This window comes from Daphnia magna, linkage group LG2, assembly GCF_020631705.1.
Source record: "Daphnia magna isolate NIES linkage group LG2, ASM2063170v1.1, whole genome shotgun sequence".
Taxonomy (NCBI): domain Eukaryota; kingdom Metazoa; phylum Arthropoda; class Branchiopoda; order Diplostraca; family Daphniidae; genus Daphnia; species Daphnia magna.
In genome coordinates, this window is record NC_059183.1 from 10,388,554 (window position 1) to 10,460,642 (window position 72,089).

At 36.4% G+C, this 72,089-nt stretch overlaps 3 protein-coding genes and 4 pseudogenes across 3 annotated transcripts; 3 read left to right on the forward strand and 4 right to left on the reverse strand.

The window, feature by feature from the left end:
• The first annotated feature begins 19,303 nt into the window (after positions 1-19,303).
• On the forward strand, positions 19,304-22,507 carry LOC123469903 (uncharacterized protein K02A2.6-like). Its single transcript, XM_045169246.1, has one exon. It carries the CDS (start codon positions 19,304-19,306, stop codon positions 22,505-22,507), a length of 3,204 nt encoding a protein of 1,067 aa, XP_045025181.1.
• Positions 22,508-23,160: 653 nt separating this feature from the next.
• Positions 23,161-23,641, forward strand: LOC116933526 (annotated as a pseudogene).
• Positions 23,642-28,688: 5,047 nt separating this feature from the next.
• Positions 28,689-30,593, reverse strand: LOC123469904 (annotated as a pseudogene).
• Positions 30,594-33,254: 2,661 nt separating this feature from the next.
• Positions 33,255-35,721, reverse strand: LOC116927535 (annotated as a pseudogene).
• A 771-nt stretch (positions 35,722-36,492) lies between these two features.
• Positions 36,493-37,590, reverse strand: LOC123469905. Its single transcript, XM_045169247.1, has one exon. The coding sequence runs from the start codon at positions 37,264-37,266 to the stop codon at positions 36,493-36,495; it is 774 nt and encodes a 257-aa protein (XP_045025182.1). The 5' UTR covers positions 37,267-37,590.
• Positions 37,591-59,273: 21,683 nt separating this feature from the next.
• Positions 59,274-62,873, reverse strand: LOC123469906 (annotated as a pseudogene).
• A 346-nt stretch (positions 62,874-63,219) lies between these two features.
• Positions 63,220-67,422, forward strand: LOC123469907. The gene is made up of 2 exons (XM_045169248.1): positions 63,220-66,299; positions 66,378-67,422. Exons 1-2 carry the CDS (start codon positions 63,220-63,222, stop codon positions 67,420-67,422), a joined length of 4,125 nt encoding a protein of 1,374 aa, XP_045025183.1.
• The last annotated feature ends 4,667 nt before the right edge of the window (positions 67,423-72,089 follow it).

Consider the following 72,089-nt stretch of genomic DNA (forward strand, 5'->3'; position numbering starts at 1 on the left):
GATCCCGTTTACATATAGAAGTAAAAACTCATAGTATCACAGTGTATTCACATTGAATACAAGTATATTTGATTCTGTTTACATGTAGAAGTACAAACTCATGAAATCACAGTGTATTTACATTTAATACAAGTATATTTGATTCTTTTTACATGTAGAAGTATAAACTCATAATATAACAGTGTATTCACATTCAATACAAGTATATTTGATCCTGTTTACATATAGAAGTAAAAACTCATAGTATCACAGTGTATACACATTGAATATAAGTATATTGGATTTTGTTTACATGTAGAAGTATAAACTCATAATATAACAGTGTATTCAAATTGAATACAAGTATACTTGATCCTGTTTACATATACAAGTAAAACCTCAAGGTATCACAGTGTATTCACATTGAATACAAGTATATTTAATCCTGTTTACATAAAGAAGTAAAAACTCAAGGTATCACAGTGTATTCACATTGAATACAAGTATATTTAATTCTGTTTACATGTTGAAGTAAAAACTCATGGTATCACAGTGTATTCACATTGAATACAAGAATATTTTATTCTGTTTACATATAGAAGTAAAAACTCATGGTATCACAGTATATTCACATTGAATACAAGTATATTTGATCCTGTTTACATATAGAAGTAAAATCTCATAATATAACAGTGTATTCGCATTGAATACAAGTATATTTGATCCTGTTTACATATAGAAGTAAAAACTAAGGGTATCACTGTGTATTCACATTGAATACAAGTTTATTTGATCCTGTTTACATATAGAAGTAAAAACTCATAGTATCACAGTGTATTCACATTGAATACAAGTATATTTTATTTTGTTTAAATGTAGAAGTATAAACTCATAATATAACAGTGTATTCACATTGAATACAAGTATATTTGACCCTGTTTACATATACAAGTAAAAACTCAAGGTATCACAGTGTATTCACATTGAATACAAGTATATTGGATTTTGTTTACATGTAGAAGTATAAAATTATAATATAACAGTGTATTCACATTGAATACAAGTATATTTGATGCTGTTTACATATAGAAGTAAAAACTCAGGGTATCACTGTGTATTCACATTGAATACAAGTATATTTGATCCTGTTTACATATAGAAGTAAAAACTCATAGCATCACAGTGTATTCACATTGAATACAAGTAGATTCGATTTTGTTTACATGTAGAAGTATAAACTCATAATATAACAGTGTATTCACATTGAATACAAGTATATTTGATCCTGTTTACATATAGAAGTAAAAACTCAGGGTATCACTGTGTATTCACATTGAATACAAGTATTTTTGATCCCGTTTACATATAGAAGTAAAAACCCATAGTATCACAGTGTATTCACATTGAATACAAGTATATTTGATTCTGTTTACATGTAGAAGTACAAACTCATGAAATCACAGTGTATTCACATTTAATACAAGTATATTTGATTCTTTTTCCATGTAGAAGTATAAACTCATAATATAACAGTGTATTCACATTCAATACAAGTATATTTGATCCTGTTTACATATAGAAGTAAAAACTCATAGAATCACAGTGTATACACATTGAATATAAGTATATTGGATTTTGTTTACATGTAGAAGTATAAACTCATAATATAACAGTGTATTCAAATTGAATACAAGTATACTTGATCCTGTTTACATATACAAGTAAAACCTCAAGGTATCACAGTGTATTCACATTGAATACAAGTATATTTAATCCTGTTTACATAAAGAAGTAAAAACTCAAGGTATCACAGTGTATTCACATTGAATACAAGTATATTTAATTCTGTTTACATGTTGAAGTAAAAACTCATGGTATCACAGTGTATTCACATTGAATACAAGAATATTTGATTCTGTTTACATATAGAAGTAAAAACTCATGGTATCACAGGATATTCACATTGAATACAAGTATATTTGATCCTGTTTACATATAGAAGTAAAATCTCATAGTATCACAGTGTATTCACATTGAATACAAGTATATTTGATTCTGTTTACATGTAGAAGTACAAACTCATGAAATCACAGTGTATTCACATTTAATACAAGTATATTTGATTCTTTTTACATGTAGAAGTATAAACTCATAATATAACAGTGTATTCACATTCAATACAAGTATATTTGATCCTGTTTACATATAGAAGTAAAAACTCATAATACCACAGTGTATACACATTGAATACAAGTATATTGGATTTTGTTTACATGTAGAAGTATAAACTCATAATATAACAGTGTATTCAAATTGAATACAAGTATACTTGATCCTGTTTACATATACAAGTAAAATCTCAAGGTATCACAGTGTATTCACATTGAATACAAGTATATTTAATCCTGTTTACATAAACAAGAAAAAACTCAAGGTATCACAGTGTATTCACATTGAATACAAGTATATTTAATTCTGTTTACATGTTGAAGTAAAAACTCATGGTATCACAGTGTATTCACATTGAATACAAGAATATTTGATTCTGTTTACATATAGAAGTAAAAACTCATGGTATCACAGTATATTCACATTGAATACAAGTATATTTGATCCTGTTTACATATAGAAGTAAAATCTCATAGTATCACAGTGTATTCACATTGAATACAAGTATATTTGATTTTGTTTACATGTAGAAGTGTAAACTCATAATATAACAGTGTATTCACATTGAATACAAGTATATTTGATCCTGTTTACATATAGAAGTAAAAACTAAGGGTATCACTGTGTATTCACGTTGAATACAAGTTTATTTGATCCTGTTTACATATAGAAGTAAAAACTCATAGTATCACAGTGTATTCACATTGAATACAAGTATATTTTATTTTGTTTACATGTAGAAGTATAAACTCATAATATAACAGCGTATTCCCATTGAATACAAGTATATTTGACCCTGTTTACATATACAAGTAAAAACTCAAGGTATTACAGTGTATTCACATTGAATACAAGTATATTTGATTTGGTTTACATGTAGAAAAATAAAATTATAATATAACAGTGTATTAACATTGAATACAAGTATATTTGATCCTGTTTACATATAGAAGTAAAAACTCAGGGTATCACTGTGTATTCACATTGAATACAAGTATATTTGATCCTGTTTACATATAGAAGTAAAAATTCATAGCATCACAGTGTATTCACATTGAATACAAGTAGATTCGATTTTGTTTACATGTAGAAGTATAAACTCATAATATAACAGTGTATTCACATTGAATACAAGTATATTTGATCCTGTTTACATATAGAAGTAAAAATTCATAGTATCACAGTGTATTCACATTGAATACAAGTATATTTAATTCTGTTTACATGTAGAAGTACAAACTCATGGAATCACAGTGTATTCACATTGAATACAAGTTTATTTTATTCTTTTTACATGTAGAAGTACAAACTCATAATATAACAGTGTATTCACATTGAATACAAGTATATTTGGTCCTGTTTACATATAGAAGTAAAAACTCATAGTATCACAGTGTATTCACATTGAATACAAGTATATTGGATTTTGTTTACATGTAGAAGTATTAACTCATAATATAACAGTGTATTCAAATTGAATACAAGTATACTTGATCTTGTTTACATATACAAGTAAAAACTCAAGGTATCACAGTGTATTCACATTGAATACAAGTATATTTGATCCTGTTTACATATTGAAGTTAAAACTCAAGGTATCACAGCGTATTCACATTGAATAGAAGTATATTTGATTCTGTTTACATGTAGAAGTAAAAACCCATGGTATCACAGTGTATTCACATTGAATTCAAGTATATTTGATTATGTTTACATGTAGAAGTATAAACTCATAATATAACAGTGTATTCACATTAAATACAAGTATATTTGATCCTGTTTACATAAAGAAGTAAAAACTCAAGGTATCACAGTGTATTCACATTGAATACAAGTATATCTGATTCTGTTTACATGTAGAAGTAAAAAGTCATGGTATCACAGTGTATTCACATTGAATACAAGTATTTTTGATCCTGTTTACATATAGAAGTAAAAACTCATAGTATCACATTGTATTCACATTGAATACAAGTATATTTGATCCTGTTTACATATACAAGTAAAAACTAAAGGTATCATAGTGTATTCACATTGAATACTAGTATATTTGATTCTGTTTACATGTAGAAGTATAAACTTATAATATCACAGTGTATTCACATTGAATATAAGTATATTTGATTCTGTTTACATGTAGAAGTAAAATCTCATAGTATCACAGTGTATTCACATTGAATACAAGTATATTTGATTTTGTTTACATGTAGAAGTGTAAACTCATAATATAACAGTGTATTCACATTGAATACAAGTATATTTGATCCTGTTTACATATAGAAGTAAAATCTCATATTATCACAGTGTATTCACATTGAATACAAGTATATTTGATTTTGTTTACATGTAGAAGTGTAAACTCATAATATAACAGTGTATTCACATTGAATACAAGTATATTTGATCCTGTTTACATATAGAAGTAAAAACTAAGGGTATCACTGTGTATTCGCGTTGAATACAAGTTTATTTGATCCTGTTTACATATAGAAGTGAAAACTCATAGTATCACAGTGTATTCACATTAAATACAAGTATATTTTATTTTGTTTACATGTAGAAGTATAAACTCATAATATAACAGTGTATTCACATTGAATACAAGTATATTTGATCCTGTTTACATATAGAAGTAAAAACTCAGGGTATCACTGTGTATTCACATTGAATACAAGTATATTTGATCCTGTTTACATATAGAAGTAAAAACTCATAGCATCACAGTGTATTCACATTGAATACAAGTAGATTCGATTTTGTTTACATGTAGAAGTATAAACTCATAATATAACAGTGTATTCACATTGAATACAATATATATTTGATCCTGTTTACATATAGAAGTAAAAACTCAGGGTATCACTGTGTATTCACATTGAATACAAGTATTTTTGATCCCGTTTACATATAGAAGTAAAAACTCATAGTATCACAGTGTATTCACATTGAATACAAGTATATTTGATTTTGTTTACATGTAGAAGTACAAACTCATGAAATCACAGTGTATTCACATTTAATACAAGTATATTTGATTCTTTTTACATGTAGAAGTATAAACTCATAATATAACAGTGTATTCACATTCAATACAAGTATATTTGATCCTGTTTACATATAGAAGTAAAAACTCATAGTATCACAGTGTATACACATTGAATATAAGTATATTGGATTTTGTTTACATGTAGAAGTATAAACTCATAATAAAACAGTGTTTTCAAATTGAATACAAGTATACTTGATCCTGTTTACATATACAAGTAAAACCTCAAGGTATCACAGTGTATTCACATTGAATACAAGTATATTTAATCCTGTTTACATAAAGAAGTAAAAACTCAAGGTATCACAGTGTATTCACATTGAATACCAGTATATTTAATTCTGTTTACATGTTGAAGTAAAAACTCATGGTATCACAGTGTATTCACATTGAATACAAGAATATTTTATTCTGTTTACATATAGAAGTAAAAACTCATGGTATCACAGTATATTCACATTGAATACAAGTATATTTGATCCTGTTTACATATAGAAGTAAAATCTCATAATATAACAGTGTATTCACATTGAATACAAGTATATTTGATCCTGTTTACATATAGAAGTAAAAACTAAGGGTATCACTGTGTATTCACGTTGAATACAAGTTTATTTGATCCTGTTTACATATAGAAGTAAAAACTCAAGGTATCACAGTGTATTCACATTGAATACAAGTATATTTGATCCTGTTTACATATTGAAGTTAAAACTCATGGTATCACAGCGTATTCACATTGAATAGAAGTATATTTGATTCTGTTTACATGTAGAAGAAAAAACCCATGGTATCACAGGGTATTCACATTGAATTCAAGTATATTTGATTATGTTTACATGTAGAAGTATAAACTCATAATATAACAGTGTATTCACATTAAATACAAGTATATTTGATCCTGTTTACATAAAGAAGTAAAAACTCAAGGTATCACAGTGTATTCACATTGAATACAAGTATATCTGATTCTGTTTACATGTAGAAGTAAAAAGTCATGGTATCACAGTGTATTCACATTGAATACAAGTATTTTTGATCCTGTTTACATATAGAAGTAAAAACTCATAGTATCACATTGTATTCACATTGAATACAAGTATATTTGATCCTGTTTACATATACAAGTAAAAACTAAAGGTATCATTGTGTATTCACATTGAATACAAGTATATTTGATCCTGTTTACATATAGAAGTAAAAACTCAGGGTATCACTGTGTATTCACATTGAATACAAGTATATTTGATCCTGTTTACATATAGAAGTAAAAACTCATAGCATCACAGTGTATTCACATTGAATACAAGAAGATTTGATTTTGTTTACATGTAGAAGTATAAACTCATAATATAACAGTGTATTCACATTAAATACAAGTATATTTGATCCTGTTTACATATAGAAGTAAAAACTCAGGGTATCACTGTGTATTCACATTTAATACAAGTATATTTGATCCTTTTTACATATAGAAGTAAAAATTCATAGTATCACAGTGTATTTACATTGAATACAAGTATATTTGATTTTGTTTACATGTAGAAGTATAAACAAATAATATAACAGTGTATTCACATTGAATACAAGTATATTTAATCCTGTTTACATATACAAGTAAAAACTACAGGTATCACAGTGTATTCACGTTAAATACAAGTATATTTGATCCTGTTTACATATAGAAGTAAAAACTCAGGGTATCACTGTTTATTCACATTGAATACAAATATATTTGATCCTGTTTACATATAGAAGTAAAAACTCATAGTATCACAGTGTATTCACATTGAATACAAGTATATTTGATTTTGTTTCGTGTAGAAGTATAAACTCATCATATGACAGTGTATTCACATTGAATACATGTATATTTGATCCTGTTTACAGATTGAAGTAAAAACTCAACGTATCACTGTGTATTCACATTGAATACAAGTACATTTGATCCTGTTTACATATAGAAGGAAAAACCCATGGTATCACAGTGTATCCAGATTGAATTCAAGTATATTTGATTCTGTTTACATGTAGACGTAATAACTCATTGTATCCCAGTGTATTCACATTGAACACAAGTATATTTGATCCTGTTTACATATACAGTCATGCGTGGAGGTTTCTTTAGCAGGCAAATGGGTCTATATCCTTCTATTTCTTTTTGATGGAGGGGTTAGTTTGGTTCCTACCGTATCCCTTTATGCTATTCCTATTTCTCTTTCTTTGCAACACGCCAAAAAAGTAAAAAATTAAAAGTAGGAAAATTGACTGAAACTTAGGGGAAGAGAAAAATGGAAAAAAAAACGAGGGTATGGTAGGCACCATAGTATCCCTTCCGTCAAAACAAAATGAAAGGATATAGACCCATTTGCCTGCTAAAGAAACTTGCACGAATGACTGTAGAAGTAAAAACCCATGGTATCACAGTGTATTCACATTGAATACAAGTATATTTGATCCTGTTTACATATAGAAGTAAAAACTCATGGTATCACAGTGTATTCACATTGATTAAAAGTATATTTGATTCTGTTTACTTGTAGAAGTATAAACCCATGGTATCACAGTGCATTCACATTGAATACAAGTTTTTGATTCTGTTTACATGTAGAAGTATAAACTCATAATATAAGAGTGTATTCACATTGAATACAAGTATATTTGATCCTGTTTACATATAGAAGTAAAAACTCATGGTATCACAGTGTATTCACATTGAATACAAGTATATTTGATTCTGTTACATGTAGAAGTTTAAACTCATAATATTACAGTGTATTCACATTAAATACAAGTGTATTTGATCCTGTTTACATAAAGAAGTAAAAACTCTTGGTATCACAGTGTATTCACATTGAATACAGGTAAATTTGATCCTGTTTACATATAGAAGTAAAAACTCATAGTATCACAGTGTATTCACATTGAATACAAGTATATTTTATTTTGTTTACATGTAGAAGTATAAACTCATAATATAACAGCGTATTCCCATTGAATACAAGTATATTTGACCCTGTTTACATATACAAGTAAAAACTCAAGGTATTACAGTGTATTCACATTGAATACAAGTATATTTGATTTGGTTTACATGTAGAAAAATAAAATTATAATATTACAGTGTATTAACATTGAATACAAGTATATTTGATCCTGTTTACATATAGAAGTAAAAACTCAGGGTATCACTGTGTATTCACATTGAATACAAGTATATTTGATCCTGTTTACATATAGAAGTAAAAACTCATAGCATCACAGTGTATTCACATTGAATACAAGTAGATTCGATTTTGTTTACATGTAGAAGTATAAACTCATAATATAACAGTGTATTCACATTGCATACAAGTATATTTGATCCTGTTTACATATAGAAGTAAAAATTCATAGTATCACAGTGTATTCACATTGAATACAAGTATATTTAATTCTGTTTACATGTAGAAGTACAAACTCATGGAATCACAGTGTATTCACATTGAATACAAGTTTATTTTATTCTTTTTACATGTAGAAGTACAAACTCATAATATAACAGTGTATTCACATTGAATACAAGTATATTTGATCCTGTTTACATATAGAAGTAAAAACTCATAGTATCACAGTGTATTCACATTGAATACAAGTATATTGGATTTTGTTTACATGTAGAAGTATTAACTCATAATATAACAGTGTATTCAAATTGAATACAAGTATACTTGATCTTGTTTACATATACAAGTAAAAACTCAAGGTATCACAGTGTATTCACATTGAATACAAGTATATTTGATCCTGTTTACATATTGAAGTTAAAACTCAAGGTATCACAGCGTATTCACATTGAATAGAAGTATATTTGATTCTGTTACATGTAGAAGTAAAAACCCATGGTATCACAGTGTATTCACATTGAATTCAAGTATATTTGATTATGTTTACATGTAGAAGTATAAACTCATAATATAACAGTGTATTCACATTAAATACAAGTATATTTGATCCTGTTTACATAAAGAAGTAAAAACTCAAGGTATCACAGTGTATTCACATTGAATACAAGTATATCTGATTCTGTTTACATGTAGAAGTAAAAAGTCATGGTATCATAGTGTATTCACATTGAATACAAGTATATTTGATCCTGTTTACATATAGAAGTAAAAACTCAGGGTATCACTGTGTATTCACATTGAATATAAGTATATTTGATCCTGTTTACATATAGAAGTAAAAACTCATAGCATCACAGTGTATTCACATTGAATACAAGAAGATTTGATTTTGTTTACATGTAGAAGTATAAACTCATAATATAACAGTGTATTCACATTAAATACAAGTATATTTGATCCTGTTTACATATAGAAGTAAAAACTCAGGGTATCACTGTGTATTCACATTTAATACAAGTATATTTGATCCTTTTTACATATAGAAGTAAAAATTCATAGTATCACAGTGTATTTACATTGAATACAAGTATATTTGATTTTGTTTACATGTAGAAGTATAAACAAATAATATAACAGTGTATTCACATTGAATACAAGTATATTTAATCCTGTTTACATATACAAGTAAAAACTACAGGTATCACAGTGTATTCACGTTAAATACAAGTATATTTGATCCTGTTTACATATAGAAGTAAAAACTCAGGGTATCACTGTTTATTCACATTGAATACAAATATATTTGATCCTGTTTACATATAGAAGTAAAAACTCATAGTATCACAGTGTATTCACATTGAATACAAGTATATTTGATTTTGTTTCGTGTAGAAGTATAAACTCATCATATGACAGTGTATTTACATTGAATACATGTATATTTGATCCTGTTTACAGATTGAAGTAAAAACTCAACGTATCACTGTGTATTCACATTGAATACAAGTACATTTGATCCTGTTTACATATAGAAGGAAAAACCCATGGTATCACAGTGTATCCAGATTGAATTCAAGTATATTTGATTCTGTTTACATGTAGACGTAATAACTCATTGTATCCCAGTGTATTCACATTGAACACAAGTATATTTGATCCTGTTTACATATACAGTCATGCGTGGAGGTTTCTTTAGCAGGCAAATGGGTCTATATCCTTCTATTTCTTTTTGATGGAGGGGTTAGTTTGGTTCCTACCGTATCCCTTTATGCTATTCCTATTTCTCTTTCTTTGCAACACGCCAAAAAAGTAAAAAATTAAAAGTAGGAAAATTGACTGAAACTTAGGGGAAGAGAAGAATGGAAAAAAACGAGGGTATGGTAGGCACCATAGTATCCCTTCCGTCAAAACAAAATGAAAGGATATAGACCCATTTGCCTGCTAAAGAAACTTGCACGAATGACTGTAGAAGTAAAAACCCATGGTATCACAGTGTATTCACATTGAATACAAGTATATTTGATCTTGTTTAAATATAGAAGTAAAAACTCATGGTATCACAGTGTATTCACATTGATTAAAAGTATATTTGATTCTGTTTACTTGTAGAAGTATAAACCCATGGTATCACAGTGCATTCACATTGAATACAAGTTTTTGATTCTGTTTACATGTAGAAGTATAAACTCATAATATAAGAGTGTATTCACATTGAATACAAGTATATTTGATCCTGTTTACATATAGAAGTAAAAACTCATGGTATCACAGTGTATTCACATTGAATACAAGTATATTTGATTCTGTTACATGTAGAAGTTTAAACTCATAATATTACAGTGTATTCACATTAAATACAAGTGTATTTGATCCTGTTTACATAAAGAAGTAAAAACTCTTGGTATCACAGTGTATTCACATTGAATACAGGTAAATTTGATCATGTTTACATATAGAAGTAAAAACTCAGGGTATCATAGTGTATTCATATTGAATACAAGTATATTTGATCCTGTTAACATATAGAAGTAAAAACTCATGGTATCACAGTGTATTCACCTCACAGTGAATTCACATTAAATACAAATATATTTGATTCTGTTTACATGAGGAAGTATAAACTCATAATATAACAGTGTATTCACATTGAATACAAGTATAATTTTTCCTGTTTACATATAGAAGTAAAAACTCATGGTATCACAGTGTATTCACATTAAATACAAGTATATTTAATTCTGTTCACATGTAGAAGTATAAACTCATAATATAACAGTGTATTCACATTGAATACAAGTATATTTGATCCTGTTTACATATGGAAGAAAAAACTCATGGTACCACAGTGTATTCACATTGAATACAAGTATATTTGATTATGTTACATGAAGAAGTATAAACTCATAATATAACAGTGTATTCACATTGAATACAAGTATATTTGATCCTGTTTAAATATAGAAGTAAAAACTCGTGGTATCAAAGTGTATTCACATTGAATACAAGTATATTTGATCCTGTTTACATATAGAAGTAAAAACTCATGGTATCAATGTGTATTCACATTGATTACAAGTATATTTTATTCTGTATACTTGTAGAAGTATAAACCCATGGTATCACAGTGTATTCACATTGAATACAAGTATATTTGATTCTGTTTACATATACAAGTAAAAATTCATGGTATCACAGTGTATTCACATTAAATACAAGAATATTTGATCCTGTTTACATATAGAAGTAAAAACTCATGGTATCATAGTGTATTCACATTGAATACAAGTATATTTGATCCTGTTTACATGTAGAAGTAAAAACTAATGCTATCACAGTGTATTCACATTAAATTCAAGTATATTTTATTCTGTTTGCATGTAGAAGTATAAACTCATAATATAACAGTGTATTCACATTGAATACAAGTATATTTGATCCTGTTTACATATAGAAGTAAAAACTCCTGGTATCACAGTGTATTCAAATTGAATACTAGTATTTTTGATTCGGTTTACATATAGAAGTATAAACTTATAATATCACAGTGTATTCACATTAAATATAAGTATATTTGATTCTGTTTACATTTAGAAGTATAAACTCATGTTGTCACAGTGTACTCACATTGAATACAAGTATATTTGATTCTGTTAACATATACAAGTAAACACTCATGGTATCACAGTGTATTCTTATTAAATACAAGTATATTTGACCCTGTTTACATATAGAAGTTAAACTAATGGTATCACAGTGTATTCACATTGATTACAAGTATATTTTTTTCTGTTTGCATGTAGAATTATAAACTCATAATATAACAGTGTATACACATTGAATACAATATATTTAATCCTGTTTACATTAGGAAGTATAAACTGATGGTATCACAGTGTATTCACATTGAATACAAGTATATTTGATCCTGTTTACATATAGAAATAAAAACTCATGGTACCACAGTGTATTCACATTGAATACAAGTATATTTGATTATGTTACATGAAGAAGTATAAACTCATAATATAACAGTGTATTCACATTGAATACAAGTATATTTGATCCTGTTTAAATATAGAAGTAAAAACTCGTGGTATCACAGTGTATTCACATTGAATACAAGTATATTTGATCCTGTTTACATATAGAAGTAAAAACTTATAATATCACAGTGTATTCACATTGAATACAAGTATATTTGATTCTGTTTACATGTAGAAGTAAAAACTCATGGTATCACAGTGTATTCACATTTAATACAAGTATATTTGATCCTATTTACATATAGAAGTAAAAACTCATGGTATTCCAGTGTTTTCACATTGACTACTAGTATATTTGATTCTGTTTACATGTAGAACTATAAACTTATAATATCACAGTGTATTCACATTGAATAAAAGTATATTTAATTCTGTTTACATGTAGAAGTATAGACTCATGGTATCACAGTGTATTCACATTGAATACAAGTATATTATATTCTGTTTGCATGTAGAAGTATAAACTCATAATATAACATTGCACTCACATTGAATACAAGTATATTTGATCCTGTTTACATGAGGAAGTAAAAACTCATGGTATGACAGTGTATTCACATTGAATACAAGTATATTTGATCCTGTTTACATATAGAAGTAAAAACTCATGGTATCACAGTGTATTCACATTGAATACTAGTATATTTGATCTGTTTACATGTAGAAGTATAAATTTATAATATCACAGTGTATTCACATTGAATATAAGTATATTTGATTCTGTTTACATGTAGAAGTATAAACTCATGTTGTCACAGAGTATTCACATTGAATACAAGTATATTTGATTCTGTTTACATATACAAGTAAAAACTCATGGTATCACAGTGTATTCTCATTAAATACAAGTATATTTGATCCTATTTACATATAGAAGTAAAAACTAATGGTATCTTAGTGTATTCACATTAATTACAAGTATATTTTATTCTGTTTGCATGTAGAAGTATAAACTCATAATATAACAGTGTGTTCACTTTGAATACAAGTATATTTGATCCTGTTTACATGAGGAAGTAGAAACTCATGGTATCACAGTGTATTCACATTGAATACTAGTATATTTGATTCTGTTTATATGTAGAAGTATAAACTTATAATATCACATTGTATTCACATTGAATTCAAGTATATTTGATTCTGTTTACATGTAGAAGTATAAACTCATGGTATCACAGTGCATTCACATTCAATACAAGTATATTTGATCCTGTTTACATATAAAAGTAAAAACTCATGGTATTCCAGTGTATTCATATTGACTACTAGTATATTTGATTCTGTTTACATGTAGAACTATTAACTTATAATATCACCGTGTATTCACATTGAATAAAAGTATATTTAATTCTGTTTACATGTAGAAGTATAAACTCATGTTATCACAGTGTATTCACATTGAATACAAGTATATTTTATTCTGTTTGCATGTAGAAGTATAAACTCATAATATAACAGTGTATTCACATTGAATACAAGTATATTTCATCCTGTTTACATGATGAAGTAAAAACTCATGGTATGACAGTGTATTCACATTGAATACAAGTATATTTGATCCTGTTTACATATAAAAGTAAAAACTCATGGTATCACAGTGTATTGTCACGTGGTCAATGACCACGTTATGTGATCCGGTATGGAATGCTACCGGACGTGTGACGTCAGTGTTTCCCCCCCATATATAGTCCCCCGTGGTCGTGTATCAGTGAGCAGTCTTAGTCTTGTGAACCGTCAATACAACGTACTGTTACATGGTGGAGATGCAGAACCTCCGGTAAGTCTCTTTTGTGGTTGTGTTTCTGTTCGATTCTGTGCTACGGAGGCGGTGGCTGTCAGGGACCCCTGAGAGTCGACGACCCAACTGGTTTTAGCACCTTAAATTGTTGGGGTACGGGGTCACGGCTCCGACCGTAGGGCAATCGGGGGAAGCATAACGAAGGAGAGACGCCGGGGGAAAAAGGTGAAAAGGTTTAAGGCGGGGCAGACGGGTACATTGAGGGAAAGTGGAAAGCGGAAACCGTGAGCCGAAGTGGTCGGCAAGAATCGGGGCAGTGAACCGTGAGCCGAAGAGTTCGGCAAGAAGCGGAGAAGTGACCGTGAGCCGAAGTGTTCGGCAAGAATCGGGGCAGTGAACCGTGAGCCGAAGAGTACGGCAAGAAGCGGAGAAGTGACCGTGAGCCGAAGTGTTCGGCAAGAATCGGGGCAGTGAACCGTGAGCCGAAGAGTTCGGCAAGAAGCGGAGAAGTGACCGTGAGCCGAAGTGTTCGGCAAGAATCGGGGCAGTGAACCGTGAGCCGAAGTTTTCGGCAAGAAGCGGAGAAGTGAACCGTGAGCCAAAGTTGTTGGCAAGAAGCGGAGAAGTGAACCGGGAGCCGAAGAGTTCGGCAAGAAACAGGCGGTGCGAGGATTGCGGGAAGTAGATGATAGGAGAGGAGGACGTAAGGAGCGGGGAGAGAATCCGAGACGCTCGGGGACGGTTCGTGGCACGGGGTAGTTGGGGTATACCCGAGATCGGGAGTGCATCCCAGGGGCGGGCGAGGACGCGCAGTCGACCGTTGAGGGAAAGCAGAACGGAAGAGCGAGGAGAAATAGAGGACGGGGCTAACGAACCCCAACAGGAGCAGCGACCGGCATCCGTTCGGCAGGAGTATCATCTCACATTCAGTGAGGAGGAAACTGAGCGGTGGGAGGACGCCGAAGAGGAAGAAGGATCGGGAGAACACGGAGAAGAGCAGCCAGAGTGGGATTTCACGGATTTGAGAAGAAGATCATCGAATATCAGTAGCTACATCCGGGGATTCAGAGCAGCTCAACAGCAAGTGGGCGCAAGGCACGCGATGGCCGCACAGATAAAATTCCAATCCCCACCCACCTTCGGGGGAAGGACGGGGAAGACGTCGTGCAGTGGATGCATCGATACGAAAGAATCGGGAGATATAATCGATGGGGAGATGAAGAACTTCGCGACCACGTGGAGCTGTCGCTGTCCGGGGCAGCGCAGAAGTGGTACTCATACAAAGAGGCCGCGGGACAACTAGCAGCCGAATGGGAGGATGTTGCAGGACCGCCAATTGTACCAGGAGTTAAAACACAGCTGTTGGAGCAATTCAAGCCAGTCAATCAGAATCGATTCAATGAAGCGAAACTGAGAGAACGCAAACAAGGAATCGAAGAATCCACGATCGAGTATTTTTACGACATCCTGGATTTATGCCGCAGAGTAGACCCGAATATGTCCGAAGCTACGAAATTGGCGCACCTATTGAGAGGACTCAAGCCAAGTTTACTAGAGAAACTCTGGAGTTTGAAACCCAACTCATGTGACGAATTCCTTCAAGAAATTAAGCGGTATCAGGAAATGACTTCCCGAGCAAGACACGAGGAATGGGCGATGGGCGTGGTCGGAAAACAAACACCAACGGCGGGAAGTGAGAGAATGGATCGATTAGAAAAAATGCTAGAGGGACTGATGGGAGCCGTTGCATTGAAGAACGCATCAGGGGCAGCCGCACAGCAAGGAGAAAGAGCGGAGAGTCAACAGTATCGGTCGGATAACCGATCGATACTGAAATGGACTTCGGATGGGGAACCTATCTGCAGCAGATGTAAGACGGAGGGACACATCGGGAGAGAGTGTCCAACAAGAACAAACGGTCAGGGAGGCCTGAGGGGTCGGACGCCGGACGGACAGGTCGTATGCTACGGGTGTGAAGGGATAGGACACATACGTCGCGACTGCCCGAGCTCCCAGCGAGAAGGAGGGGCACCACAACAGCATCAGCAGGTGCGATTCGCTGGAGAGGGTAGGCAAGTAATTGGTCTAGTAGGGACACAGCATGTAGACCCGGAGGTAGTAGCATGGCCAATTCTGAAAATCGACATCCAGAGGATGGTAGTACTGGATGTGTGGTGCTGGGGAAAACGGGTGGCTGCCGTGATAGATTCAGGGGCGGGAGTGTCCGTGTGTTCGCCCAAATTAGTAAGAGAACTAGGGATAACAGTGACACCATGGCGCGCAAATCGTCTAGTATCAGTTGACGGCAAGGAGATTCAACCGGGAGGAGCCGCAATGCTGTCAGTATCAGATGGGAGGATGACCGTTGAGGGGGAGGCTTTGGTTCTGGACGGCGACATCGACTTATTTCTGGGGAAGGACATGTTGGAAAAACTTGGAACGCGGATGAAGATTGGGGCGCTACCGGAGATCTTCATTGGAGACACTGCCATGGGAGCACCGGTGGAAGAGATGACGGAGGAAGCACCGAAACTAGTAGTCCAGAATGGATGCTGGGTCCCACCCCGATCGAGGAAAGTGGTCGCAACTCAACCACTAGATTTGAATGGGTTTGGCGAAGGTGCACTGGTGGAACCATCCCAAGCATTGCAGAGGACGAAAAGGGTGTCGACGGGTAAGGTCCTAGTTAGCGGAGTGGGAACAATCGGACAGATGGCGATAACCCACTTATCGGACCACAAACAATGGATCGAAGAGGGGACGGTGTTAGGAATAATCGAGCCAGTGACCGAAATCAAGGAGGGAGACACGCCAGTAGCCGTCGCGACAGCAGAGGCAGAGAAGAAAGCGAGCCGAGAGCACAAATTTGACAGCAGGATTGGAGAAGGATTAATGCCGACAGACAGAGAAAAGATCCGAGAAGTGTTAGTGGAATATGGCGACTATTTTTCGTGGCCCGGAGACCAACTAGGACTGTGTACGGCAGCAGGGCAGACAATAGAGGCCAGGGGAAAGGACATCCGTGACCGAGAGGCTGAAACTAGAGAGACTATACCCCTGGACGAGGAGGTGCAAGAAGCTCGAAATGAAAGGGTGGACGATCAGGTGCGTCGATCGACACGAGTCCGGATGCCACCGATACGATACGGACAAATGCCGCAGGTGGCAGTGGGGGCTTTTCTCCTTCTGCTAGGACTACTAGGACCGCGGATGGGGGAACTTTTCCCACCTACTCAACTGCGGTCGGTAGACGACTCAGTAGACGACTCGGAGAGGAAAAACGAGCGGCGGAACATCATACATACCCATTCGAGCTATGGGGTGTGGGAGCAGCGTTGTTCATGGCCAGTGTGGCTGTGTTCAGCATCCAGTGGTGCCGCGGGAGAAAAGGAGACGTTAATAGGGCCGACCTTCGGGAACGCCTACGGATAGTGGAGGAGTTCGAAGAAGAAGAAGCTAAGAAGCGACGTGCGCGGCGGTGGAGTACCGCCGAAAAAAAAAGGATGATGTTTTTTTTGGGGGTGGGGTGTCATGTGGCCTATATCATGTACCAATGTTCCCGGTTTTCTTTCGGTATATCTTTTTTTGTAATGTTTGTTTTTTTTTAGTAATGCATTCGGGGACGAATGCAGCTAGAGGGGGGGATGTCACGTGGTCAATGACCACGTTATGTGATCCGGTATGGAATGCTACCGGACGTGTGACGTCAGTGTTTCCCCCCCATATATAGTCCCCCGTGGTCGTGTATCAGTGAGCAGTCTTAGTCTTGTGAACCGTCAATACAACGTACTGTTACAGTATTCACATTGAATACTAGTATATTTGATCTGTTTACATGTAGAAGTATAAATTAATAATATAACAGTGTATTCACATTGAATACAAGTATATTTGATTCTAATTACATATAGAAGTAAAAACTCATGGTATCACAGTGTATTCACATTGAATACAAGTATATTTAATCCTGTTTACATATAGAAGTAAAAACTAATGGTATTACATTGTATTCACATTAATTACAAGTATATTGTATTCTGTTTGCATGTAGAAGTATAAACTCATAATATAACAGTGTATTCACATTGAATACAAGTATATTTGATCCTGTTTACATGAGGAAGTATAAACTCATGGTATCACAGTGTATTCACATTGAATACAAGTATATTTGATCCTGTTTACATATAGAATTAAAACTCATGGTATCATAGTGTATTCACGTTGAATTCAAGTATATTTGATCTCGTTAACATATAGAAGTAAAAACTCATAATATAACAGTGTATTCACATTGAATACAAGTATATTTGATTCTGTTTACATGTAGAAGTATAAACTCATGGTATCACAGTGTATTCACATTAAATACAAGTACATTTGATCCTGTTTACATATAGAAGTAATAACTCATGGTATCACAGTGTATTCACATTGAATACAAGTATATTTAATCCTGTTTACATATAGAAGTAAAAACTAATGGTATTACAGTGTATTAACATTGATTACAAGTATATTTGAGTCTGTTTGCATGTAGAAGTATAAACTCATAATATAACAGTGTATTCACATTAAATACAAGTATATTTGATCCTGTTTACATGAGGAAGTATAAACTCATGGTATCACAGTGTATTCACATTGAATACAGATATATTTGATCCTGTTTACATATAAAAGTAAAAACTCATGTGTTGTATGTACTTCGTATGTCGACCACTAGAGGGACACCTCCGGTGGTGAGACCTACGTACACGGAGACAATACAAGGCAGTTCTTTCCTCACGCTTGAGACTACAACATGGTGTCAGAAGTGCCCTGTTCTACACCACGCTGAGCTGACTTTCCACGTGGTGTTTGTACTGAATCCGAGTTTATCGTAGCCATCCGTGGGCTAATAACTCTAAAACTTCTACAGTGTTAACGTGGACATTTCACCATGGCATCCGCTTTGAAATTTCCCGACCCGTTTAATTTTACGTCGTCGAACTTATCGCTGGAGTGGTCCCAATGGAGGCGACAGTTCGAGTGGTTTATCATGGCCACACGCAAAGCCGAGAAAGATGAAGAAGTAATTGTAGGTGTGTTGCTGTCGCTACTCGGTCGTGAAGGATTGAAAATTTACGAAACTTTTACGTTCGCAGACCCTCTCGACGCCAAGAAGATTGCTGAGGTACTCGACTCATTCACCGACTATTTTGAGCCTCTGAAGAGTGAGGTGTTCGACCGTTTCTGCTTCCACAAGCGTGTACAAAAACCAGGCGAGTCGTTCGACGCGTGGCTCGTGGATTTGCGGAGTATGGTTAAAACGTGTAACTATGGGACTGAGGCCGTAGTCAAATCGGTGTTGCGTGATCAAATTGTGTTGGGAGTCGTGAACGATAACGTTCGCGAAAAACTACTGTTCGAGAGTGGTCTATCGTTGCAAAGTGCGTGTGCTATAGTCCGGGCGTGTGAGGCGTCGTCTATGCAACTCGGACAAATTTCTACACGTGCTGAGGCCCAGGTTCATGGTCTGAGGGACAAAGCGGCGAAAGAACACGCGCCAGCCCAATCAAGTAAGCCTCGACACGGAGGTGATGAGGTGAACAGTTGCGTCAATTGTGGCAGACGACACAGAAAAAATCAATGCCCCGCGGCCGGCATCACGTGTTTTGCGTGCGGAAAGTTGGGTCATTACTCCAGGCGATGCTCGGCGTCCAACGGACAACAACGACGAGGTTGGGTAAACGACCGTCAGATGGCGCCACCAACGGGACAAAATACGGCCACGCCACAACACCGACCAGCACAGCGCGGCACGTTTATGCAGCATCAGCTACATTCCCTGGAGGGCGCAGGGGCGGTTTGCCAAGAAGAAGCACGATTCATGGACGAAGAATATGTTATGCATGAACTGAGGTCCTCTAGCGGTGGAGAGGAGTGGCACGAGGAGTTGTCGGTGGATGGCAGCGTTCCCATACGCTTTAAGTTGGAATCCGGTGCCACCTGCAACGTCCTTCCATTGGAATCGTACAAGCGTGTACACAAGTCTAGTACAGTGCGGACCCCTGGACCACGAATACGTAATTATGGCGCGAGAGGAGGTTATCTTAATGTTCTGGGTGTGCTAACGAGTGCAATCGTCCGTCGTGGAGTGGCATACACCGTAAAGTTCGTAGTCGTCGACGAACCCGGACAACCGCCGATCTTGGGCCTACCGACGTGCCAGCACATGCAGCTCATCCAGAGAGTTCACTCCATAACGCAAGACCAGCTGAAAGACGTACCGCCGATTGTGTCAGAGTTCAAAGACATTTTCACTGGGATCGGCAAACTCCCCGTTGAACACGACATTCGCTTGACGACTGGTGCGAATTACGTCGACCCGGTAGTGTGTGCCGCCAGCCGGTTGCCATTCCGGTTGGAGGAGAAAGTGTTTAAAAAACTAGACCAAATGGTGAAAGACGACATAATAGTTCCGGTAGTAGAGCCAACGGAGTGGGTGAGCAGGATGCTGGTAGTGGGCAAACCGGATGGAGACGTTAGGATCTGCCTAGACCCGTCGGAGCTCAACAAAGCAATTCTACGTCAACATTTTTCCGTCCCGACAATCGAACAGCTGTTCGGAAAAATTGGAAAGGCAAAATACTTTTGCAGCCTGGATGCCGCCTCTGGTTTTTACCAAATTCCGCTCTCGGATCGTGCGTCATATTTATGCACCATGGCCACTCCCAAAGGTCGCTACAGGTATCTTCGTCTATCCTTTGGAATTAAGTCGGCCCTGGAAGTATACCTACAAGTGATGTCCGACCTGTTCGGCGACCTCCAGGGGGTGATCGTCTATTTCGACGACTTCCTAGTGACTGGAAAAACGATTGAAGAGTTGGACGCGATCTTACGGCAGGTATTTGTGAGATGCCGGGAAAACAATCTTAAATTGCAGCTTAAAAAGTGTCGATTCTTCCTTAACCAGTTGCCGTGGTTGGGACACATAATCGGACAGGGCACGCTCAGCCCAGACCCGGAAAAAGTGGAGGCAATTGTCAATATGCCTGATCCTACCGACAAAACCAGTCTAACTCGCCTGTTGGGAATGGTGACTTACCTTGACAAATTCTGTAAAAATCTTGCAGCACTAACACGGCCTCTTCGCGACATGTTAAAGAAGGATGTGGCCTGGTTCTGGGACAGTCAACAACGGAAAGCCCTGTCGGAGCTCAGAAACGCAATGTCGTCCCTGCCAACTCTTCGCCTGTTTGACGTCAACCGCCCCGTCGTCGTCTCCGTTGACGCGTCGCCAATAGGGATAGGAGCAGTTTTAATGCAAGAAGGACAGCCGGTGGCGTTCTCGTCCACGACGCTAACGGTCACCCAGAAGAGATATTGCCAAATCGAAAAGGAATTGTTGGCCGTCCAGTTCGGCCTTACCCGTTTTCGACAGTACGTGTACGGTCAGTGTTTGACTGTAGAGTCCGATCACAAGCCACTAGTCGGCTTATTAGACAAGCCCATAGCGTCGTGTTCTCCCAGAATTCAACGAATGAGGTTGCAGCTGCAACGATTTGATTTTCAGTTGGTGTACAAACCGGGTAAAGAACTTTTTATTGCCGACACCCTCAGCCGAGCACCGTCCCTACGTGTGTATAGTGACGACGTCACCACCGAGTGCGAGGAACAAGTACACCATGTCATCAACAGTGTAGCGCCAATGGAATCAACCCATCAGAGATACGCGAGAGCCACTTCAGAAGACCCTATACTCCAACTGTTGCAATCAGTCATGCTGGCGGGTTGGCCAGAACATAGAAGCCAGTGTCCTGCAGCGATCAAGCCGTTTTGGCCGGTTCGAAGTGACTTGGCGGTAGTCGACGGCGTTGTTCTGTTGGGGTCCAGACTGGTGGTACCAGTAGCCCTAAGACGCGAAGCGATGGATGGCGTCCACGATGGCCACTTCGGAGAGACAAAAAGTGTGCTGCGGGCCAAGTCTTCTGTCTATTGGCCGGGTTGGGAGGACCACATCCGAAATGTGGTAGCCAGTTGTCCCGTTTGTCAGGAAAACAGACCGAAAAATCCCAGACTGCCCCTGTTTCCGGTCTGGATTCCGGAATACGCGTTTCAGTTGGTCTCGGCGGACCTTTTTGAGTTCAATAACGTGAACTAAATCTTGGTCGTCGATTCATACAGCAAGTGGCCGTGCGTGGTGCCGTTGCGGTCAATCTCGTCGTCAGCCGTCATCAACGAAATGACACGTTTCTTCTGTGATTTTGGACGCCCAGAAATACTAGAGTCCGACAACGGAACCCAGTTTGCCTCTGCCGAGTTTCGTGAGTTCTGTCGCACTTTGGGTGTCATGCAAGTGACGTCGAGTCCCGAGTTTGCTCAATCGAACGGGCTGGTGGAACGCCACGTCCAGACCGTGAAGAAAACAATCTTGAAAATGTTCGCGGAAGGCAAATCGTTGTGGGACGCGCTGTCAGCAATCCGCTCGACGCCAATATCTAGTGTCCTTCCGTCGCCGTCTGTACTCCTACAAGGACGAAACTTTCGAGGAAATCTCCCATTTTTGCCGTCGGAATTGACACCCCGGCTCGTGCCTGCGTCAGTAGTGACGTCTGAATTATATTCCAGACAAGCTAAAGCCGTGTTCGACACGCCACGACGGGCAGACGCGCGTTCGTCCGTTCTTCATGTGGGACAGCGAGTAAGAACCCTTGTCGGCAAGAAGTGGCTTTCCGGTGCGGTCCAGTCAGTCTGCAAGGAACCTCATTCATATTTCGTTCGTCTGGCAGACGGCCGCTCGTTTCGTCGGACAAGATGGGCCGTCAACGTCGACAAGGGTGTTGCAACCACATTGGATACGGATCTTTGGACTTCAGTAGGAACAAACGCAACTACCCCAGTTCCGTCGTCAGGCCAGCAGCTGATGGCCCCCTCGTCGGTCATCATGCGACGCCCGTTTCAGCCACGAAGTTCACAAGCGGTGGAAGTACCACCCGCCTGTCCGCCTCCGGCCAGCGTGGCCGTCCCGAGGATCAGTACCCCTGCTCCGCCAACGCCGGTCTCGAGCCACGTCAGCCAACAGAGAGCCCAACAGTACAGTAGCGGTCGTCGAAGTTCGAGTTGGCAGGAGGAAGGCCCTTCGAGAGCAGTCCCGGTCCGTCTCTTTACGTCAGAGCGGCCAGCCACAACAGAGGAGCCGCCAAGCAGTTCAGGTCCAATCCCGACATCGTTGTCTACATCCGAACCGTTTGGTACAACACGGTCGGGTGAAAAATTTGGCATTGGTCATGATTAGTTTATCCCGGAGCGTCAGTGGGGCTGGTTGCGTCTAAAACGTTTGTTTTTGTTTTTCCTACTTGTCTGTTTGTGTGTCTTCCCCTCGTTGTGCCAGTTGTTCAGGTCTTGTTCGTCGCTCGTGAATATTATACTCGTGGGTGCCGTTTGTTGATATGTGTAATGGAGCCAGACGGGGACGTGAAAGTGTTAATTCAGAAGTGTGCCGTTCTTAACCTAGTAATCTCAATCATCTTGTGTTTGTTGTGTTAGTGTATGGAGAGGGGAAGATGTTGTATGTACTTCGTATGTCGACCACTACAGGGACACCTCCGGTGAAGAGACCTACGAACACGGAGACAATACAAGGCAGTTCTTACCTCACGCTTGAGACTGCAACATCATGGTATCACAGTGTATTCACATTGAATACAAGTATATTTGATTCTGTTTACATGTAGAAGTATAAACTCATGGTATCACAGTGTATTCACATTGAATACAAGTATATTTTATTCTGTTTGCATGTAGAAGTATAAACTCATAATATAACAGTGTATTCACATTGAATACTAGTATATTTGATCTGTTTACATGTAGAAGTATAAATTTATAATATCACAGTGTATTCACATTGAATATAAGTATGTTTGATTATGTTTACATGTAGAAGTATAAACTCATGTTGTCACAGTGTATTCACATTGAATACAAGTATATTTGATTCTGTTTACATATACAAGTAAAAACTCATGGTATCACAGTGTATTCTCATTAAATACAAGTATATTTGATACTGTTTACATATAGAAGTAAAAACTCATGGTATCACAGTGTATTCACATTGAATACTAGTATATTTGATTCTGTTTATATGTAGAAGTATAAACTTATAATATCACAGTGTATTCACATTGAATACAAGTATATTTGATTCTGTTTACATGTAGAAGTATAAACTCATGGTATCACAGTGTATTCACATTGAATACAAGTATATTTTATTCTGTTTGCATGTAGAAGTATAAACTCATAATATAACAGTGTATTCACATTGAATACAAGTATATTTGATCCTGTTTACATATAGAAGTAAAAACTCATAGTATCACAGTGTATTCACATTGAACACTAGTATTTTTGATTCTGTTTACATGTAGAAGTATAAACTTATAATATCACAGTGATTCACATTGAATACAAGTATATTTGATCCTGTTTACATATAGAAGTAAAAACTCATGGTATCACAGTGTAATCACATTGAATACAAGTATATTTGATCCTGTTTACATATAGAAGTAAAAACTCATGGTATCACAGTGTATTCTAATTGAATACTAGCATATTTGATTCTGTTTATATGTAGAAGTATAAACTTATAATATCACAGTGTATTCACATTGAATACAAGTATATTTGATTCTGTTAACATGTAGAAGTATAAACTCATGGTATAACAGGGTATTCACATTGAATACAAGTATATTTTATTCTGTTTGCATGTAGAAGTAAAAACTCATGGTATCACAGTGTATTTACATTGAATACAAGTATATTTGATCATGTTTACATATAGAAGTAAAAACTCATGGTATCACAGTATATTCACATTGAATACAAGTATATTTGATTCTGTTAACATGTAGAAGTATAAACTCATAATATAACAGTGTATTCACATTAAATACAAGTATATTAAATCCTGTTTACATATAGAAGTAAAAACTCATGGTATCACAGTGTATTCACATTGAATACTAGTATATTTAATTCTGTTTACATGTCGAAGTATAAACTTATAATATCATAGTGTATTCACATTGAATACAAGTATATTTGATTCTGTTTACACGAGGAAGTTTAAACTTATAATATAACAGTGTATTCAAATTTAATGCAAGTATATTTGATCCTGTTACACATAGAAGTTAAAACTCATGGTATCACAGTGTATTCACATTGAATACAAGTATATTTGATCCTGTTTACTTATAGAAGTAAAAACTCATGGTATCACAGTGTATTCACATTGAATACAAGTATATTTGATTCTGTTTACATGAGGAAGTATAAACTCATAATATAACAGTGTATTCACATTGAATACAATTATATTTGATCCTGTTTACATATAGAAGTAAAAACTCAGGGTATCACAGTGTATTCACATTGAATACAAGTATATTTGATTCTGTTTACATAGAGAAGTAAAAACTCATGGTATCTCAGTGTATTCACATTGAATACAAGTATTTTTGATTCTGTTACATGTAGAAGTATAAACTTATAATATCACAGTGTATTCACATTGAATACAAGTATTTTTGATTCTGTTAACATGTAGAAGTATAAACTCATAATATAACAGTGTATTCACATTGAATACAAGTATATTTAATCCTGTTTACATATAGAAGTAAAAACTCATGGTATCACAGTGTATTCACATTGAATACTAGTATATTTAATTCTGTTTACATGTCGAAGTATAAACTTATAATATCACAGTGTATTCACATTGAATACAAGTATATTTGATTCTGTTAACACGAGGAAGTTTAAACTTATAATATAACAGTGTATTCAAATTTAATGCAAGTATATTTGATCCTGTTACACATAGAAGTTAAAACTCATGGTATCACAGTGTATTCACATTGAATACAAGTATATTTGATCCTGTTTACATATAGAAGTAAAAACTCATGGTATCACAGTGTATTCACATTGAATACAAGTATATTTGATTCTGTTTACATGAGGAAGTATAAACTCATTATATAACAGTGTATTCACATTGAATACAAGTATATTTGATTCTGTTTACATAGAGAAGTAAAAACTCATGGTATCTCAGTGTATTCACATTGAATACAAGTATTTTTGATTCTGTTACATGTAGAAGTATAAACGTATAATATCACAGTGTATTCACATTGAATACAAATATTTTTGATTCTGTTAACATGTAGAAGTATAAACTCATAATATAACAGGGTATTCACATTGAATACAATTATATTTGATCCTGTTTACATATAGAAGTAAAAACTCAGGGCATCACAGTGTATTCACATTGAATACAAGTATATGTGATCCTGTTTACATATAGAAGTAAAAACTCATGGTATCACAGTGTATTCACATTGAATACAAGTATATTTGATTCTGTTACATGTAGAAGTATAAACTCAGAATATAACAGTGTATTCACATTGAATACAAGTATATTTGATCCTGTTTACATATAGAAGTAAAAACTCGTGGAATCACAGTGTATTTACATTGAATTCAAGTATATTTGAAGTTGTTTACATTTAGAAGTAAAAACTCATGGTATCACAGTGTATTGCAATAATTAATCAGCCACGTCTGACGTGACTGATTTTATTGCACGCAAACAGAGTGATAAATGCATAAAATAGTGTTAGTACAATTAAAAGTAGTATTTTGGATTGTGTGGGTGGTTTACGGTCATGTTTGTTAAGATCCGTCAGCCAGTCACGTCGGCTGCCCTGATATGAAAAGAACAAAAGGTAGGACAGCTAGCAAGGTTAGGTTGAAGGTTACTTACGCTGTAGTTGATGACATGTTGACGCCTTGGTGGTGACGGTGAGTGCCACGACGTCGGGTCATGAAGCATGGGTCGGACTGGCAGTGGGGAGCGGCGATGTATAAGAGGACACAGTGCGTACGGTGAGTCTTGGCACGAATCGTTTATTTGTTATCGTACACTTGTTATTAGGGTTCTATACGATAGTAGGGGACACAAAGTGCAACAACTACACACGACTGCTAAAAGGGGAACTAACCAGAACATCTAAGGAACGGTGGGTTTTATACCACACCCAAGATGCGGACGCTATAAGGTTAGCGTGGGCAATAAAGATGAAAGAATGTGCCACCAGTTCGCAGGCCATGCGAACTGGTCAATGGTCAAACTGGCGAAAAGTCAATGATAAGACTAGGTGTCATCGACACCTCGGTCAAGCGGAAGATAGTCATAAAAGAGATAGCGAGGGAAAGGAGGTCAATGGTGGGGAAAAGGAGTATAAGATTGTACAAACACTTAACTAAATGCAGTTAACTTAATTTTACTTAAAGTCTTAACTCTAGTGGGAGTCCTTACATAGCTCCCCTTCCTACAAGATTGCGTCCCGCAATCAGCATTGCGTAGGGTGGTTGGGTCGTAAAGGGGGTCAGTTATTCTTTGGCGGTTCTTCCTCCGTCACAAGGGGTGGATGACCTCAGCCAGGGCTTCTCCTTGCTGCTCCACGAATGATTCCCGGACGTGTTTAGCTCACCGATCTCCCATCCGTACTCCGGCTCCTTTTGTGCGGGTAACCGATAGATGCGTTCGACATACTGCGCTGCTGCCAGGTCCTCTTCATCGGAGTCCAGGGAGTAATGACTGCTGACGAAGCTGACATTGCATTTTCCGCCACGAAGCCTCGCGATGCTGTCGTTTAGCGCTGCAATGTCTATGCCCCTTTCCTGGACGTCACTGGCCGGTGACATACAGTATGGTGAGGGCCTGTCTTCGAGTAGTGCGACCGGATCTAAGGGGAGGGTGGAGGTGCCTGAGGAAAAGGAGTCTTCTTCCCAGTGGTCATCTACCGAGAGTAGGGAGACGTCGTGGATGTCATCTGAGACGTCTGCGTCGTACATAACCTCGTCGTCGTCGGGGCTGTCCGCGCAATACAGGATGTCCTCTTCATCATCTGGGCCGGCCGCCACGTATCGGAATTCCTCCATATCAGACGAGTAGTCTGCGCACTGGAGGATGTCTTCTTCGTCCGGGTTGGGGATACAGGCCGCTTGTCCACCTTTCTGGTCTTTTCGATCATTCGTGGATGTAAGGGGGGGGGAGGGTTGGAGCCTAGGGATAGAGTGAGGTAAGGATTAGGAAGGCTTGGTATCGAAGGGTTGGTGGGGTGTTATGGAGTACATGGTATACTCTGCACGATTCTGGGTGGGTTTATTCTGAAGGACACTAACATAAAATCTACGACATTTCATGATACATGGAGAAATTAAGGGGGCAATCAACGCGTGGGGTTTTAATACTAGGGGCGCGAGAGGAGGGCTGCTGCTTCTCTGTGTTGGGCTAGGCTACGAGGATGTGAAATGGGTGGAATGAGGTATGGTTGTTGGTTTAACCCTAGCCGCCCTGTGGGACCGGCGGGAGTTGGGGGCGGGGGTATATTGACAATGGTGACCGGAGCAGTTGGCGCCAAGTTGGTGGTTGCTTGGGTTCCCAACTCAATGTCTCGATGAGCAGACTGAGGTGGCGTTAACCAACTGCACGGGTTAAAGTACCGACAGCAAGGGATGTAAAGACCCAGGAGGGAACCGAGTCCGCAGAATCGGGAAGCCAGAGCAATGGATACTCCTACTCCCGACATGATGCCGAAGTTCCGAAGCCAGTATCAGATCCTTGCCATGAAAGAGATATCTTGTGCTTGTCCGGGGTGGACGAGGACTGTGTTGACGTGTCGTTCGCCAGACATTTCTGTGACATAGCCCATCTGTATGTACGCCAGGATGTCGGCCATGATGGTTGAAGCACTTAGGGGATGCGACGTTATTGTTGGGTGCAACTGCAGTATCATGCCCAACGAGTTATCGACGTCCAGGGGCATAGTGTCGATGAAACGGCGGCCTTGTATCTCTACGTTGGGGTTGATTGGCATCCAGGTGTTGTACTTGAAGGTGTGGGCTTTGCCGTTGAAGTTGACGAAGTTTGCGTGCCAGTAGCAATCGGAGTACTTCGTGAGCTCCCAACCTTCCACGTTGATGGTCTGGTTGCCCAACCGAGGTTGGGCTCCACATGGCGTGAAAACCGTCTCGATGGTGACGTTACTGGGAAAACACTGCAAAACGGACACGGATGACCCGACCACCCGTAGCTTGGTGCATAATGGAAGGTCCAGATGCTTAGCGGCTAACTATCCGTCGTATTGTGCAGTCGTTGTAGCGGCATGGTAGGCGGTTTTCCGGCTTTCGCATTGCAGGTTACGAATTTCTCGGGCCAGGTGGTTTGAAATGTCCATTGCGAAGTCTCTGATGTATTGTGTATGACTGGCGTATTCGATCTCCACCCGTGTCAGTTCGGACAACGCCATCTTGGCTACGGCGTCCGCGTTATTGGGCCTCATCTCGACGAGATCGGTTCCTTTGGCGGCTTCCTGAACCGCGATGACGACTCTTTCCATTCCTAGAACCGGATGGTAGGAAGTGAGGTTTCCTTCTCCGCAGACGGAACTGTTTATCATTGAATATATAAAATCCAGCTGCTGAATTGGGTCCCGAATACGGAAGGTAGTGTCGTTTTCGGTCGAGTATTTGACGCCCATTCCATTTTCGATAACCCTTAACTCACACGGCTTCGCTTCCTTCCAGGAATCGTCCCAGACGAGGGTCACGAGGTTGTGTTTGAAAGAGTCGTTTATTGCTCCAGGGATGTCGCCAAGTGGAGAGCTGATGGTACAGTTCGGGCATTCGCTCTGTAAGGTCACTTCTTCGAGGCGACAGTTGGTCATCTTTTCTGTCACCGTCCGAAGCCAACTGGTTTCCACGAATGGGTGGCCTTCCAGGGCGAACGAGTTGGGACCTGTTATATCCATCGCCTTTCCTCGACATTGTCGTGTGTCTCTCATCCTTCGGCACGTTGCCTTATCCACTTCGATGGGGTTGCGGCCGTAAGACGCTTGATTCCATTGCATGAAGTCCTTGTACACTGTGGTGGTGGCTACCCACATGCTACACGTGTGGCCAGCAAAGCGTTTAACTTCTGGTAGTGTAGAGTAGATAGCGTACGTAATGGGTACCGGTGGAGTGGGGGCGGCTTCGAAAGAGCAGTCTTCCTCCGTGAACTCCAGGAATCCCAGGTTTGCCGCACCATCACAGTTACACACGGTGGCATTAAATGCAGCCAAGGGGGTAAAATACAGGAGGGCGAGGAGGGACATCAACAATAATCTAGGCAATCGAAGATATGATACGGTGAATAGCACGAAATAACGAGTAAAACAAGGAAATGCATAGCAATGATACATAGGGAAGTAATGGATTTTATTCTACGGCACGGTATGTAGTGAAAAGGCACATGGTTAACTACGCATGAGGAACTGTTGATATGGCTGCTACTGAAATTATATTTAAACATGTAACATTTATACGAGGGGATGCGCTACGTGTCACGGCTATTGGGGGGTCTAAGGGCGCTCCATGGCCGTAGGCCAGTGCGGCGCTCGGGGCGGGGTGCTACGGGGGGGACTGGTGGGGCTACTGTCTCTAAAGCCGTTAAAGAGAGTCATTCCGGGGTAAAAGAGAGGTCTATGTTTGGTCCTTTGTGGAAGTTTGAAGTTATCGTTCCTTCTGGTAAGTGGGATGGACCGGCGTCGAGGTCTATTAGATCCTGCTCTTCCTGCAGAGCGTACTCTTCATCCGTAGGGGGTGGTATTTCTAGTTCGTTGGTGAGCTCCGATGGTATGGGGTGATCACGGCTCTCTTGGAAATCTACGCAAGGCTCTTCCTTCCAGATCATAGATTCATACAGGTTCAACTGGGTCTGTTTTCCCGCACATTCTTGAATTTCCACGGTGTGGTTGTTGTTGATTTTTGTAACGCGGTATGGCCACATAAAACGGAGGATGAGTTTCTTGCTTGTGCCTGCCATTGGCGTTCTTACGTCGATTAACACCTTATCGCCAATGTTGAATGCTTGCTAACGAGCCCGCTTGTCGTACTGGGTCCTTAGCTGTTCCCTGGCTTGGGTCAAGTTTGTTTTAACCAATACGAAGGCCTCGTGAAGACGTTGCATTAGCTGGCTTTTGTAGTCGGATGGGATGATGATGTTTGCTGGCTTTTGTAGTCGGATGGGATGATGATGTTTGCTGGCTTTTGTAAAAATCGGTCAATAGGCACTACTGGATCGCGGCCATGATTTTGGAAGTAGGGGGTTTCTAGGGTGGAGGAGTGTACAGAGTTCCTGTAGGCGAATGCAACTGGGCTTAGCACTTCTTCCCATTTAGAGAAACCCTGTTCCATGTATTTCCGTAGCATTTCTACTGCGGTTTTGTTGAATCTTTCGGTTAAGCCATTAGTCTGTGGATGGTACGCAGTGGTCCTCAACTGTTTAATTTGAAGTTTCTTTCAAAGTGAGGAGAACAGCTCGGACGTAAAATTCGAACCACGGTGATGACAATGGCCCTTGGGGGACCATGATACAAAATGACTCTATCTGCTAGCGCCTTGCTCGTTGAAAGGGCGGTCTGGTCTGCTAGAGGGATAACTTCTACCCATTTCGTGAAGTAATCAGTAATTACTAGGATGTGATTGTTCCCTTGCAGGGATTGTGGTTGAATTGGCCCTAAGAAGTCTAGCCCTAAGACCTCGAAGGGTCCTGAGGTGAGGTCTAGGGGATTTAAGAAGGCCCGAAGATTCGATCGTCGTTGGAGGGCACAGGGTTTACAAGCGAGGCAGTACTCGTTTACGTCGGAGAGCATTGTTGGCCAGTAGTATTTGTCTCTAATTCAGAGGCATGTCCGCTGGTATGCAAGATGGCCGGATAGAGGGGAGTCGTGATACTCGTACAATAGCTGTTTTCTTAGGCTAAAGGGAACCACCACTTGTTGTTGCACGAACCGTCGTCTCTTCTTTGAGATCGGCTCTTGTGTACGACACAGAAGGCCACCCGCAATGCCGTACAGCTCGATTTCTTTCGCCCAAATCTGGTCTGTATTCTCTTCACTAAGGGTTCCATGTTCTAAGTAATTTGTTATGTCCATACCCAACGAATCTTTTTTCTGTTCGCGGAGTATGGCGTCATCTTCTTCAGTGGCTGTTCGAACTGAATTAACCGGAATTCGGGATAGAAAATCTGCATTCTCATTGACACCCGGCCGGTACTTTATCGAGTTTTTGAGGTTAGCCAACAATATTGACCATCTTCCTAATCTACCCGTCTCGTCTTTGAACGTCTGCAGCCACTGCAGCGGGCGATGGTCACTGATGATAACGAATGGCTCGTCCTGAAGGTAATGGCGGAAACGCTTTATACCAAAAATCACGGCCGTGGCTTCCTTCTCGATGGTAGAGTACTTGGTTTCTGCTTTATCAGGTGTCTACTGGCGTAGGCAATTGGTTGGTCTTTTCCGTCGAGTATTTGGGACAAGACGGCTCCTAGTCCGTAATCGCTGGCATCAGTATAAATTAGGAATTCTTTAGTGAAATCCGGGTAGGCCAGAACAAGGTCGGTCATCAGGCATTTCCTAAGGAATTTGAAGGATTTTTCTTCAGCGGGCCCCCATTTTATCCTGTCCTGCGGTTCACCTTTCGCTTGATGTATCAGGGGGTGGGCGACTGTGGAGAACCCCTTGATAAACAATCGGTAGTATGACGCTAACCCCAAAAAAGACTGCATTTCTTTAACGGTAAGTGGTTTTCTGTAATTTCCAAGGGATTCGATTTTGGCGGGGTCTGGTGCTACGTCATCTGCTGAGATGACGTGGCCGAGGTACTGGACTGATGTCTCTAAAAATCTACATTTTGATAGTTTCACCTTAAGGTTTGCCTCTTCAAGTAAATCAAAGATTTTCCGCAGGTTCGATATGTGTTCTAAGGGAGTCTTAGAGAAGATGATAGAAGATGATGTCATCTAGGTAAACCAAGCAAGTATTTCCTAACTCTTCCTTAAGGACAAAATTCATCAATCGTTGGAAGGTTCCTGGGGCGTTAGTCAGGCCGAAGGCGAGCCGATTCCATTCATACAAATTGTTCTCAACGATGAACGCCGTCTTCTCTTTTGACTGTTTGTCCATTTCTATTTGCCAGTACCCTGATGCCAGATCTAGAGTGGAAAAGCATTTTTGGCCTTGTAACAGGTCAAGCACGTCGTCAATGCGGGGCAAGGGAAAGAAGTCCTTCTTTGTGATCGCATTTAGTTTTCTGTAGTCAATGCACAGGCGGTCGTCTTCTGTTTTCTTCTTCACTAACACTATTGGGGCCGCCCAAGGGGAGAGGGAGGGTCGTATAATATTGTTTGCTAGTAGTTCGTCGATGATTTTCTTTGCAACCTCCCGTTGACGGGTGGTTGCTCTGTATGGCCTTTGGCGGATGGGCCCTTGCCCCTGAGTGTCAATAACGTGTTTGACCAGGTCCGTGTTGCCCAGATCGCGTGTTTGAAATGCGAAGATACTTAGTTTTTCTAGGAGCAATTTGCGCAATTCCCCCTTTATGGTTTCCGTAACATCTGGGAGGGAGGCTTCGAAGATGGCGGGGTCGATGGTAGTAGGCTTGGTGGAACAAGATGCTATGAGTGTAGGTAGCTCGAAAACCTATGTCCTAAGATGGTGTAGCGAGGAAGGGAGATAGTGTGGTTTGTTTCGTTGACTATCACAATTCTGAACATCCCATTGTCATGTTTTGTAGAAACGAAGGGGTCCAGTCGAAGACCAGCGGGTAACCGTGGGTTTTTTACTAGAAAACAGGCAGTGTCGAGAGATAGCTTGACGTCACTATTCTCGCTCTCCACCACGCATGCGGATGATGGAGGTATTTTCGTTTTAACAGCCACCATCATTGTAGGTTTGTCATCGTTTTGGAGTTGATCAGACTCCCTCACTCGATAGACTCGCCTCTCACGACCATCGATCATAAACTTATGTTCATAAAGATCGTCTAAACCTAGTACGCATTCTTCCATAATTTCCGGAACGACGATGAAATCTTGTTGAAAGGGTTCACGGGGCCTCTCGTCCTCGACGAGAACATCTACTGTTACGTTGCCCTGGCAGGCCAGGCGCCTGTTGCTTATATCGAAAAGGTTTACCGCTACTTCTCTTGTGTGTCTGAATTCTTCCATTTGTTGCTGTAGTCTTTCGAAAAGTCGACTACTAATGAGGCTTTTGCCTGCTCCACTGTCTACTAACGCTTTGAATGAACAATTCCCTACTCTTAGTCCAATTCTGGGGGTGATAACTTGGGTGGACACGGATTTGACAAATTGTTGGGGCTTGGGGCACCCACCGAGTGGCCCAACAGTTGATTCGGTGGTTTCTAGTTTTCCGCCTGTGACCGCAGGATGCCGGAAGGTGTCGCTGGAGTGTTGGCATAATGCCCTGATGGTGGAGGGGGTCTTGGGTTCCGGATGGTAGGGCAGAAATTATGTCGGTGCCCTATGTTCCGGCACAGGCGGCAAAGCTCGTTCTTTTGTTGTAGCTTGGATAAACAGTCTGTTTCGGTGTGGAACCCCCAGGTGTTGTGGAATTCGCAAAAAAGGGCTGCCCTTTTAAAAGCTTCGGGTTGCGTCACGTTCGGGTCTCTCTGTCTTCCACCAACCTGAGAGGGCCTCTGTGCTAATTGCCTTTTCATTTCTGCTAGACTCTGTTGTAGTTCCGCGTTTTGAGTCGTGGCATTCTGGTCAACCTTGGTGCTTAAGCGATTTAGGGCTTCCAGCACGCTGGTCAGTTCATTTTGATGGGTTGGGGCGTTCGTTGATGAGTATGCTGCATGGATTCTAACTCTTGTCTGTGATTCTTCAATAGCTAATGCGGTAAGTTCGGCTCGATCGATAAGCGTCTCGAACGATGCAAATTTTTTATACTTTAAGGGAACTTGCACGTCGCTAGGTAGACCTTCCAGAAACCTGTCCATCATCATTTGCTCCCGGGATGCGGCGGTAGCTGAATCTAATATCCCATCCATAGGGTAAGCTTTATGGAACGCCTTACGAATACGATTTGCGTAGCGGCGCATGTTTTCCTTCGGCTACCTCTTCGTGTTGTGAAACTCGACACTCCTTTGTGACCGCGTTTCGGTCGAGTGGAAAAGTTTGAAGAGTCGTTCTTTCACTGCTGCGTACTCTTGGGATCAGATAGGGTTGTCTAACTTGAATGTGTCGAATTCTTCAGCAGCCTCTCCGTAGAGTTTAGAGCGCATTAAGCGTAATTTCCTAGCTTCTTCGAAGTTGCCTAGATCGAGGGCTGATTCCAGGTGAGCAACCTAATCGTCGAAACGACCAGACCTCTGACGATCGCAAAAGATTGTCACTGAACCAAAGGCTTGCATTGCCTGTTCCTATTGTGCCCTCCTAATTTTGTCGTCTATGGCTAAACTTGTTACGGATGAGGGATAGCTGGTACTTGTGGTCCCTGGGTGTGGGGTGGGCGGCGGTTGTGTGTTTAGCCAGTTGGGGTTTTGCTGCCCATTGGATGGCGGGTTGACTGGTGTCGAAGCTACGAAACCTGGGTGGGCAATGCTCTGGGAGGGTTGTCCAGATGGGGCAAACGGGTTGGTGGGGGGCGTGTTATAGCCCCACTGTGGTACGGGTAATGGGGTGACCCCCTGTAGTGTTGAAGTCGGGTACGGGTTAGTGGTTCCTTGTAGGGTGTCTGCGGTTGCCGTTGGTTGGTTCTGCTCTTCTTGGGCAAAGGTTCTCGCGGTACTAACCGCTGTCTTCGTGTCGACACCAGCTTCTAGGAGGCGGATCAACTCTTTTTCGTACGTCTAAAGAACGTGCTCGCCTGTACTTGAGACGGTTTGTATGCAACCGCCCCATACACGGTACAATTTAATACATATACTTTTATTCAATGTTAATACACTGCAGAGATAAGGAGATTGCTCACTCCACGTAAAGCCCAGCAGTCGACATTTTCCCTCCTCCCCCTCTCTAGCAGACGAATTCGACTGCGCTGCTCCTTTCGGCCAGCTCCGAAAGCATTTGACGGCTGAGGACCACTGGAGGACTGGTTTTACGTTTTGAAACGCAAAGATATTCGTATTTCTTATTTATTTAGTTCCGTTCAGTGCACTTTAGTGATTGAATTGATGAATTGAAAAGAAACAAAGATGAAAATTATGTTTCTACTGATTCATAAACAAGGTATATTTGTTCAAGAAATTTCTTTTAGAGGTTTCATTTGATAAGTTTTGATTAAACACTTTAGTAAAAGAAAGGAATCTGAATTTAAGATATCTGAGTACAATTAGTTTGATTAATTCATGAACACTTTCAACAGAAAACTTGTTAACAATGGTAGGAAACACTTCAGAGTAGTTAACAACTTTGAGGATCTTGTGCGCTAATGTTTCTAACACATTATGTTGATTGGAGAGTGCAGATAACTTTTCTACAACAACGGAATGAAAAAATGTTTCAGCTGTGTGAATCAAGGTATATACAGATTGTGAAGGAACAGTTATTACGTTTGTAACTTTAAATTTACAAATATTTAACAGGTCTGGACTTAGAGGATCATCACACGAGTTAAACAAGGAATTTCTTCTGGTTGGACATTTAACAAGTTTCTCAGTTTTCAGTACAATGTAGCCAGCAATGTATGCTAGGCATTGGTTGGTGAAGTGGTCTTTCAACTGACTAGCATGGAATTCCTCATCAGAACATATTACTTCAATATCCATCATGATATCCTGATCAACTGTGAGTTCGTTAACATCAGATACATTATCTACTGGCATAAGGGAACAGTTGGATGACAGTGAAGGGGTAACACCTCCAGCTTTTATAACTAATAATTTTCTCAGAATGGATTTGAATTGCAGAGCATTTGGATTATTATTCAATCCACAACGAAGTCGAATGATCCCAAAAAAGTGTTCCAATGGGTCCTGCTGCATGTGCCTAGTGGCTACATAACTCAATGGGTTGTTCTGCCGATGAAGAAGCTGGTGGGCTAGAGTTATAGTTGATCGTATCGTTGCGATAAATCCAATAATACAGGTTTTCCTTCTACTTGTGTAGACTAATCTGCCACTTGGAAGTTTTAGTTTAGCTAAAAAGAGCGCTAACTCATTAAGCTCTTTAGTCTTCTCCTCTAGGTTTTCTTTGGTAAGAACCGCTTTGTCACCATTTGCTTGAACATTCCATGAGTTCAGGATATCGAAAAGCTTATTGAATTGCCGACAGAACTGTTCGGTGGCCTCACTTCCTTGAAACTGTAATTTGTGAGTCAGATTTTGTTGTTAAAATTGGCTATTAATTTTTATTTTTTTAATATTGAGATGTTACCTGAGGAACTTTTAGTACTTCTCGTAAATGTCGGAGCACATCTGCCACGGATCTACTCAAAACTTGAGCAGCGAGAGCCACCTTCATCTTATGTCGCTCGAAGTATGCGTGTTGTCTTGTAAGTCGATTACCGAGACGAAATCCAGCCTCATTTTGGAATTGAAAGAGAGCCTTGATGTACTTCCACTGTGCTGGATCTTGATATCCAGGTAACTTCACCGGTGAAAAAGACAGTAGATTCCTTGCCAACTTCAGCATGTGGCACGCATCAAGTAAAACATTTACTGGTTCTCCGGTAGAAGGATGCACGAAGTTTGGTTTAAACGGGCAAGTCAATTTTTTTTTCAAAGCGGCAGCTCGTCTTCCTGTCCTTGCTGTTTTTGTTGGCATTGATGACGACGAGTATTTCAGATTTGCGCCTAACTCAGTAGTCATTCCAACGTTCGCCGCTAACCCATCGAATACCACGGATCTGACAATAATCCCAAATTCGTGCGTCGCCTTGAGTACGTCTTTAAGCAGTCCTCCCAAGCGTGTTCCGTCGATGTGGTTTGTAAAATAATATGCGACAGGAGTTTTCCATTTACCGTCGAGACCAACGATGTAAAACACTAGTGCTTGGGTAGCCATAGAAGACACGGAATCGTCTGTTTCTGACTGCTCCTTGTTAGAAAACTCGTCGAACCCGAAATATTTTTTCAATTTTACATCCCAATGAATCCCTTTCTTGATCGCCATCTCGTCTAGCGAAAGAGTAGCTTCCGCCCCATGAAGACCGTCTTTAATTTGTTGCTGAATTTCTGCCAAAGCGTTTTTCAAAATACCGGAAGCACATCCAACGGGAGCTAAGTATCTTCTAATACTGCTAATCGACGGTAACCTGAAGATAGTTCTAAGTTTTTTGTATCCTTGATTCGAATAGAAGCTTAAATTGATTGCCAAATTCCTGATATCATCCGAGAAACGTTGGCCACGGGAATTTTTTTTTTGCATTGATTCTTTCGTTGTTGAATATCAATTGTGCCGTGGGAGTCATGTTGTCTTTGAATGCGAGCTCTTTGCGCAAAGTTTTTTTTAAGTTGTTTAGTTGGACGTGCATTTCCTTCAGCATCAGAGTCTTCATCGCCAATTCTTTTTCAACAAATTGCAACTTGGATGTTGTTACTGCCATGGTATGATTTTCTTCACGAAGCTTTTCTATTAAACCCTTATTTTGTTCCTGGTTCGCTTGAAGAATATTCAACTTTTCTTGAAGGGCATTATTTTCGACTTTTAATCGGTGGAGTTCTTCAAAAGTGTCACTGAGAGACTGTTCTTTTTGAATCTCTTCAGCCTCGAAATAAACAGTGTCATTGAGCAACTCTTCTTGTTGAATTTCAACAGTCTCCAGATAAGCGGCTTGGACGGTTAAATCAGGTGACCTTTTTTTCTTACTTGGCGTCTCTGCGCACTCTGCGCCGTCGACATCATAACTTTCATCAGTACCATAAAGAAGCTTCTTTCGGCACAACACCGTCGATTCAGGTTGCGACTGGCCATCTTCATGTAAAGTCGATAAATTAGGATCATTGATATAAATGACGGAAGAGAACATATAGATTAATCTTAGTTCACTGTACCTGTATCCTCCGTCAAAACTGGAATTGGATCTTGCAAACGATTCAGTTGGCGACATGATCTCTTCCTAGGTGTATGTTTCATGGGACCGAAGTGCAAAGAACACAACACTGAACTTTTCTTTGGAACGAAATTATGTGGACAATGTTGTAGCCATAGCGCACGTCTGACGTCATCAACGGGGAACCTTAAAAGCGACACGTCACGATCACCAGACTTAGAATTACAGTCTTTCGCACTACACTTCGATGGCATACTGTTAGAGCAGAAACTTAAAACTGGACGTAGTTGAGATACGTGACCGTATATTGCGATGGAAAGACATAGACTGATGACTTGCATCACTGTACAGAAAGTCCTTGACATCCTTAAAGTCATTTAACAAATTCCAAAGAAACAGATATTAAAACCAAAAATTCGGAAGGATCAATGGCGAAAAGCAGCTCCTCCGTTAACAAGCATTTCCCAGTAGCGCTCCCCCTTCACGTTTTAAACCATACCGTCCTTACCGCCAAGTACAGCCATGATTCCGGAGCTGGCCGAAAGGAGCAGCGCAGTCGAATTCGTCTGCTAGAGAGGGGGAGGAGAGAAAATGTCGACTGCTGGGCTTTACGTGGAGTGAGCAATCTCCTTATCTCTGATACACTGTTATATTATGAGTTTATACTTCTACGTGTCAACAGAATCAAATATACTTGTATTCAATGTGAATACACTGTTATATTATGAGTTTATACTTCTACATGTAAACAGAATCAAATATACTGGTATTCAATTTGAATACACTGTTATATTATGAGTTTATACTTCTACATGTAAACAGAATCAAATATACTTGTATTCAATGTGAATACACTGTGATACCATGAGTTTTAACTTCTATGTATAAACAGGTTCAAATATACTTGTATTCAATGTGAATACACTGTTATATTATGAGTTTATACTTCTACATGTAAACAGAATCAAATATACCTGTATTCAATTCAAATACACTATTATATTATGAGTTTATACTTCTACATGTAAGCAGAATCAAATATACTTGTATTCAATGTGAATACACTGTGATACCATGAGTTTTAACTTCTATACGTCAACAGGATCAAATATACTTGTATTCAATGTGAATACACTGTGATACCATGAGTTTTATTTTCTGTATGTAAACAGGATCAAATATACTTGAATTCAATGTGAATACACTGTTATAGTATGAGTTTATACTTCTACATGTAAACAGAATCAAATCGACTTGTATTAAATGTGAATACACTGTTATATTATGAGTTTATACTTCTACATGTAAGCAGAATCAAATATACTTGTATTAAATGTGAATACACTATAATACAATGAGTTTTTACTTCTATACGTAAACAGGATCAAATATACTTGTATTCAATCTGAATACACTGTTATATTATGAGTATATACTTCTACATGTAAACAGAATCAAATATACTTGTATTCGATGTAAATACACTGTCATATTATGAGTTTCTACTTCTACGTGTAAAAAGAATCAAATATACTTGTATTCAATGTGAATACACTGTTATATTATGAGTTTATACTTCTACATGTAAACAAAATCAAATATACTTGTATTCAATGTGAATACACTGTTATATTATGAGTTTATACTTCTACATGTAAACAGGATCAAATATACTTGTATTCAATGTGAATACACTGTTATATTATGAGTTTCTACTTCTACATGTAAATAGAATCAAATATAGGGGAGAACGGGGTCAACTTGGACACGGGTCCTATTGGACAAAGACCCTAAGTGCTACATGTTATGGGAAAAAAAAAATTTTTAAATTTTTGTATTGACTGCAATGTTTAACGTTCTAGAAAAAATATTGATTAAAATCGAATCATTATTGTTCTTGTTATCGCAGAATTAAAAAAATGGCCCTGTTTGATGTAATATTCTTCCATATTACTGTAAGCATTTTTAAAGTGAAAACACTACAAATGAATAAAATAATGATATGTGAAATAGCCAATTCATTTCTTTAATGATTGATAAAAAACTTAAATTTTAATGCTTTTCCAGTGTTAAATTATTAACGAAATTCTAAATAGCAACGGGTTGGGTCATTTTGGACACACAGTTTTGGGGTCATATCAGACAACTTCGATATTGGAGTGGGAGGTGCTTGTTGAGAAGCCATATACGTAAAAATAAGATATCGATTACAAATCGATACTCGATACTCTGTTAAGCTCTCCCATTTTACTCTACCCGCCTACAAATTGTCCATTTCAGCCCCCTATTTCGTAAAAATGACATAACTCTCTATTTTTCATTTCTATTGCAAATATTTCAATATGAATGAATAAAATATTGAATAAGCAGTCTACCCATATTTTTTTAAAATTTATTTTATGTCTTCTTATGAGGAAAACTGGCAGTGTCCAATCTTACACCGTCCCTGTCCAGTTTCGCCCCGCCGTTTAAATAAAAACTAAAAAAAACCGACTTCATTCAAATCCTTATTAATCGTTTATTTTAAGACTTAAAAATTACAAAAAATTTTTGAGTTACACAAGAAGGTGCTGCACCATTAACTAAAAATAAATATTAGAAAAAGAACATAGAAATCTAAATGAAGAGGAAAGAAATTTTTTGTCCAGTTTGACCCCGTTCTCCCCTACTTGTATTCAATGTAAATACACTGTTATTTTATGAGTTTATACTTCTACATGTAAACAGAATCAAATATACTTGGATTCAATGTGAATAAACTGTTATATTATGATTTTATACTTCTACATAGAAACAGAATCAAATATACTTGTATTCAATGTGAATACACTGTTATATTATGAGTTTATACTTCTACATGTAAACAGAATCAAATATACTTGTATTCAATGTGAATACACTATAATACAATGAGTTTTTACTTCTATATGTAAACTGGATCAAATATACTTGTATTTAATGTGAATACACTGTTATATTATAAGTTTGAACTGCTACATGTTAACAGAATCAAATATACTTGTATTCAATGTGAATATACTGTGATACCATGAGTTTTAACTTCTATATGTAAACAGGATCAAATATACTTGTATTCAATGTGAATACACTGTTATATTATGAGTTTATACTTCCACATATAAACAGAATCAAATATACTTGTATTCAATGTGAATACACTGTTATATAATGAGTTTATACTTCTACATGTTAACAGAATCAAAAATATTTGTATTCAATGTGAATACACTGTGATACCATGAGATTTAACTTCTATATGTAAACAGGATCAAATATACTTGTATTCAATGTGAATACACTGTGATACCATGAGTTTTAACTTCTATATGTAAACAGGGTCAAATATACTTGTATTCAATGTGAATACACTGTTATATTATGAGTTTATACTTCTACATGTAAACAGAATCAAATATACTAGTGTTCAATGTGAATACACTGTTATATTATAAATTTATACTTCTACATGTAAACAGAATCAAATATAGTTGTATTCAATGTGAATACACTGTGATACCATGAGTTTTTACTTCTATACATAAACAGGATCAAATATACTTGTATTCAATGTGAATACACTGTTATATTATGAGTTCATACTTGTATATGTAAATAGAATCAAATATGCTTGTATTCAATGTGAATACACTGTTATATTATTAGTTTCTTCTTCTACATGTAAACAGATCAAATATACTTGTATTCAATGTGAATACACTGTTATATTATGAGTTTATACTTCTACAAGCAAACAGAATCAAATATACTTGTATTCAATGTGAATACACTGTGATACCATGAGTTTTAACTTCTATATGTAAACGGGATCAAATATACTTGTATTCAATGTGAATGCACTGTTATATTATGAGTTTCTACTTCTACATGTAAACAGAATCAAATATACTTGTATACAATGTGAATACACTGTTATATTATGAGTTTATACTTCTACATATAAACAGAATCAAATATACTTGTATTCAATGTGAATACACTGTTATATTATAAGTTTATACTTCTACAAGTAAACAGAATCAAATATACTTGTATTCAATGTGAATACACTGTGATACCATGAATTGAACTTCTACATGTAAACAGAATCAAATATACTTGTATTCAAAGTGAATACACTGTTATATTATGAGTTTCTACTTCTACATGTAAACAGAATCAAATATACTTGTATTCAATGTGAATACACTGTTATATTATGAGTTTATACTTCTACATGTAAACAGAATCAAATATACTTGTATTCAATGTGAATACACAGTGATACCATGAGTTTTAACTTCTATATGTTTACAGGATCAAATATACTTGTATTCAATGTTGAATACACTGTGATACCATGAGTTTTAACTTCTATATGTAAACAGGATCAAATATACTTGTATTTAATGTGAATACACTGTTATATTATAAGTTTGAACTGCTACATGTAAACAGAATCAAATATACTTGTATTCAATGTGAATACATTGTTATATTATGAGTTTCTTCTTCTACATGTAAACAGATCAAATATACTTGTATTCAATGTGAATACACTGTTATATTATGAGTTTATACTTCTACAAGCAAACAGAATCAAATATACTTGTATTCAATGTGAATACACTGTGATACCATGAGTTTTAACTTCTATATGTAAACAGGATCAAATATACTTGTATTCAATGTGAATACACTGTTATATTATGAGTTTCTACTTCTACATGTAAACAGAATCAAATATACTTGTATTCAATGTGAATACACTGTTATATTATGAGTTTATACTTCTACATATAAACAGAATCAAATATACTTGTATTCCATGTGAATACACTGTTATATTATAAGTTTATACTTCTACAAGTAAACAGAATCAAATATACTTGTATTCAATGTGAATACACTGTGATACCATGAATTTAACTTCTACATGTAAACAGAATCAAATATACTTGTATTCAAAGTGAATACACTGTTATATTATGAGTTTCTACTTCTACATGTAAACAGAATCAAATATACTTGTATTCAATGTGAATACACTGTTATATTATGAGTTTATACTTCTACATGTAAACAGAATCAAATATACTTGTATTCAATGTGAATACACAGTGATACCATGAGTTTTAACTTCTATATGTTTACAGGATCAAATATACTTGTATTCAATGTTGAATACACTGTGATACCATGAGTTTTAACTTCTATATGTAAACAGGATCAAATATACTTGTATTTAATGTGAATACACTGTTATATTATAAGTTTGAACTGCTACATGTAAACAGAATCAAATATACTTGTATTCAATGTGAATACATTGTTATATTATGAGTTTCTTCTTCTACATGTAAACAGATCAAATATACTTGTATTCAATGTGAATACACTGTTATATTATGAGTTTATACTTCTACAAGCAAACAGAATCAAATATACTTGTATTCAATGTGAATACACTGTGATACCATGAGTTTTAACTTCTATATGTAAACAGGATCAAATATACTTGTATTCAATGTGAATACACTGTTATATTATGAGTTTCTACTTCTACATGTAAACAGAATCAAATATACTTGTATTCAATGTGAATACACTGTTATATTATGAGTTTATACTTCTACATATAAACAGAATCAAATATACTTGTATTCCATGTGAATACACAGTGATACCATGAGTTTTAACTTCTATATGTTTACAGGATCAAATATACTTGTATTCAATGTTGAATACACTGTGATACCATGAGTTTTAACTTCTATATGTAAACAGGATCAAATATACTTGTATTTAATGTGAATACACTGTTATATTATAAGTTTGAACTGCTACATGTAAACAGAATCAAATATACTTGTATTCAATGTGAATACATTGTTATATTATGAGTTTCTTCTTCTACATGTAAACAGATCAAATATACTTGTATTCAATGTGAATACACTGTTATATTATGAGTTTATACTTCTACAAGCAAACAGAATCAAATATACTTGTATTCAATGTGAATACACTGTGATACCATGAGTTTTAACTTCTATATGTAAACAGGATCAAATATACTTGTATTCAATGTGAATACACTGTTATATTATGAGTTTCTACTTCTACATGTAAACAGAATCAAATATACTTGTATTCAATGTGAATACACTGTTATATTATGAGTTTATACTTCTACATATAAACAGAATCAAATATACTTGTATTCCATGTGAATACACTGTTATATTATAAGTTTATACTTCTACAAGTAAACAGAATCAAATATACTTGTATTCAATGTGAATACACTGTGATACCATGAATTTAACTTCTACATGTAAACAGAATCAAATATACTTGTATTCAAAGTGAATACACTGTTATATTATGAGTTTCTACTTCTACATGTAAACAGAATCAAATATACTTGTATTCAATGTGAATACACTGTTATATTATGAGTTTATACTTCTACATGTAAACAGAATCAAATATACTTGTATTCAATGTGAATACACAGTGATACCATGAGTTTTAACTTCTATATGTTTACAGGATCAAATATACTTGTATTCAATGTTGAATACACTGTGATACCATGAGTTTTAACTTCTATATGTAAACAGGATCAAATATACTTGTATTTAATGTGAATACACTGTTATATTATAAGTTTGAACAGCTACATGTAAACAGAATCAAATATACTTGTATACAATGTGAATACTTTGTTATATTATGAGTTTCTACTTCTACATGTAAACAGAATCAAATATAATTGTATTCAATGTCAATACACTGTGATACCATGAGTTTTAACTTCTATATGTAAACAGGATCAAATATACTTGTATTCAATGTGAATACACTGTTATTTAATGAGTTTATACTTCTACATTTTAACAGAATCAAATATACTTGTATTCAATGCAAATACACTGTTATATTATAAGTTATACTTCTACATGTAAACAGAATCAAATATACTTGTATTCAATGTGAATACACTGTTATAATATTAGTTTCTACTTCTAAGTGTAAACAGAATCAAATGTACTTGTATTCAATGTGAATACACTGTTATATTATGAGTTTATACTTCTACAATTAAGCAGAATCAAATATACTTGTATTCAATGTGAATACACTCTGATACCATGAGTTTTAACTTCTATATGTAAACAGGATCAAATATACTTGTATTCAATGTGAATACAATGTTATATTATGAGTTTATACTTCTACATGTAACAGAATCAAATATACTTGTATTCAATGTGAATACACTGTTATATTATGAGTTTCTACTTCTACATGTTAACAGAATCAAATATACTTGTATTCAATGTGAATACACTGTGACTCCATGATTTTTAACTTCTATATGTAAACAGGATCAAATATACTTGTATTCAATGTGAATACACTGTTATATTATGAGTTTCTACTTCTACATGTAAACAGAATCAAATATACTTGTATTCAATGCGAATACACTGTTATATTATGAGTTTCTACTTGTACATGTGAACAGAATCAAATATACTTGTATTCAATGTGAATACACTATGATTCAATAAGTTTTAACTTCTATATGTAAACTGGATCAAAAATACTTGTATTCAATGTGAATACACTGTTATATTATGAGTTTATACTTCTACATGTAAACAGAATCAAATATACTTGTATTCCATGTGAATATACTGTTATATTATGACTTTATACTTCTACATGTAAACAGGATCAAATATACTTGTATTCAATTTGAATACACTGTTATATTATGAGTTTATACTTCTACATGTAACAGAATCAAATATTCTTGTATTCAATGTGAATACATTGTGATACGGTGAGTTTTAACTTCTATATGTTAACAGGATCAAATATACTTGTATTCAATTTGGCAACACTGTTATATTATGAGTTTATACTTCTACATGTAAACAGAATCAAATATACTTGTATTCAATGTGAATACACTGTTATATTATGAGTTTATACTTATACATGTAAACAGAATCAAATATACTTGTATTCAATGTGAATACACTGTTATATTATGAGTTTATGCTTCTTCATGTAAACACAATCAAATATACTTGGATTCAATGTGAATACACTTTCATATTATGAGTTTATACTTCTTCAAGTAAACAGAATCAAATATACTTGTATTCAATGCGAAAAAACTGTTATATTATGAGTTTCTACTTCTACATGTAAACAGAATCAAATATACTTGTATTCAATGTGAAGACACTGTTATATTATGAGTTTATACTTCTACAAGCAAACAGAATCAAATATACTTGTATTCAATGTGAATACACTGTGATACCATGAGTTTTAACTTATATATGTAAACAGGATCAAATATACTTGTATTCAATTTGAATACACTGTTATATTATGAGTTTCTACTTCTACATGTGAACAGAATCAAATATACTTGTATTCAATGTGAATACACTATGATTCAATGAGTTTTAACTTCTATATGTAAACTGGATCAAAAATACTTGTATTCAATGTGAATACACTGTTATATTATGAGTTTATACTTCTACATGTAAACAGAATCAAATATACTTGTATTCCATGTGAATATACTGTTATATTATGACTTTATACTTCTACATGTAAACAGGATCAAATATACTTGTATTCAATTTGAATACACTGTTATATTATGAGTTTCTACTTCTACATGTAAACAGAATCAAATATACTTGTATTCAATGCGAATACACTGTTATATTATGAGTTTCTACTTCTACATGTAAACAGAATCAAATATACTTGTATTCAATGTGAATACACTATGATTCAATGAGTTTTAACTTCTATATGTAAACTGGATCAAAAATACTTGTATTCAATGTGAATACACTGTTATATTATGAGTTTATACTTCTACATGTAAACAGAATCAAGTATACTTGTATTCCATGTGAATATACTGTTATATTATGAGTTTATACTTCTACATGTAAACAGGATCAAATATACTTGTATTCAATTTGAATACACTGTTATATTATGAGTTTATACTTCTACATGTAACAGAATCAAATATACTTGTATTCAATGTGAATACACTGTGATACGGTGAGTTTTAACTTCTATATGTTAACAGGATCAAATATACTTGTATTCAATTTGGCAACACTGTTATATTATGAGTTTATACTTCTACATGTAAACAGAATCAAATATACTTGTATTCAATGTGAATACACTGTTATATTATGAGTTTATACTTATACATGTAAACAGAATCAAATATACTTGTATTCAATGTGAATACACTGTTATATTATGAGTTTATGCTTCTACATGTAAACACAATCAAATATACTTGGATTCAATGTGAATACACTTTCATATTATGAGTTTATACTTCTTCAAGTAAACAGAATCAAATATACTTGTATTCAATGCGAAAAAACTGTTATATTATGAGTTTCTACTTCTACATGTAAACAGAATCAAATATACTTGTATTCAATGTGAATACACTGTTATATTATGAGTTTCTACTTCTACATGTTAACAGAATCAAATATACTTGTATTCAATGTGAATACACTGTGATACCATGATTTTTAACTTCTATATGTAAACAGGATCAAATATACTTGTATTCAATGTGAATACACTGTTATATTATGAGTTTCTACTTCTACATGTAAACAGAATCAAATATACTTGTATTCAATGCGAATACACTGTTATATTATGAGTTTCTACTTGTACATGTGAACAGAATCAAATATACTTGTATTCAATGTGAATACACTATGATTCAATAAGTTTTAACTTCTATATGTAAACTGGATCAAAAATACTTGTATTCAATGTGAATACACTGTTATATTATGAGTTTATACTTCTACATGTAAACAGAATCAAATATACTTGTATTCCATGTGAATATACTGTTATATTATGACTTTATACTTCTACATGTAAACAGGATCAAATATACTTGTATTCAATTTGAATACACTGTTATATTATGAGTTTATACTTCTACATGTAACAGAATAAATATACTTGTATTCAATGTGAATACACTGTGATACGGTGAGTTTTAACTTCTATATGTTAACAGGATCAAATATACTTGTATTCAATTTGGCAACACTGTTATATTATGAGTTTATACTTCTACATGTAAACAGAATCAAATATACTTGTATTCAATGTGAATACACTGTTATTTTATGAGTTTATACTTATACATGTAAACAGAATCAAATATACTTGTATTCAATGTGAATACACTTTTATATTATGAGTTTATGCTTCTTCATGTAAACACAATCAAATATACTTGGATTCAATGTGAATACACTTTCATATTATGAGTTTATACTTCTTCAAGTAAACAGAATCAAATATACTTGTATTCAATGCGAAAAAACTGTTATATTATGAGTTTCTACTTCTACATGTAAACAGAATCAAATATACTTGTATTCAATGTGAAGACACTGTTATATTATGAGTTTATACTTCTACAAGCAAACAGAATCAAATATACTTGTATTCAATGTGAATACACTGTGATACCATGAGTTTTAACTTCTATATGTAAACAGGATCAAATATACTTGTATTCAATTTGAATACACTGTTATATTATGAGTTTCTACTTCTACATGTAAACAGAATCAAATATACTTGTATTCAATGTGAATACACTATGATTCAATGAGTTTTAACTTCTATATGTAAACTGGATCAAAAATACTTGTATTCAATGTGAATACACTGTTATATTATGAGTTTATACTTCTACATGTAAACAGAATCAAATATACTTGTATTCCATGTGAATATACTGTTATATTATGACTTTATACTTCTACATGTAAACAGGATCAAATATACTTGTATTCAATTTGAATACACTGTTATATTATGAGTTTCTACTTCTACATGTAAACAGAATCAAATATACTTGTATTCAATGCGAATACACTGTTATATTATGAGTTTCTACTTCTACATGTAAACAGAATCAAATATACTTGTATTCAATGTGAATACACTATGATTCAATGAGTTTTAACTTCTATATGTAAACTGGATCAAAAATACTTGTATTCAATGTGAATACACTGTTATATTATGAGTTTATACTTCTACATGTAAACAGAATCAAATATACTTGTATTCCATGTGAATATACTGTTATATTATGAGTTTATACTTCTACATGTAAACAGGATCAAATATACTTATATTCAATTTGAATACACTGTTATATTATGAGTTTATACTTCTACATGTAACAGAATCAAATATACTTGTATTCAATGTGAATACACTGTGATACGGTGAGTTTTAACTTCTATATGTTAACAGGATCAAATATACTTGTATTCAATTTGGCAACACTGTTATATTATGAGTTTATACTTCTACATGTAAACAGAATCAAATATACTTGTATTCAATGTGAATACACTGTTATATTATGAGTTTATACTTATACATGTAAACAGAATCAAATATACTTGTATTCAATGTGAATACACTGTTATATTATGAGTTTATGCTTCTACATGTAAACACAATCAAATATACTTGGATTCAATGTGAATACACTTTCATATTATGAGTTTATACTTCTTCAAGTAAACAGAATCAAATATACTTGTATTCAATGCGAAAAAACTGTTATAGTATGAGTTTCTACTTCTTCATGTAAACAGAATCAAATATACTTGTATTCAATGTGAAGACACTGTTATATTATGAGTTTATACTTCTACAAGCAAACAGAATCAAATATACTTGTATTCAATGTGAATACACTGTGATACCATGAGTTTTAACTTCTATATGTAAACAGGATCAAATATACTTGTATTCAATTTGAATACACTGTTATATTATGAGTTTCTACTTCTACATGTAAACAGAATCAAATATACTTGTATTCAATGTGAATACACTATGATTCAATGAGTTTTAACTTCTATATGTAAACTGGATCAAAAATACTTGTATTCAATGTGAATACACTGTTATATTATGAGTTTATACTTCTACATGTAAACAGAATCAAATATACTTGTATTCCATGTGAATATACTGTTATATTATGACTTTATACTTCTACATGTAAACAGGATCAAATATACTTGTATTCAATTTGAATACACTGTTATATTATGAGTTTCTACTTCTACATGTAAACAGAATCAAATATACTTGTATTCAATGCGAATACACTGTTATATTATGAGTTTCTACTTCTACATGTAAACAGAATCAAATATACTTGTATTCAATGTGAATACACTATGATTCAATGAGTTTTAACTTCTATATGTAAACTGGATCAAAAATACTTGTATTCAATGTGAATACACTGTTATATTATGAGTTTATACTTCTACATGTAAACAGAATCAAATATACTTGTATTCCATGTGAATATACTGTTATATTATGAGTTTATACTTCTACATGTAAACAGGATCAAATATACTTATATTCAATTTGAATACACTGTTATATTATGAGTTTATACTTCTACATGTAACAGAATCAAATATACTTGTATTCAATGTGAATACACTGTGATACGGTGAGTTTTAACTTCTATATGTTAACAGGATCAAATATACTTGTATTCAATTTGGCAACACTGTTATATTATGAGTTTATACTTCTACATGTAAACAGAATCAAATATACTTGTATTCAATGTGAATACACTGTTATATTATGAGTTTATACTTATACATGTAAACAGAATCAAATATACTTGTATTCAATGTGAATACACTGTTATATTATGAGTTTATGCTTCTACATGTAAACACAATCAAATATACTTGGATTCAATGTGAATACACTTTCATATTATGAGTTTATACTTCTTCAAGTAAACAGAATCAAATATACTTGTATTCAATGCGAAAAAACTGTTATAGTATGAGTTTCTACTTCTTCATGTAAACAGAATCAAATATACTTGTATTCAATGTGAAGACACTGTTATATTATGAGTTTATACTTCTACAAGCAAACAGAATCAAATATACTTGTATTCAATGTGAATACACTGTGATACCATGAGTTTTAACTTCTATATGTAAACAGGATCAAATATACTTGTATTCAATTTGAATACACTGTTATATTATGAGTTTCTACTTCTACATGTAAACAGAATCAAATATACTTGTATTTAATGTGAATACACTATGATTCAATGAGTTTTAACTTCTATATGTAAACTGGATCAAAAATACTTGTATTCAATGTGAATACACTGTTATATTATGAGTTTATACTTCTACATGTAAACAGAATCAAATATACTTGTATTCCATGTGAATATACTGTTATATTATGACTTTATACTTCTACATGTAAACAGGATCAAATATACTTGTATTCAATTTGAATACACTGTTATATTATGAGTTTCTACTTCTACATGTAAACAGAATCAAATATACTTGTATTCAATGCGAATACACTGTTATATTATGAGTTTCTACTTCTACATGTAAACAGAATCAAATATACTTGTATTCAATGTGAATACACTATGATTCAATGAGTTTTAACTTCTATATGTAAACTGGATCAAAAATACTTGTATTCAATGTGAATACACTGTTATATTATGAGTTTATACTTCTACATGTAAACAGAATCAAATATACTTGTATTCCATGTGAATATACTGCTATATTATGAGTTTATACTTCTACATGTAAACAGGATCAAATATACTTGTATTCAATTTGAATACACTGTTATATTATGAGTTTATACTTCTACATGTAACAGAATCAAATATACTTGTATTCAATGTGAATACACTGTGATACGGTGAGTTTTAACTTCTATATGTTAACAGGATCAAATATACTTGTATTCAATTTGGCAACACTGTTATATTATGAGTTTATACTTCTACATGTAAACAGAATCAAATATACTTGTATTCAATGTGAATACACTGTTATATTATGAGTTTATACTTATACATGTAAACAGAATCAAATATACTTGTATTCAATGTGAATACACTGTTATATTATGAGTTTATGCTTCTACATGTAAACACAATCAAATATACTTGGATTCAATGTGAATACACTTTCATATTATGAGTTTATACTTCTTCAAGTAAACAGAATCAAATATACTTGTATTCAATGCGAAAAAACTGTTATATTATGAGTTTCTATTTCTACATGTAAACAGAATCAAATATACTTGTATTCAATGTGAAGACACTGTTATATTATGAGTTTATACTTCTACAAGCAAACAGAATCAAATATACTTGTATTCAATGTGAATACACTGTGATACCATGAGTTTTAACTTCTATATGTAAACAGGATCAAATATACTTGTATTCAATTTGAATACACTGTTATATTATGAGTTTCTACTTCTACATGTAAACAGAATCAAATATACTTGTATTCAATGTGAATACACTATGATTCAATGAGTTTTAACTTCTATATGTAAACTGGATCAAAAATACTTGTATTCAATGTGAATACACTGTTATATTATGAGTTTATACTTCTACATGTAAACAGAATCAAATATACTTGTATTCCATGTGAATATACTGTTATATTATGACTTTATACTTCTACATGTAAACAGGATCAAATATACTTGTATTCAATTTGAATACACTGTTATATTATGAGTTTCTACTTCTACATGTAAACAGAATCAAATATACTTGTATTCAATGCGAATACACTGTTATATTATGAGTTTCTACTTTTACATGTAAACAGAATCAAATATACTTGTATTCAATGTGAATACACTATGATTCAATGAGTTTTAACTTCTATATGTAAACTGGATCAAAAATACTTGTATTCAATGTGAATACACTGTTATATTATGAGTTTATACTTCTACATGTAAACAGAATCAAATATACTTGTATTCCATGTGAATATACTGTTATATTATGAGTTTATACTTCTACATGTAAACAGGATCAAATATACTTGTATTCAATTTGAATACACTGTTATATTATGAGTTTATACTTCTACATGTAACAGAATCAAATATACTTGTATTCAATGTGAATACACTGTGATACGGTGAGTTTTAACTTCTATATGTTAACAGGATCAAATATACTTGTATTCAATTTGGCAACACTGTTATATTATGAGTTTATACTTCTACATGTAAACAGAATCAAATATACTTGTATTCAATGTGAATACACTGTTATATTATGAGTTTATACTTATACATGTAAACAGAATCAAATATACTTGTATTCAATGTGAATACACTGTTATATTATGAGTTTATGCTTCTACATGTAAACACAATCAAATATACTTGGATTCAATGTGAATACACTTTCATATTATGAGTTTATACTTCTTCAAGTAAACAGAATCAAATATACTTGTATTCAATGCGAAAAAACTGTTATATTATGAGTTTCTACTTCTACATGTAAACAGAATCAAATATACTTGTATTCAATGTGAAGACACTGTTATATTATGAGTTTATACTTCTACAAGCAAACAGAATCAAATATACTTGTATTCAATGTGAATACACTGTGATACCATGAGTTTTAACTTCTATATGTAAACAGGATCAAATATACTTGTATTCAATTTGAATATACTGTTATATTATGACTTTATACTTCTACATGTAAACAGGATCAAATATACTTGTATTCAATTTGAATACACTGTTATATTATGAGTTTCTACTTCTACATGTAAACAGAATCAAATATACTTGTATTCAATGCGAATACACTGTTATATTATGAGTTTCTACTTTTACATGTAAACAGAATCAAATATACTTGTATTCAATGTGAATACACTATGATTCAATGAGTTTTAACTTCTATATGTAAACTGGATCAAAAATACTTGTATTCAATGTGAATACACTGTTATATAATGAGTTTATACTTCTACATGTAAACAGAATCAAATATACTTGTATTCCATGTGAATATACTGTTATATTATGACTTTATACTTCTACATGTAAACAGGATCAAATATACTTGTATTCAATTTGAATACACTGTTATATTATGAGTTTCTACTTCTACATGTAAACAGAATCAAATATACTTGTATTCAATGCGAATACACTGTTATATTATGAGTTTCTACTTTTACATGTAAACAGAATCAAATATACTTGTATTCAATGTGAATACACTATGATTCAATGAGTTTTAACTTCTATATGTAAACTGGATCAAAAATACTTGTATTCAATGTGAATACACTGTTATATTATGAGTTTATACTTCTACATGTAAACAGAATCAAATATACTTGTATTCCATGTGAATATACTGTTATATTATGAGTTTATACTTCTACATGTAAACAGGATCAAATATACTTGTATTCAATTTGAATACACTGTTATATTATGAGTTTATACTTCTACATGTAACAGAATCAAATATACTTGTATTCAATGTGAATACACTGTGATACGGTGAGTTTTAACTTCTATATGTTAACAGGATCAAATATACTTGTATTCAATTTGGCAACACTGTTATATTATGAGTTTATACTTCTACATGTAAACAGAATCAAATATACTTGTATTCAATGTGAATACACTGTTATATTATGAGTTTATACTTATACATGTAAACAGAATCAAATATACTTGTATTCAATGTGAATACACTGTTATATTATGAGTTTATGCTTCTACATGTAAACACAATCAAATATACTTGGATTCAATGTGAATACACTTTCATATTATGAGTTTATACTTCTTCAAGTAAACAGAATCAAATATACTTGTATTCAATGCGAAAAAACTGTTATATTATGAGTTTCTACTTCTACATGTAAACAGAATCAAATATACTTGTATTCAATTTGAATACACTGTTATATTATGAGTTTATACTTCTACATGTAACAGAATCAAATATACTTGTATTCAATGTGAATACACTGTGATACGGTGAGTTTTAACTTCTATATGTTAACAGGATCAAATATACTTGTATTCAATTTGGCAACACTGTTATATTATGAGTTTATACTTCTACATGTAAACAGAATCAAATATACTTGTATTCAATGTGAATACACTGTTATATTATGAGTTTATACTTATACATGTAAACAGAATCAAATATACTTGTATTCAATGTGAATACACTGTTATATTATGAGTTTATGCTTCTACATGTAAAAACAATCAAATATACTTGGATTCAATGTGAATACACTTTCATATTATGAGTTTATACTTCTTCAAGTAAACAGAATCAAATATACTTGTATTCAATGCGAAAAAACTGTTATATTATGAGTTTCTACTTCTACATGTAAACAGAATCAAATATACTTGTATTCAATGTGAAGACACTGTTATATTATGAGTTTATACTTCTACAAGCAAACAGAATCAAATATACTTGTATTCAATGTGAATACACTGTGATACCATGAGTTTTAACTTCTATATGTAAACAGGATCAAATATACTTGTATTCAATTTGAATACACTGTTATATTATGAGTTTATACTTCTACATGTAAACAGAATCAAATATACTTGTATTCAATGTGAATACACTGTTATATTATGAGTTTATATTTATACATGTAAACAGAATCAAATATACTTGTATTCAATGTGAATACACTGTTATATTATGAGTTTATGCTTCTACATGTAAACAGAATCAAATATACTTGTATTCAATGTGAATACACTGTTATATTATGAGTTTATACTTCTACATGTAAACAGAATCAAATATACTTGGATTCAATGTGAATACACTGTTATATTATGAGTTTATACTTCTACATGTAAACAGAATCAAATATACTTGTATTCAAAGTGAATACACTGTTATATTATGAGTTTTTACTTCTACATGTAAACAGAATCAAATATACTTGTATTCAATGTGAATACACTGTTATATTATGAGTTTATACTTCTACATGTAAACAAAATCAAATATACTTGGATTCAATGTGAATACACTGTTATATTATGAGTTTATACTTCTACATAGAAACAGAATCAAATATACTTGTATTCAATGTGAATACACTGTTATATTATGAGTTTATACTTCTACATGTAAACAGAATCAAATATACTTGTATTCAATGTATATACACTGTTATATTATGAGTTTCTACTTCTACATGTAAACAGGATCATATATACTTGTATTCAATGTGAATACACTTTAATATTATGAGTTTAAACTTCTACATGTAAACAGAATCAAATATACTTGTATTCAATGTGAATACACTGTTATATTATGTGTTTCTACTTAACATGTAAACAGAATCAAATATACTTGTATTTAATGTGAATACACTGTGATACCATGAGTGTTAACTTCTATATGTAAACAGGATCAAATATACTTGTATTCAATGTAAATACACTGTTATATTATAAGTTTATACTTATACATGTAAACAGAATCTAATATACTTGTATTCAATGTGAATACACTGTTATATTATGAGTTTATATTTCTACATGTAAACAGAATCAAATATACTTGGATTCAATGTGAATACACTGTTATATTATGAGTTTATACTTCTTCATGTAAACAGAATCAAATATACTTGTATTCAATGTGAATACACTGTTATATTATGAGTTTCTACTTCTACATGTAAACAGAATCAAATATACTTGTATTCAATGTGAATACACTGTTATATTATGAGTTTATACTTATACATGTAAACAGAATTAAATATACTTGTATTCAATGTGAATACACTGTTATATAATGAGTTTATACTTCTACATGTAAACAGAATCAAATATACTTGTATTCAATGTGAATACACTGTGATACCATGAGTTTTAACTTCTATATGTAAACAGGATCAAATATAATTGTGTTCAATGTGAATACACTGTGATACCATGAGTTTTTACTTCTATATGTAAACAGGATCAAATATACTTGTATTCAATGTGAATACACTGTTATTGTGAATCACCCAGATACACAGAGTTCATTCTAGTCAGATGGCGAAGGAGAAGAGGCCTAAGCCGTTGTATTATTCACCAGTAGAGAAAAAAGGCGACAAGGGTTTTTGACAAGGGGGAAAATGTGCTTTTCTTTCTCTGTGTCTTGATTGTCCCCAGTCGTCTGCTGGCCGCTGTCCTTTTCCACTCCCCCGCTTCTGTCGTTGCCAGATCAATTTTGTGCCGGTGCACAACACTCCAGCAACCAGGATAGGTGATTGTTGGTCATTTATTCCGGCTGCAGATTGTTTTCTTTCGGCTGAGTCCTGCCATGGAAAACACAGTCTGCTCCGTGAATGAGAGTGTGGTGCTTGCCGGGAGAGGCATTACACGTGATGTCAGTGTTCCTGCAGGAGCGCCCGTAGTGTCCAGGACGTAAGCATTTGAAGCAGTGATTATTTTGTTCACAAAAGGCAGCTCTCTGGGATGGTAACATTTTGCGAAATATCATGCATGCTTCAAGACGGTGGCCGGGACTATCGTTGCAAGCCAGGCACGCAGGCCACTCGTTGTTTGCTCTGCCAGGTCTTTCTGATGTTTCGTGAATAGAGGCGTTCAGAATCGTGGGTGGGAAGACCACTGCAGAGCGCATGGATGGATTTTGCTTAGGGGGTATGTAGCTGCTGAATTTAGCTCCGCCTAACTTTTCCGCTCCTACGATAGCTTCAAGCCAACAGTCGAAATCGGCTAAAGAGGAGATTTTAGGACGAAGATTGTATGCGTATCGTCCCCAGTCTTGCTGCAAATTAAAGGGAAGTTTTGTTGCAAGTTGGTTGACTACTGTTGAGTGCGTGAATTCTATCATGCTTGGATCTCCGGCTACACTTGATACTGCGTCTCGGACGAGAGAGGCGAGGTCAGCAAGCGACTTAAAGTCACCGTTTCTGAAAGGTTGGACCATCAGGCTTGTGAGTAGTTGTATGAACCGTTGAAGAGGTGTGCCATTCTCTTCTGAATGTCTTCAATCAGATTTTCGCGCATAGCTAGCACCTTGTAGAGATCTGGTAGTGCAGTTTCTTCTATTGTTGCTCTCATTACTTAGGCGAAAGCTGGCCAGCGGCGACAGTCGACATTGAATTTTGAAATCGGTATTTTGGGCCAGTGTGCTGGCGGTGGATAGCTGGATGGACCAGGTGGGGGATATGAGTATTGTATTGTCGGTGATTGTTCCTCTCTATGAGATGTTGTGTTAAATTGTAAGTATCGTTGTGGCTGTCGATCAAGTAGACTAGCACATGTTGATGCAATGGGTGTAGAAGTGAATGGTTGAGCAATTGATTGACGATTTCTTTGTATGGAACCGTTTCTTTCATCGATTGCTGCTTGGATTTTGCTTAAATTTCCCTCTCCTCTTCTTTTCACTTCGGCGAGTGTGTGCTCGTGTTTCGACCTAGCTTGCTGCAGCTGCATTTCAAGATCTATGTTCGGGTCAACTAGTGGCAATTGAGAGTGTTTGCTAGATTCCGATACATCGTTTTCAACATGACTCTTATGCTGACTCACATTCCACTGAGTACACTGTCTCTTTCCTTTCCTTGATGATTTCTGATCTATAGCCGAAAGGTATGCTTTCATTCTGTGCAGACAGCTTTCGTTGGATTCTTGGACGTCATTAAGCCAGGCGGTGGTAGCCACTGCTTCTTCCTCAGTTAAATTTGGCCTGCTGGTGTAACGCGTATGGAGAGCTATTATTCTTCTTAAAGCTTCTCCAAGGTCGGCGAAATAGCTTCTTAGATCGTTTGCACTTGGCTTATCCTTTAAGAGGTTTCCGATTCGAGTAATAAGTTTGGTGTGTAGTCGCTTTGCTACAGTACGTTGGGCAAATAGTACATGCTTGCCATTTGCCATGTTGTTTTCATCTTCTTCCATTTTGCTATCGGTTAAACAACACGCTTCTGTATGGGTCAGGGTTTATTAGTTTAAGAACAGAAACAAACCAAGATATCAAGCATTAAAATACCGATTGCGATGTTCGATGTTCGTTTGTTCGTGGGTTTAATGTTCGTTACTAAATGCTAATTGTTCGATGTGCAATGCTTGATGTTCGATGTTCGATGTTCGATAAGGTCGGCTATTATTAAGACTAAAAGCAAGAAACTGTATGCAAAGTACGAAAGGAGTATGTGTGCTGCACGCTACCGGGGTGTCCCGTTCACGATCGGCGTATCCCGGGTTTCGGCCCCAAAATGTGAATCACCCAGATACACAGAGTTAATTCTAGTCAGATGGCGAAGGAGAAGAGGCCTAAGCCGTTGTATTATTCACCAGTAGAGAAAAAAGGCGACAAGGGTTTTTGACAAGGGGGAAAATGTGCTTTTCTTTCTCTGTGTCTTGCTTGTCTTCAGTCGTCTGCTGGTCGCTGTCCTTTTCCACTCTCCCGCTTCCGCCGTTGCCAGATCAATTTTGTGCCGGTGCACAAAAGTTATATTATGAGTTTATACTTCTACATGTAAACAGAATCAAATATACTTGTATTCAAAGTGAATACACTGTAACATTATGAGTTTCTACTTCTACATGTAAACAGAATCAAATATACTTATATTCAATGTGAATACACTGTTATATTATGAGTTTATACTTCTACAATTAAACAGAATCAAATATACTTGTATTCAATGTGAATACACTCTGATACCATGAGTTTTAACTTCTATATGTAAACAGGATCAAAAATACTACTATTCAATGTGAATACACTGTTATATTTTGCGTTTGTACTTCTACATTTAAACAGAATCAAATATACTTGTATTTAATGTGAATACACTGTGATACCATGAGTTTGAACTGCTATATGTAAACACGATCAAATATACTTGTATTCAATGTGAATACACTGTTATATTATAAGTTTATACTTCTACATGTAAAAAGAATCAAATATACTTGTACTCAATGTGAATCCACTGTTATATTATGAGTTTATACTTCTATATGTTAACAGAATTAAATATACTTGTATTCAATGTGAATACACTGTGATACCATGAGTTTTAACTTCTATGTGTAAACAGGATCAAATACACTTGTATTCAATGAGAATACACTGTTATATTATGAGTTTATACTTCTACATGTAAACAGAATAAAAATATTTATTAAAATAAAAAAAAAAAAAACAGAATAAATATATTTATTAAAGTAAAAAACTGAAACAAAAATTTTTTTTTTTTAAAAAAAAAAAAAAAAAAAAAAAATAAAAAAAAAAAAAAAAAAAAAAAAAAAAAATTAATTTTAAAAAAAAAAAAAAAAAAAAAAAAATAAATAAAAAAAAATTTATTTTGTTTATACTTCTACATGTAAACAGAGGATCAAATACACTTGTATTCAATGTGAATACACTGTTATACCATTATGAGTTTTATACTTTATGTAAAAAAAAAAAGAATGATCAAATATACTTGTATTCAATGTGAATACACTGTGATTACAATGTTTTTATTTAGTTTTTTTTGTAAACTAGGATCAAATATACTTGTTTTCAATGTAATAAAATTTTTTTTTATAAGTTTTTTTTTTTTTATAAAAAAAAAAATCAAATATACTTGTATTCAATGTGAATACACTGTTATATTATGGGTTTATACTTCTACATGTAAACAGAATCAAATATTCTTGTATTCAATGTGAACACACTGTGATACCATGAGTTTTAACTTCTATATGTAAACAGGATCAAATATACTTGTATTCAATGTGAATACACTGTTATATTATAAGTTTATACTTCTACATGTAAACAGAATCAAATATACTTGTATTCAATGTGAATACACTGTTATATTATGAGTTTATACTTCTACATGTAAACATGATCAAATATACTTGTATTCAAAGTGAATACACTGTGATACCATGAGTGTTAACTTCTATATGTAAACAGGATCAAATATACTTGTATTCAATGTAAATACACTCTTATATTATGAGTTTATACTTCTACATGTAAACAGAATGAAATATACTTGTATTTAATGTGAATACACTGTTATATTATGGGTTTATACTTCTACATGAAAAGAGAATCAAATATACTTGTATTATCATAATATACTTGTCTATTCAGTTTGAATTCACTGTGAAATATACCATGGGTTTTCTTTTATGTTTAAACAAAAAAAAATAAAAAATAATTTATAATAAAAAAAATTTAAAACAACCCTTTACTTTTATAAAAATAAAAAAAAAAAAAAATTTTTTTTTTAATTTCTCCCTTAAACCCCCCCCCCCCCCCTAATCAAAACTTAATTTAAAAACTAAAACTTTTTTTTCTCTCCCTTTTTTTTATTTTTTTTTCTATAAAAAAATATATTTAATATATTTTAATTTTTTTATTTTTTTTTTTTTTTTTTTTTTTTTTTTTTAAATTTTTAATTTTTTTTTTTTTACATCGTGTAGGTGTGAAACCATTGACACCCAGTCAACCCACCGCATGGCCACGCTTGTCGCTACTAGTTGACTCATGACTATTGTTCGGCCTAACATTCTGCCCGCCATTGTTTCGTTTTGATCCGGAGAAGAATTTCTTACATCCGTGTTCATCCAAGGCATCTGACTTTAACTTGTTGATCAGAGGTGAAGTTTACGCTCACGTTGGTTCGTTTCATGATAGCGATCGTGATTTTTCAACCATTGAGCCGTTTTTTGAACATTTTTTTTTTCGCCATGCTCTAGTTGGTCCTTGTCATGATAGCTATCGTGATCGATGGGCCACTGAGCTTTTTGAATTTTTGTTCCCACGTTACAGCGTTAGTGGTCAGCAACAAGCGTCCATCTCGTTTCCAAGCTGGAGATCGAGAGTAGTCGGTTTGACATTGGCTGGCTTTGGGACAATCACACCAACATGGCGACTCCGGCTTTTAAGCCATATGGTAAACCCCCACCTTTTGATTTGGAGGAATACAAAGATTCCTTCGATCTATGGCACAAGAAATGGACGATTTTTCTTAGCCTGTCTACGATTGACTCGGCACTGGACGCGGGTGAGCGGGCCGTGTACAAGGCTCACACTCTGCTATCGTGCTTATCAACCGACACACTTCAAGCTGTTCTTTCCATGGGCCTCACCGACACGCACCTCGACAATCATACGGTCGTCATCGACCATCTCCGTGCTCGTTGCAATGCCAGCCGCAACCGCCACGTGTGGCGCCAGCAGTTCTCCGCAAAGAAGCAAGGTGCCCAGCAATCAGCTGACGATTGGTTGTGCGAGTTACGTGACTTGGCCCGAAAGTGTGAATTCCAAACCGATTGTTGCGCCCGATGTGAACCCACCCGTATCTTAGGCCAACTTATATTTGGCCTAGAAAGTGACGAAGTTCGTGTAAAGCTCCTTGAGCAAGGTGTTGCGTTAACGCTAGATGCAGCACTGACAATTTTACGGACAGCTGAAGCCTCCAACAAGCAGTCAATCAACTTGAAGACCGGAGACGCAGCAGCGATCCAAGGCGCCAATTCAACGTACAGGCGATTCAAACAAACTTCAGGCAGTCCACCACCCCGTGACAAAACGGGCAAGCCGCCCGCACGTGACAATAAACCGGCAAACGACAAGTTTACGGGCTGCGGAAATTGTGGCTCGAAATCGCAGTGTAAACCCTTGACGGCCTGTCCGGCCCAAGGCAGGAAGTGCAACAAATGTGGTCGGCCAAATCATTATGCTCAAGTGTGTCGTAATTCAAAGCCTACCCCAAAGCAGCAGAGCATTTATGTTGAGCCATCTCCTCTGACAGTGGGGGCAGTGAAAACCTCAGATCTAGTGGCAGTATCGATAACACCGAAAAAACTTCCCACGGCAAACGGCGAGCACGCCGCAGTGGTGGTTCATGCTCTTCCCGATACAGGCGCTGACAACGATGCCATCCCGGAATCGCTCTACATGCAGAAGTTTAGTAGCGTGTCGCTGCGAAAAGGCATCCAGCCAGTCACGGCCGTCGGGAGCCCAATCGTCAACGTCAGCGTTTTCAGCACGCTTATTGAGTGGACAACGAATGACAAGAATTCCTGCTCATTAAGCACCAACGTTCACGTTTTGCGTGAGTTGAAGCAGCCAGTGTTATCAAAGAAGAGCCAGCAGGCGCTAGGGATGCTTCCATCCGGTTACCCGCACATCCGTGTTGGATCAGTGGCGCACACGCCACCTAGCGCCAGCCAACGACAAGCCGACCTCCGCCAGCTTATGAGCGAGCAGCCGAAAATTTTTGACGGAGCATGCCGACCGATGACTGAACCACCCTGCCATTTTCAGTTAGTAAAAAATGCCAAGCCGGTGGCCATGCGAGGCTCCCGTCCAGTATCAGTCCCCATGCTGCCGAAGCTGAAAGCCGAGCTGGACGCTCTCGAGTTCGCCGGCATCGTGCGCCGAGTGTCGAAGCTGACTGAATGGGTTCACCCTTCATTGGTGGTAATGAAGAAAAACGGTGACATCAGGCTCGTTATTGATTTTCGTGAGCTTAACGAGTGTATAATCCGGCCAAACTTTGAAACAGCCACACCCTTTCAGGCCGTGCGCACCATTCCGCCCGGAATGAGATTTTTTACTGTTATTGATGCGCTGAAAGGATATCATCAGGTGCTGCTGGACGATCCATCGATCGACTTGACAACGTTTTCCACGCCTTGTGGACGGTACCAATACCTCCGGCTTCCGTTCGGAGTGACACACGCCGGCGACGACTACTGCCGACGTGTGTCAGAGATTTTTTACGATCTCTCAAATTGTAGGCGCATTGTCGAAGACGTTCTCATCTTCTCCGCCACCTACGACGAGCACGTCAAAGCAGTGCGAACAGTGTTTGCCCGGGCAGCTGCCCACAACGTGTCGATAAATACGGCAAAAATAGTATTCGCCCAACCCGCAGTGACTTTCGGCGGTTACGTCGTAGAAGAAAACGGTTTTCGGCCAGATCCGGCGCTCAGAAGAGCAATTAGTGAATTCCCAGTGCCTAAATCAATCACCGACGTCCGTTCTTTCTTCGGGCTGTGTCAGCAAGTCGGTCATTTCTCCGACCAGTTAGCCGCCGCCTTAGACCCTCTATCTCCACTGCTCAAAGCAGGGTATGCTTGGGAGTGGACGACGCGGCATGACGAAACGTTTTGTGCGGCAAGAAAACTCCTGTCCGCAGTCCACGATTTAGCGTTTTACGACCCAAAACGGCCGACCAGTCTCCACGTCGATGCGTCGCGTCTAAATGGACTCGGATTCTTACTCAAGCAACTCGACGACTCAAAAAAATGGCGTATCGTACAAGCAGGTTCACGATTCATCTCAAGCGCCGAATCCCGCTACGCAATGATCGAACTCGAGTGCCTGAGTGCTGCGTGGGCAATGCATAACTGCCGACAGTTTTTAGAAGGACTCCCGTCTTTCGAATTAGTGACGGATCACAAGCCGTTAATCCCGATCCTTAACAGTTACGCGATGGATAAGTTAGATAATCCCCGCCTCCTGCGTTTGCGTCTGAAAATGCAGCGTTATTCATTCGTCGCCCGATGGGTGCCCGGCAAGCAGAACGCTGACGCCGACGCCCTCTCACGGGCCCCAGTTAATCACGTGACAACGAGTGATGAACTGGGGGAAGGATTGCCGTCTTTCCCTGCAAAAATCGCCATGATGAGTCTCATCGGAGCCGAATTGTCGACGGCCGACCCAACTCTCGACCCTGTGCTCGAAAAAATTGGCGCGGCAGCCATCGACCCCATCATGCTCAAATTAAGAAATCAAATAGTTGCAGGCTTCCCGAACTACAAGTGCAATTTAGACATTGACTTGCGTCGCTATTGGTGTGTGAAAGACCGGCTGACAATCGACGAATCGGACGATATGATCGTCCTTGGACCCCGTGTAGTGATTCAACAATCTCTTCGAGCAGCCATATTGCGTGATTTGTCGGCGATGCACCAAGGCGCAACAAAAATGCGTCAGTGAGCCCGACTCTCCGTGTATTGGCCTGGCATCGACAACGATATTGTGAGTGCCACCAGAAATTGTGACGAGTGCAGCAAACATATCCCGTCGTTACCACCTGAACCGTTTCGTCCGCGCCGCCCGGCAACTCGCCCTTTTGAACAAATTCACGCGGACCTAGGTGAAGTCAACGGCCGTCATTTCCTCGTCATAGTTGACAGTTTTAGTGGTTGGCCTCACGTGGTCGCATTTCGCGACATCAAAACTTCCGCTCGCGCTATCATCGGTCACATCCGTACCTTTTTCTCCAGTGTAGGAGCCCCCGTCGCCTTCTGGTCCGACAATGGGCCCCAATTTGGCGCAGCAGAATTCCGGCGCTTCCTAGCTGATTGGGGAATTATCCCCCTGACGTCTTCGCCATATTACGCCAAGTCGAACGGCCGCGCGGAGGCCGCGATCAACACCATGAAGACCCTCATTCGTGGCTCATGGACATCGGGCGCTTTTGACGAAGCAAAATTCGCGAAAAGTATCTTGCGTTTCCGCAACGCGCCACGCTCAGGTGGTGCCTCACCATCGCAGTTAGTGTTTAACCGCCCGGTTCGTGATTGTCTGCCAGCCCACCGTCGCTCGTTCGCGCCCGAGTGGCAAAAAGCAACTGACACGCTGGAAAAACGGGCGAGACAATCAAAGGAGCTGCAGATTCCCCATTACAACAAACGAACTCGACCATTGGCCGCGTTTGTTGTCGGCAACCACGTCCTGATCCAGCATCCCGTTAGTAAGCAGTGGGCCACCCCCGGAATAATCGTAGAAGTTGGCCGGCACCGAGAGTACCTCATCAAGACTCCGGCCGGAAGAATCTTCCGACGCAATCGGCGTTTTCTCTGCCCGCGCATCCAGATTTTCCCGGGCACCGGAAGCGCACCAACTGCTACTCCAATCCAGCCTGAACCGGCTCCAGCACCTCCACCGGAACCGGTCCAGCCACCAGCCGAACAACAACAACAACAACAAGACGTCCAGCCGCCGGCCGACCAGCTTCCACCAACGAACGACCCAGCACTGCCCGCCCTACGTCGGTCAACGCGTCCCCGCCAGTTGAGACGTCACTTCTTTCCAACAGATTGGACACAATAGCCTTGTTTACACCTTGTACACCCTGTGTCCTATCTATTTCTCTTTTTTGTTAAGAGCAAAGTTAACATTGTGTTAGTTATCTTTGCTTGTTGAAAGGGGCGTGTGATGACGCCGTCTGGCACCACAGCCCCCATCCCCCTTGCAGAATCTTATTCGGCCCCAAAGCTGTCTTTGCCCGCCAGTCTTATGTAGTTCTCCTTGGCCGACGGTAACGTCAACTCTATACAGATTCCGTAACCTGACTCTCTCCGCTCAGTTCACTTCTTCACAATATACTTGTATTCAATGTGAATACACTGTTATATTATGAGTTTATACTTCTACACGTAAACAGAATCAAATTTCCTTGTACTCAATGTGAATACACTGTTATATTATGAGTTTATACTTCTACATGTAAAAAGAATCAAATATACTTGTATTCAATGTGAATACACTATGATACCATGAATTTTAACTTCTATATGTAAACGGGATCAAATATACTTGTATTCAATGTGAATACACTGTGATACCATGAGTTTTAACTTCTATATGTAAACAGGATCAAATATACTTGTATTCAATGTGAATACACTGTTTTATTATGAGTTTATACTTCTACATGTAAACAGAATCAAATATACTTGTATTCAATGTGAATACACTGTTATATTATGAGTTTATACTTCTACATGTAAACAGAATCAAATATACTTGTACTCAATGTGAATACACTGTGATACCATGAGTTTTAATTTCTATATGTAAACAGGATCAAATATACTGTTATTCAATGTGAATACACTGTGATACCATGAGTTTTTACTTCTATAGGTGAACAGGATCAAAAATACTTGTATTCAATGTGAATACACTGTTATATTATGAGTTTATACTTCTACATGTAAACAGAATCAAATATACTTGTATTCAATGTGAATACACTGTTATATTATGAGTTTATACTTCTACATGTAAACAGAATCAAATATACTTGTACTCAATGTGAATACACTGTGATACCATGAGTTTTAATTTCTATATGTAAACAGGATCAAATATACTGTTATTCAATGTGAATACACTGTGATACCATGAGTTTTTACTTCTATAGGTGAACAGGATCAAAAATACTTGTATTCAATGTGAATACACTGTTATATTATGAGTTTATACTTCTACATGTAAACAGAATCAAATATACTTGTATTCAATGTGAATACACTGTTATATTATGAGTTTATACATCTACATGTAAACAGAATCAAATATACTTGTATTCAATGTGAATACACTGTGATACCATGAGTTTTAACTTCTATATGTAAACAGGATCAAATATACTTGTATTCAATGGGAATACACTGTTATATTATGAGTTTATACTTCTACATGTAAACAGAATCAAATATACTTGTATTCAATGTGAATACACTGTTATATTATGAGTTTATACTTCTACATGTAAACATAATCAAAAATACTTGTATTCAATGTGAATACACTGTGATACCATTAGTTTTAATATCTATAAGTAAACAGGATCAAATATACTGGAATTCAATGTGAATACACTGTGATACCACGAGTTTTTACTTCTATAGGTAAACAGGATCAAATATACTTGTATTCAATGTGAATACACTGTTATATTATGAGTTTATACTTCTTAATGTAAACAGAATCAAATATACTGGTATTGTTGTGGAGGCCGAGCGGTTGAATACGACCACAACCGATCTTAAAATAAAGTAGGATTCAGTAACTTACAGTTTGTATTGGGATAAACCAGGAAATAACACATAGATGAAAGGGGGATTCTTCGCGAGAGGTAGCCAGTGGATGAACAGGGCTCTCTCTTAATTGCTGTAACCAGGATCACACCTCTCGACTCGACTGTTCTCCCTGGCTTGGGAAACAGACGAACTCGGTGGTGTCCCTCTGACGGTCGATCTGCTACTCCTTGCGGCCAATCCGCAACATTCGGCCTTTCCTGACTTTTGACGATTCGAAACACATATTCACATTCAACTACACCTTTCGAGAGACAAAACGTTTCAACACAAAAAGAAAAAAAAAAAAAAAACACCAAACAAATCCCTACCCTATGGCAGCTTTTAGTGGCACTGTAAGAAGAATGGATAGCATAGACAGAAAAGAAATAAAGAACTGGACGGAAATAGACGGATGGCTTCGTTTTCAGATGGAATGATGATGGAGTTTGGATATGCAGGTGAGGTGAAAGACACATGAATGAACAATGAGAAAAAAAAAATAAATGCGGATGAAAACAAGAAAAGAAAAAAAAAACAAACAAACAAAAAAAAAACAAAAAAACAAAAAAAAAAACAAAAAAAACAAAAACAAAACACAATTCAAGCCGTGGTCAATGCCGTCCGTAGTCGTTGTGCCACCGTGGTGCTCGAGTCTGTCTACCGGCCCTTGTTCTCTGCGGTTCTCTCGGCTGGACTGGCTGTTGCTCCTCACACACTGTCTCTGACGGCAAATTCTCCTTCGGCCCTTCCGTGTTGTTGATGACTTCTCCTTCCTCCTCTGAGTCAAAACTTTCTTCTTCTTCTTCCGAATAGTCTCCCTGCTCCCACTCGACATCATCACGAGCGTGAAAGCGGCGGATCTGACACACATGAGCGTTGAATCTTCTAAACTTGGTTTTCTTCCGCTTTGCGGGCAAGTCCTCCATCAAATAAGTCGTGTCACAAACTTTCTTCACCACTTGATACGGACCAACAAATTTCGGCAAAAACTTTTTTGTTTTACCCTTCTTTGTTAATTTGCGTCTCGTTTTGAGTACAAGTTCACCAACACGTAAATCCTGAGTCACTCGGCGACTACGGTCAACACGCTCTTTCACTTTTCGTTGTTTCTCGATAATTCTGAGTCTTGCAGCTTCTCGTAGATCAGCCACTCGTTTCACAAACACTGCATATGGTTCCGGACGTTCTGGTGGCCACGGGAACTTATTTTCTTGTGCCATCACTGGACGTCTGCCGTAGACCATCTCGAAAGGGGTGATTTCGGTTGTTGATTGCCTCGCTGTGTTAACTGCTAGCGCTGCTCCTTGTAGTTTCACGTCCCAATCCGTGTGTGTCGTGTTCAGGTATGCTGCAATCGCCAATGTTGCTGTCCTATTCAGCCTCTCACACAGCCCGTTCGTTTGCGGATGTTCTGGGGTAGCCGGAATAGGGTCGATTCTCCACTCTGTCATTTTAGCGTCGAACTCTTTGGATGAAAAAGCGGGACCTTGATCACTTACGAGCCTTTTCGGATGGCTATGGCGGTGGATGATGTTATCTTGAATAAACGGAATGACGTGGTTGGTTGACGTGTCTGGAACGGCTGCCACTTCCACCCACTTCGTCAGATAATCGATCGCCACAATTACATGCTTGTTTCCGGAATCGGTCGTTTGAAGAGGACCCAGATGATCAATGCCTAACATTTCAAATGCGTGAGCTGGCGGTGAAATCGGTTGTAATCTTCCGACGGTTTGACCAACGGCATGCTTGTGCAATTGACAGTACATACAAGAAGAAACATATTTTTTTACACTAGCAAACATTTTAGGCCACCAATAGCGCTCACTAACCCTTGCGAAAGTCTTTTCCCTTCCCATATGCCCTGCATGGGAATCATCATGACAACTTTTGAGAATTTTCCTACGAAGAACGGAGGGGACAACAAGAAGAAATTTCCTACCGGGACCAGAATTCTTTTTATATAACACTTTTTTATGTACAACAAACTCATGAGGTTTTCTACCGGGGTTTGGGTAACTTAAATCTAAACAAATTTTACGGAATTGGCTGTCCACCTGCTGGAGGAAGGCCAATTCATGCGGAGCATAGCCCGAAGGCTTATTACTTTGCAAAACACAAATAACATGATCTGTCTCACATTCCGGCAATTCTCCGTCCGGATTGCGAGAGAGAGCATCCGCCATAACATTACTTGTACCTTTTAAATGGCGTACCTCAAAATCGTACTCCTGTAATGAAAGAATCCATCTTGCAAATTTACCACTTAACTCTTTCTTTGTATACATCCATTTTACCGCTGAGCTATCCGTTTCTACCAAAAACCGACGTCCATAAATGTATGAACGAAATTTCTTAAGCGTCCAAACGAGCGCAAGACATTCTAGCTCGTTCGCATGATAACGCGATTCCGCGTCTGATAGCGTTCTACTTACAAATGCCACTGGCCGTGGCCCAGCCCCATCATCTTGTAGTAACACGGCACCTAATCCCAAGTTGCTTGCATCAGTTTGAATGACTACATCTAGTTTCTCATTGAAATGGGCCAGGACGGGTGCGGATGTCAAATACTGCACTAATTTCTGTTTGGCCGACTGCTGCTTCTCCGACCAAATCCAAGGCGCATTTTTCTTGAGTAAACCGTAAAGCGGGCTGGCAACAGCCGCAAAATCTGGGATGAAGCGTCTGAAATAAGAAGCTAGGCCTAAGAAACCCCGTAATGATTTAACATCATGCGTTTTAAAATTAACAAGAGCTTGAACTTTATCCGGATGCGGGTGGATGCCGTTTCCATCAATCACGTGACCTAAATGCTCTACTCGAGACGTTGCAAACACACATTTTTCTACGTTTAGAGTCAAACCTGCTTTTTCTAGTGCCATGAGAACAAGCTCCAGTCGTTCTTGATGT

Excerpts from the sequence above, each read along its gene's own strand:
- LOC123469907 (XM_045169248.1), top strand. The coding sequence starts at position 63,220 with ATGGCGACTCCGGCTTTTAAGCCATATGGTAAACCCCCACCTTTTGAT. Across the intron at positions 66,300-66,377 it reads GGCGCAACAAAAATGCGTCA|CAAACATATCCCGTCGTTAC; the intron begins GTGAGCCCGACT and ends TGACGAGTGCAG.
- LOC123469903 (XM_045169246.1), top strand. The coding sequence starts at position 19,304 with ATGGCATCCGCTTTGAAATTTCCCGACCCGTTTAATTTTACGTCGTCG.
- LOC123469905 (XM_045169247.1), bottom strand. The coding sequence starts at position 37,266 with ATGCAGCAGGACCCATTGGAACACTTTTTTGGGATCATTCGACTTCGT.